The following is a 72,089-nucleotide window of genomic DNA, read 5'->3' as shown; positions in this document are numbered from 1 at the left end:
ATATTTTTATATAATTAACTACTTTGTTCTTATATTTTAAAAATTATATTATTTATCCTTATACTTAGATTTGTTAAATGAAATTATCCAATTATTTGAGATTTAAATCATTAAGTACTAGCAAGATTGTAGGACTAACCCTATATGCATATGAACTAAAGGAAAGAAAATTACATTTTTATCCTTATATTTTGACATAATTAATTACTTTATTCTTATATTTCAAAAATTTACAATATATTATCTTTGTAACTTAATCCAATTTAAATCTCAAATAATGGATGGACAAAATAATTTCATTTAATGAACACAAACCTTATGGATAAATAATGTATTTTTAAAATGAAAGAGCAAAATAGTTAATTATGTAAAAAATATAAGGATAAAAACATATTTTTTTTCCTTTTAAAAACATATAAAAATGGTGCACCACTGAAAATTGCTTTGCTGGTGAATTAGTGATGCGCAGCATTTTTCTTCTTTTTTTAAAAAGACCAAATACAGCAAAGATTCTGTTGAATCCAAAATTTCCAAATCCGAATCGTATCGGTCTCCGTTTCAGACTAGAATCCTACGATACACAGAAATCCCGTCACTCCTCCAAATTCTCCCTTACATATTTCCATGTCTGAAACGCAAACTCTATCATCACCAACAGATCTCACCGACCACCACCAGCCATTGCTCACCTCAGCACCAATGGACTATCAAGAACCTCAATACCCTATACCAATAAAAAGATATTGGCGATGGAGCAAGCAAGATTTCTATCCAGAACCCTCTTTTCAAAACCTCTCAACTTATAAAACTGCACTTTCTCAAACCTTTCCTCGTCTCAAGGACCGTCTTCTCTCTCGCTCTACGGACGCCAATGAACTTGTCATTCTCCAGAAAGAAAGCGAAAACCCGATGCTAAAGTGCCTTACTTGGTGGGACCTTATGTGGGTCGGCTTTGGTTCTGTTGTTGGATCTGGTATTTTTGTTGTTACTGGTCTAGAAGCTGGTTCTGTGGGTCCTTCTATAGTTCTTGCTTATGCTATTTCTGGTCTCTCTGCATTGCTCTCTGTGTTTTGTTACACTGAATTTTCTGTAGAGATTCCTGTTGCCGGTGGTTCTTTTTCTTTTCTCAGAATTGAATTAGGTGATTTTATTGCTTTTATTGCTGCTGGGAATATTCTTTTGGAGGGTGTTGTTGGTGCTGCTGGGTTAGGACGTTCTTGGTCTTCTTATCTTGGTAGCATGATTAATAGTAAAAATCCTGACTTTTTGAGAATTAGAGTTAAGTCTTTTGCTGATGGATTTAATCTTTTAGATCCAATTGCTGTTCTTGTTCTTTTGGTGGCTAATACTATAGCAATGACGGGTACAAAGAGGACTTCTATTCTGAATTGGATTAGTTCTATAGTTAGTGCTTCTATAATTGTGTTCATCATTATTGTAGGATTTATTCATGGTAAAAGTGCAAATTTATCACCGTTTTTTCCAGATGGATCAAAGGGTGTTTTTGAAGCTGCAGCAATTGTGTATTGGTCTTATACTGGTTTTGATATGGTTGCTACTTTGGCAGAAGAGACCAAGAAGCCATCAAGGGATATACCGATTGGGTTGATTGGTTCAATGTCTATGATCACTGTGGTTTATTGCTTGATGGCTTTGGCATTGACTATGATGGTAAAATATACTGAGATTGATCCGGATGCTGCATATTCAGTTGCTTTTGTTCAAATTGGGATGAATTGGGCGAAGTATTTAGTTAGTTTATGTGCACTTAAGGGAATGACTACAAGTTTATTGGTTGGATCACTTGGACAAGGTAGATATACTACTCAGATTGCAAGGTCCCATATGATACCTCCTTGGTTTGCTCTAGTTCATCCAAAAACTGGAACACCTATCAATGCCACTCTTTCGATAACTATACTTAGTTCTATTGTAGCATTTTTCTCTAGTTTGGATGTTCTATCAAGTGTCTTTTCCGTGAGTACGCTACTCCTTTTCATGCTAATGGCTGTTGCATTGCTTGTGAGGCGATATTATGTGAAAGATGTTACTTCAGGGAATGATTTGATCAAATTTCTTGTGTGCTTATTTGTCATTATTGGTTCTTCAATTGGAGTAACTTCAGTTTGGAGTTCGAATGGGAAAGGATGGATTGGATACGTGGTGACTTCGGTCCTTTGGTTTTTGGGGACTTCGGGACTGGCTTTGCTACCAAAGCAATGTGCTCCAAAGGTTTGGGGAGTTCCTCTTGTTCCATGGTTGCCATCACTATCAATTGCAATGAATTTCTTTCTTATTGGATCTTTGGGTAAGACAGCGTTCTTGAGGTTCATTGTTTGCAGTGCCGTAATGATTTTATACTATTTGTTTGTAGGAGTCCATGCAACTTATGATATAGCTCGCCAAAACGAGGAAGAAACAAATAAGATAGAAGAGGGTAGATAAAGTTTAGGAAATGCATATATGGTGATATGGCATTTTGAACATATAATTTAGTTAGTTATTTCTTATATTTTCATGTCAATCCTTAGGATATTATTGATTTCAGTACTCTGTAAATATTTAAGTTAGATGGAATCTATTCAATATGAAGGAAATTCTTTGTTGTATTCAAATCCAGGAATTTGTTCTGAAATTTGATGTTTATGTAATTACCAAGCTGATTGTCTCCCTTATGGAATATTGGGGTTCTTTAAGATCACCTTCTTGATTATGTGAGTGGGGAATATAATGATAGCCGCAATTTTGTATTTCAGCCTCCATGTCTGCTGCCTGCTTGGACAGGACAAAATTTGGCGGGGAATGTAGGTTTTTGATGGCAATTTCTTGATTTCTTCCCTCATGGCAGCTCTGCCTATCTCATCAATGGAGCTCGGACAACATGGAAATTGTTATAGGGAAATATTGTCAAATTATTTTTTAAAATCCTTCATAGGACAACATTAATTCATTGCACAGTCATGATTTCAATTGGTTGATTTCTTTATCATTGTCATGTTTTCTTGCTGAAAATTTGTTACCAACATAAAAATATACAACCATATGTCATGCTTGGGAACAAACTACAATGCTTACACTTTTCTGTTCATTTTAGTTGTGAACTCTATCAATTGCTTTATAGCCACTTAGTCATTCAGGATGTTGGCATTCTTGATGTTAGTTCTTAATGGTGTCTATAGTAAAGTTGCAACTTGCATATTGTAGTTGGACCCATTAGATTACGTTTGTTCAGTAATAGAGAGATTGGACATTTTCACTAATTTCTGCAATTCACTGGTGAAAATCACAAAGAAGTCTTGCAGGAGGCTAAATATGAAAGGTAAGCTTGAAACACAGTGAATGCTTGCTGATGTGTGTTTCAAGATTCATTTCAGTAGGTAGCAACCTGTTGGACTTGTCAAATTCTGCTAGCTGAACTCGACATAATTTTCAAAAGAAGAAAGAATGATATTCATTTGTCTCATTTTTGCAGTCTTTTATTCATGTTTCATTTTAATGGCGACAGAAGTTTTTAAGGGGAAGTTTAATGGACACATATGTTGAAAAAAATATGGAATATCTTTCTCTTTCACAGAATATGCTGTTCTTGCAATACCATTCGATGGAGTGTCTACTAAGTACTATAGTCGATCATCATAAGAAGCAGAAAGTGTTATTTTGATTTAGTCAATTGCATGTGTTTCATTGCAGAAAGCAGAATGGGATATGTATAATAGAAACATGTTTGATTTTCATTGTTATAAATGAAGAGCTATATGTATTTGGATTCTAATCTGTTGTCAACGATAAATAACTCATAAATAACTTAATTTTCCTTAGGTTTCTTGGTTCCCAAACAAGTTACTATGCTTTCTTGGTTCTCAAATTACAAAGTCCGTAGGAAATTACTTCACTTAATTGAATGACATTTGGGAGGAATTGAGAATCTATGGGCTAGTTCCTCGCTGCTCTTATGGACATTGTAACCATAATTGCTTTCAAAAATTTACTGATGTGCAAATGAAGGATTATTGTTCAAAGTTTTTGAATGGCTTAAATGAGACATTTCAGGGAATTAGATCTCAATCATATTGATGGAACCATTTCTATCTCTGGATTAGGTTTATAATTTGGTGTTGCAAGAAGAGACACAAAGGCTATTATTGCTTTAAACACAGTCCTTCCCAGAAATGTCAGCAATGGAATTTAAAAGGAAGAACAAGAGTGAAATCATTAGTTACCATTACGGAAAACCTGGTCATATGAAGGCTAGTTAGTATAAGTAGATTGGTTCCTCTCCTGATTTTAAGTTTACAAAATCAAGGGAAGTTCACCTTCTGTGTCTCTAATTCCCAATTACATGTCAAGATCCTTCTTTGGCTTAGCTCATTCAGCATCCAGCAAGCTTATTTCAGACCAGCAATCTACCACACTTGACAGTCTTTCCAACTTGAATATGTCGAAGGAGCAAGTTCAGAAGCTTATCACTTTTCTAAATGATCAATCACCTGTCTCCACCTTCCATCACCAACTAGAATGTAGCTTCCTCATCTTCACCACGTGTCAATATTGCAGGTAGAATTTTCTCACTCTTCTCAGTTGCATCATCTTCTACGTTGTAAACTATTCTGCATTCTAAATTTTCTTCTCCACCTTGGACTGTGGACACAAGTTCCAAAAAAATTGCATTCTATTCTCTTGCATAATTCTTCTGTCTCCCCACCTAATGCCATGAGAGTTCAAGTTACTGCTATAGAACCTATTCAATTAGACTCTTTTTTCTTACATAATATGCTGTTAGTTCCTTCCTTCTTTTTCAATTTATTGTTACTTGGAAATTTAATAACTTCACAAAACAAATTTGCTTCATAATTCTGTCTAACTTTGTTTTGACCAGGTCCTTTAATGATAGATGACTTATTTGTTTTGCTTCAGGATTGTATTCCTTCATCATTATGCTCTTTAGTTCCTGTTAAGTCTATTGCTCATGTTAGTTCTGTTTCTTTAGAAACTTGGCATCATAGGTTAGGCCACCCTACAAATGATAGAATTAATGTCTTGAAATCAATAACCATTCCTATTATAGTTGATTTAACATTGTTATACTTGTCTTAAAAAGCCAAATAGAGAAGAAGGCTTTGCTTTCCGAACAATGTATCTTCTGCATCTGCTCCTTTTGAGATTGTATATATAGATATATGAGATACTCATTTCTTTCTTACCATTTATTGTTAATGATTTTACTAAGAGTATTTGGATTTTTCTTATGTCCAGAGTTTTACCATTTTTTCAAACTCAAACTCAATTTCTCTTAAATAGATCAGAACTGATAATGGGATCGAAGTTTTTCTCAGGTCTTTTTTTTTTTTTGCCTCTACAGGGATTATCCATTTATTTTATCAATAGAAATCCCATGGTTTAACACAACAACAAATCTATTTTCAAGCTGTTGTTTCATAAAGTTTCTTCCTATATACTCATTTAAGAGCATTCTCCTAGTAAAAGATATTACTTGTATGATCTTGACTCTCGTACTACTTTCATTTCTAGAGATTTGCTTTTTCATGAACATATGTTCCCATTTGACAAAATCTTATTTTGTCCCAGATTTTATTTTCTCTCTATTCCATTGTTTCCTTTTGGACTACTCTTTCTCTACTATTCTTATAAATGCTACATCTTCAGTCCCTGTTGTACTTTTCTTTCTATTTTAGCCTTTTGATCTGCTCCTGCTTCAGATTCTTCTCCCTTTACTTCTACTGTAGCTCCTCTTGTTCCTGTTGTTTTTCATACTAATGAACATTCTCATGTTGGTCGAAGTTCTTTTGCCTTCTTATCCCCCTTCGAGACACAATTTTAGGCCTTAGCACTTACCAACTTATCTCAAGGATTACCATTATCTTATGGAAAAATTATAATCATCCCCTCGTGTTAAAGAACTGCTTTATCGTTGTATTTTTAATAATAAACTGTCATTCTCTCAGTATTTTTCGTCCGTTACAGGCCTTCCGTCCAATATTTATGATTTTAGAGCTCAAAGTCAAAAGGAAAGTGTAAAGAGAGAAAAAAATTTTTCACCAAAATACCCTCTTCCCCTTCCTCTCTTTCTCTACCAGAAATCTGCCATGTCTGTTAAAGGGGTATAATTGCTCCTTATCCTGCAGTTTCAAGAACACTACAACTCTCCATTTTCACACCTTTTAGCAAATCCTTCTTCTTCATATCGGGCCAAATAAACTCAGATCTGATGGAGGAAAGAAGAAAATGAGGTGGAGAAATCAATATACACAGAATCAATATAAGCTCAAAAATTAACAATTGAAGTGCATAAATTTAACACCTAAATCAAAGTCCAAATATACACCCAACGCCTATTTACCATCCTCGCTAAAAGTTCGAGCTAGCGGTTGTAGGAGTTCGATTTGCAGTTCGGTTGTGGGAGTTGGATTTGCGGTCCAAATGACACTTTAATTACCAGCGGTAATACTCTCGAACTCACTTTTCACATCCACCAATTGCGGTCCTTCTCATTCGTTTGCTTTGTGGTTTCGTTTTCTGTTTGGGTTGTTTGGGTCCGTTCTGGTTTCTGGGTTTGCTTGAGGAGTAAAAGGGAAGATAGGGTCAAAAATGTCATTTTACATGCATTTAAAAAAAACCTAACAGAAGGTTAATTTAATGTAACGGATTCAAAATACGAAGACATAACAGTTTATTTAAAAAAAATGAATGTAAAGTAATTTTTTTATAAAATATAGGGATATATTTTTAATTTTCTTTTATTTTATAAGGCTCACTTTCTACCTTTTGCATCCTCCATCACATTGCATCCTATTCCAAATCTATCTTTCTTATCACAGATTGTTTCCTTCTTATTAATCTCTTATCCTTAACTTTTCTTTTATCCCTGAACAACTTCATAATTTCAAGCCATGAAATCTGATGGAAGATCCATCTAGCCTAGCATTACAAGTTGTCCTAGACATATGTCTTGGTCTTGATTCCATTAGTGAAGTTGATGAAGACACTCCAAGTGAAAATGGGCTTAGTGGGAGTGACATGTTCAATCTAAAGCTACAGCTCTTTTTGGGGACATTTGGGATCCTTCAAACCATAATATTTGAAGACAATAATCAAAGACCACTTGGTTGATCATTGACTATGAATTTCAGACCATTTGTGTTGTTTTCAAACTTAGTTAGGTGTCTTTTGAATTGTATCTTTGAATGAGTTATTTTCAAATTTAGTTAGGTGTCCCTTGAATTGTGTCTTTGAATGAGTTGTTTTCAACCTAGTTAGGTGTATCTTTGAATGTGTTGTTTTCAACATAGTTAGGTGTCCTTTGAAATTGTGTCTTTGAACAACACATTCAAAGGGAGTTTATTGCTATCTCTTGTTTCCCTTTATAAAGGGATTTTGTGTACTTTGAAAAAGGGAGATTTTTGAATAACAAGAAGGTGTTAATCACATTTGGGTTTTATTAGTTTCCAAAAATTATTGGGTTTTGTTTGTTTCCAAAAACAATCATCTATCTTAACATTTGGGTTTTATTAGTTTCCAAAAACTATTGGGTTTTGTTTGTTTCCAAAAACAATCATCTATCTTTGTCATTTTGATCATCACCATCAACTACCTTAGCCTTTCATCACGTTTTGAATCAAGTCAGACTGTAGCACGGGCCAGGGCGTGCACTGCAGCACGGGCATGCCAACTGTAGCAAGGATACTGTAGCTGTAGCACGGGCACTGTAGCACGGGCGTGCTTTTCTTCACTCAAAGAGTCAGAAGCTAGCATGGGCCAGGGCGTGCACTGTAGCACGGGCGTGCCACTGTAGCACTCGTGTTTCTCCATCAAAACCATAGCATTTTTTTTCACCACGCCATCAGTTGGTATCAGAGCCAACAATCTTACCTTCTTTCCCTTTCATTTGTTTTCATACTTATGCTTAATAACCAACAAACACCTCTTAATAAAGACAAACAAGTCATGTCAGAAGATCAAGATCTAGCCTCAGCAATTGAGAAAATGAGGTTGGAAATGGAAGTTCTTAAGGCCAAGAATGAAGCCTTAGAAACACTTATCCAAAATACTCCCCCAAATACCCAAAATCCTCATGAAGAGGAACTGACTAATGAAGATTTCAATGGAGAGGACCGACACCTTGTGTTGGGACGTGGAGGTTTTAGAGGAAGAGGGAGAGGACTGTTTCATGGAGGACTTGGCCAAGGGGGTAGGCGTTTGCCACCACCCATCCGTGTTGAAAGACAAGAAGAATCTTTCAACTATAAAATTGAATTACCTGAATTTCATGGTAAGATCGATGTTGATGCCTATCTTGAATGGATATACTCAATGGAGAGATCCTTTGAATTGAGGGAGGTATTCGAAGACGAAAGAATGAAGCTTGCTGCTATGAAGTTAAAGGGATATGCTGCCCTTTGGTGGGATAATTTGCAAAAGCGAAGGACGAGGGAAGGGAGGCCTCAGATTACTCAATGGGATAGGATGAAAGAAGAGATGGATGCGGTGTTCTTACACCCCATTATAGACAGAAAATGATTGAGCAAATGTTGAGCCTCAAACAAGACACTAAATCCGTGGAACAATACACCATGGAATTTGAGGAATTTTTATTGAAGTGTGAGGTCGAAGAGACCGAGGAGCTGATCATGGGGCGTTTTCTCCAAGGCTTGCATTTTGACATCCAAGGCATGGTAAGTTTCTACCCTTATGAATGTCTTATTGAATTAAAGAGGTTAGCATTGAGAAGTGAGGTAAGTTTGAATCATTCACACCAAAACAAAACCAATACCAGAACTTCTAACGACAAACCGAGCTCTAGTAGCCCCAATTCTGCCCTTATCAAGACCACCTACACACCCTCACCAAAACCCCCTCTTAAAAACACTTCCAACAGACCAAGAAATACCCAATCTGATCCACCATCCAAAAGTACCTCTAAGAATGCTTTGAAATGTTTCAAATGCCAAGGGTATGGACACTTCCAATTTGAATGTCTTTCAAGGAAAGTAATGACCCTTAGAGAGATAGAGGAGATTGAGGAAGAAATATACCATGCTAATTCTCTTGTGGTAAATAATGAATTAAATATTGATGAGGGTGCAACCCTTGTTTTTGACGCAATAGAAGATGGGGAGTGTTTAGTGATGATGCAAATTCTGAGTATTGAAAAGTATGAGGAAGATTGGAGGACGAAATCCCTTTTTCACATTAGATGTTTGACAAAGAACAAATTATGTGAAGTTATTATTGATAGTGGTGCATGTGAAAATGTTGTATCCAATGAGATGGTTGCAAAATTGGGACGGAAAACCGAGCCAATTGACACCCCTTATAGGTTAGCATGGCTGAATTCTGAGCATGAAATTGAGGTCACTAAGAAGTGTCTAGTTCCTTTTACAATTGGGCAATACGTGGATGAGGTGAGCTGCCATGTTATCCCAATAACAGTTTGTCACTTGCTTCTTAGGAAGCCTTGGTTATATGATAAGGATGTGCAGCACCAAGGGAAGGCCAATACTTACACCTTTTTCCATGAGGGTACTACCATCTTACTCACACCGTTAATGCCCAAAAAGCAAAAGAAGAAGAGGAGGGTCCTTACAAAATCATAGAGAAGGTAAATCAGAATGCTTACAAAGTAGAGCTGCCCCCAACTTACAAGATTTCTAACACCTTCAATGTAAGTGACTTAGCCAAATATAAGGAAGACACCATGTCAACTTCTGACCAAGTTGAATCTTTTCAAGAAGGGGAGAATGATGGAGGTCCATCTAGCCTAGCATTACAAGTTGTCCTAGACATATGCCTTGGTCTTGATTCCATTAGTGAAGTTGATGAAGACACTCCAAGTGAAAATTGGCTTAGTGGGAGTGACATGTTCAATCTAAAGCTACAACTCCTTTTGGGGCCATTTGGGATCCTTCAAACCATAATCTTTGAAGACAATAATCAAATACCACTTGGTTGATCATTGACTATGAATTTCAGACCATTTGTGTTGTTTTCAAACTTAGTTAGGTGTCCTTTGAATTGTATCTTTGAATGAGTTATTTTCAAACTTAGTTAGGTGTCCCTTGAATTGTGTCTTTGAATGAGTTGTTTTTAACCTAGTTAGGTGTATCTTTGAATGTGTTGTTTTAAACCTAGTTAGGTGTCCTTTGAAATTGTGTCTTTGAACAACACATTCAAAGGGAGTTTATTGCTATCTGTTGTTTCCCTATATAAAGGGATTTTGTGTACTTTGAAAAGGGGAGATTTTTGAATAACAAGAAGGTGTTAATCACATTTGGGTTTTATTAGTTTCCAAAAACTATTGGGTTTTGTTTGTTTCCAAAAACAATCATCTATCTTCACATTTGGGTTTTATTAGTTTCCAAAAACTATTGGGTTTTGTTTGTTTATAAAAACAATCATCTATCTTTGTCATTTTGATCATCACCATCAACTACCTTAGCCTTTCATCACATTTTGTATCAAGTCAGACTGTAGCATGGGCCAGGGCGTGCACTGTAGCACGGGCGTGCCAACTGTAGCAGGGGGTACTGTAGCTGTAGCACGGGCACTGTAGCACGGGCGTGCTTTTCTTCACTCAAAGAGTCAGAAGCTAGCACGGGCAGGGCATGCACTGTAGCACGGGCGTGCCACTGTAGCACGGGTACTGTAGCACTCGTGTTTCTCCATCAAAACCATAGCCTTTTTTTTTTTCACCACGCCATCAAAATCTGATCATTGGAAGTGCTCTACAATATGAGTTGGATGTCTCTATTCAAACTTAGTACCGCCACTTCCTTACGACCTAATGTGAAGCCTGCGGTAACAAGTGGGTTTTAAAATGAGAAACTTATGAACCTGTTTCTATATTATGATAAAATTAACTACTCTGTCTCCATATTTTTTAAATTATATTACTTCGTTCTTATATGTTTTACTATTTTACACTATTGTCTTTCAATTCAAAAAAATTAATTTTTCCGTTAAATGGCTTGTGAAAGGACACAAATATCCTTAACTGGTTAAACAAAATCAAGATGAAAACAGCTTCATTTACAGAAAATCAAAATGGGTTCTCAAATGTAGATCATGCTTTTTGAGTAAATTGATTCTTCTTAATATATTAGTATGCAATACACATCACATCTACATTCTCTAGCTCAAATTAAAATTAAAAAATAAAAAGTTTATTATATCGTCCTTTCCCCCTGTTTCTGTAAATTCATATATATATATATATATATATATATATATATATGTGTGTGTGTGTGTGTGTGTGTGTGTGTGTGTGGTTCTTGATTTTGTTTTTGGATCTGTTTTTGTTTTTGTTTTTGTTTACAAATCTGTTGATGAGAGATAGGTAGTGGGATGGAGAGAGATAGATGGGATGGAGAGGGAGAGGGAGATAGAACAAACAAAAAAAAAACAAAAATAGTGTTTGTTTATTTTATATATATATATATATATATATATATATATGTATATATATATATAATGAATTCTTGCACCAAAACATGTCCCAACACTTATGACCTTTGTCTTCTGCGAAGAAGACATGCCCCCACCTGAAATTAAAAAAAAAAAAAAAAAAAAAAAAAAAAAAAAAAAAAAAAAAAAAAAAAAGAGGGAAAATGTTCCAGTGTCTCTACTTAGGGATGGAAGTAGTGGGTAGTTGCAAAATTTGCTCTACCTATATTTAAATCCTTTTACAATTTTGATATCCATGTTCATACCAAACTTATTTAAACTTTTTGTTCAAGTACTCATGCTCCAATCTATTTAAAATTTTAACATATGCACCGGTCCCAGATCTATGTAACTAATATTTAAACTCATTTCATTTCTTAAAAAGAAATATATTCAAAATCATTTTAAATAGATTAGATAAAAACCATAAAGGAGAAATTATAAATAAATAATAATTCCAAGATCCGGGTCATTTTGAAATTCTTTAATGGTAATTGATTTGTATAATATTCAAGGATATTAGAAATTGCATTTTAAATGGATTCAATTTATTTTAATTCCAATAAAATATTTTCCCAAATTATATTACTATCTTAAATCTAATATATACTTATAATTTTTAACTAGAAATATTTTGTTATATGTTTGGTCCAAAAGTGGTTGTGAATCTGTTGGGCTTGTGTCTATCAGGTATCTTGGGATAGTTGAACAAACGGGTCAGGGTTGTTTGGTCCGAAAGAAGGAGTTGAGAATAAGAAGTGTTGAGGATGGAAAAATCTAAAGTGAATGAGACATAAGAGAAATATAAGAAATTAAAGAGTTACAAAAGAAAGAGAGGACACAAAATGACTTGTATGCACGAGACAATCGAGTTTGCTTAATCGGTTCGCGTGTTTCTTACAACGGTTGCTTCCCCTGTTTATAGAGGTCCTAAAGGTGCCCTTGAGTAAGGTGCACCTTCTAGCAAAGCTATATTCTATGGGTTTTAGATCTAAGTGGCCCTTGTCACTATTTTTGCAATTTGATCTCTTTCAACCATTGCCAATTCGGGACTTCATTTTTGGGCATAGTTTTTGGCTTAGCTTTTGTGCCTGCAGCCTCAACAATGCCTTGTACACATGGGTTCGTCAGGCAGGCATGAGGACTCCATGTGCATTCTTGAGTTAAAACATGATAAATAAAGTTAAAACCAACCAATATAACTGTTAAACTCTCAAAAATTGAGTAGTGAATAAAAAGTGCCAATTAGCCCCTTATAGGTTTAATTGAGAATATTTATATTGCTGGAGAGATAATTATAGTTGGATAAGAATACTAGAAATCCTAGTTTATCTATTAGTTAGAGTTTATTTAGAAGTCTAATATCCTTCAATATATATATTACACTTTATATATCAATAATATTAATGTTCAACTTTAACATTAATATTATCAGGAGTCCCCCAAAAAATGTTGGTCATTTATGTCTAACAAATATTATAGTTGGTAGAGTGTTGTGGTTGAGTTACTTAAATTGAAATGTATGGACTGCTTTAAGTCAGAATAGGTGAATTGAGTTCGTTTAAATGTTGAGCTACTTCAGCTCGGCGTGAATTGTTTTAAACCCGAATTTGTTGAGAATTACTATGCTCGAACTGCTTAAGTCCATTGTATTAATGACCGCTTAAGTCCATTGTACTAAGGACTGCTTAAGTCCGAATGTATTGAGGACTGCTTAAGTCTGTATTGATGGACTGCTTATGTCTGAACTGATTGACTATTTATGGACTGCATAAATCCGAATTGGAGAATTGATTATATCTGAACTGATGGACTTTTTATGGACCGCTTAAGTCCGAACTAGAGAATTGATTGTCTGGTCTGATGGACTATTTATGGACCGCTTAAGTCCAAAATGGAGAATCGGTTATGTCCGAACTGATGGACTGTTTATGGACTTTCGCTTAAGTCTGAATTTATTGAACTCCATTTGGTTTTACTACCTACGGTTTTATAATGGTAGAGAGAATAAAATTTGAAGGCAACAAACTAATTAACAAAATTATTTTATTTCATAAATAAATACAGTCAACTTATCATTAATCAATTTAAATTTTTACTGACTATGGTAACTTATTTTTCTAAGCATCTGTTGTCAAGCCTCTTGAACTCGGGTGATTTCTCTTTTCTCATACATGGTCGAACATTACATGTACTTCCTTAAGAATAATGTTGTCATTTTTATAGTTTGTTTGCAATTTTGTAAGCATACAATCAACAGTAGTACCTAAAGCTTCATTTTTAAGATCATCCAATGAAAGCCAAATAATTATTTCTTGTCCAAGGAAGGCTAATAAAATATATGTGGATTTCTAGTTGCATCATATTGGAAGCAATTGAAGAAATAATATCAATAATATTTAAATTTTCCTAAATTCATTCAGACAAATAAGAATTTTTTTTTTTTGGTTAATCAAGATAAAGATCAATTGGTGTTTTTGGCTTATTATAACTGTCTGCTTATTTTACAAATGCATATTATGTGGTATAATATTTAATTTTATGTGGTGGGAAATTGAGGAGATGGAAACTAGGAACCAGTTTTCTTATACACTAGTTTTTGTCCTTACCAATAATATATAAATGGGTCTACAGTTAAAACTATCCCATCTTCGACGCACTAAGTAAACTCAAGTCAAAAACGAAGAGAAAATAACTTATGTTATTGTATGCTTCGTTCTCAGTAAAAGCTAAATAATAATAATAATAATAATAATAATAATAATAATAATAATTCCGTGTGTTATTTTATGGTTGATTGAATACACCGTGAAAAGCTACTATTTTGTAATCAGAAAGTAACAGAAGAAATCAAATTCATATATTACTGTCATGCATCTCGACATCTGGCGGAATAAGAATCAAATCCACCATAAATATATATACATACGCTGCAAGCCGCAAGGATAAATAGGGATCAGACAGAAGTACTTACGGAAACAATGTAATACAAGTTGCCTTCTTTCAAATCAAGCTCAGCTTCATCGATCAACTCCTTGACAAAGCTTCTGATCCTTCGCTGTGAGGAGTCGTAGCCGACTATGGCTCTATTAGGACAACTGTTTATATCTACGTATTTGTTAATATTTATCAACATTAAGGATAAGGATTTTTTATTTGTAAAAGAAAAATAAGAATAGAATGTGTGTTCCATGCTCATTGCACCAATTGTTAAACTATCAAAAATTGAGTAGTGAATAAATTGTGAATTAGCCCCTTATATACTTAATTGAGAATATTTATATTGGTGGAGAGATAATTATAGTTGTATAGTGATAGTAGAAATCCTAATTAATTTGTTAGTTAGAATTTATTAAAAGTCTAATATCGTCAATATATATATTATTCTTTTATATATCAATAATATTAATGTTCAATTACTAATATTATCAATAACTATATGATTTTGATTTTGATATGACTACGAGGGGTTCGTAGGAATAGCGGACCAAATCATCAAGAGCCTCCATTCTCTTTTGATAATTATTATTACTATTGTTGTTGGGAAACGTGTGATCAACCTAGAATCTCCATCAAGGAAGTGGAGTTGATATTCCCTATTTTGATTATTTTTTTTGAATTAATTATTTTGATTAATTGCTTTTTATTTTTATTTTTATTGACAGATGTGTGATTATTCTAGAATCTTCGTAAAAAAAACTAGAAGTAATACTCCATAATTAATTTAATTTGATTTATTTAATGATTTTATTTTTATTATTGATTTTGTTTGTAATATGTTTCTGTATTTATGCATTATTTATATGCTTATACATTATAAGTTCATAAAAATTGTTCTTGTTGAATTTTGTTTTAATTTTATGCCAAAAAATTATTATTTTTATACCAAAAACAACCAATAAAGCTAAAATCAAACAATAGAATTACATGGTTTTGATTCTCAATTTGATTATGAGGGGATATGCAGGCATATTTAGGAATTTATCCCTAAATTGCGAACCAAATCAACCAAAACCCTCATTCTCGTCTTCCATCATCTTTTTATTATTTTTGATTATTATTATTATTATTATTATTATTATTATTATTATTATTAACCTAGAATCTCTATCAAGGAGCTAGAGTTGACATTCCCTATTTTGATTTTCTTTATTTGGATTGATTATTTTGATTAATTGCTTTTATTTTTATTTTTATTGGGAGATAAATGTTTATTCTAGAATCCTCCTAATTTAATTTAATTTGGTTTATTTAATAATTTTATTTTTTATTAATGATTTTTTTTTATAATATTTTATGTGTTTATGCATTATTTATATGCTCATGCATTATATTAATTATTCATAAAAACTATTTTTCATTGAATCTTGATTAATTTTATGCCAACAAATTATTACTTTTAAACAAAAAACGTAGTCCCTGAAATTATGATAAATAAAGTTAAAAATCAACTGATAGAACTTATTACTTTTAAACAAAAAACGTAGTCCCTGAAATTGTGATAAATAAAGTTAAAAATCAACTGATAGAACTGCAGAATTCTGATTCTCGATTTGATTATGAGGGAATATGCATGCAGATTTGGGAATTCATACCTAAATTGCAAACCAGATCAACAAAAACCCTCATCCCCTCTTCCATCATCTTATTATTTTTGATAATAATTATTACTATTGTTGCTGGGAAGAATGTGATCAACCTATAATCTCCATTAAGGAGCTAGAGTTAATATTCCTTACTTTGATTTATTTTATTAGGATTGATTATTTTCATTCATTGCTTTTATTTTTTATTCTTATTGAAAGACGTATGATTATTATAGAATCCTCATCAAAAGGCTTGAAATAATACTCCTTAATTTAATTTAAATTTGATTTATTTAATTATTTTATTTTTATTGTTGATTTTGTTTATAATATTTTTATCTGTTCATGCATTATTTATATGTTCAAACCACCACGGCTCCTCTCTTCTCGAGAATCCATACATCCCTTATCAATATATGGACAAATATCTCTTGAACATAGGTTTAGATTTGACCTTAATGGAAAAATAAAATGGAGCACCTAACAACGTATCTTCACAGACCAAAAACGAGATCACCCTTTGCATTATATTAATTGTTTATAAAACTTGTTTTCATTGAATCTTGTCTTAGTTTTATGCCAAATGCATTATTTTTTTTAACTAAAAACCTAGTCGCTGAATCTTTTTGGTTTTGAATTCTAGTGCACTTTTTCGTCGAGCACATAATTTGGGGTTAAATATGAGGTTTTCCCTTAAATTTTCTCTTAATAATTAAATCTAAGGTAGCGACTCTCTTTTTCTAAAAGGAAATCAGATTAAATATGCTTTTTATGTATTCTTCTAGTCCAATTGAGCATTTCAATTTCTTTAATTAGAGTGGTGCTGGAGTGAGATCTCATAGGACATGACTGATTTTTTTTAATAAAACTGACCTTTCCTGATCTAAGTACCATTCCATCCGTCCAAAAATCAGGTATTTTTGTCCCATTTTTTCTCTTTTATTTTATGAATTTTAATCATGTCCATAAAAATCACTTTCATACTTTTATTTTTAGATTTTTATGAAACTAATTACTTATCAAAGTAGTAATAATATGTATAAATCAATTGACTAAACATATTTTTTAATATAGATTTTTCCTTTATTATTTTACTATAAAGTTTAAGTAAATCTTTCTGAATAATTTTTTTCTATTAAACAAAGAAAGTGGAAAGATTAATCAAAGAGAAAATATTATTTGTGATTAAACTTGTTACTAAATTACTGGTTATGCTTAATGCTATCATTGTTTATTTTTCAGATGATATTCGAGATTAAATAATGTAAGTATCAAAATTTAAATCAATAATCAGGTAAAATGCATAAATTACTTGTAAAGTTATATTATACATCGTTCTTGAATTGTTTTGTTTTATTATATTCAATGCTTTTATTAACTAGAAAGTAACAACTAACAAATCTTCTATTATGATTTTCATAGTAAATCATCAATGGTTGAATTAATTATTTGGTTTCTTTTTTAACTCAAATTTGTTTGATTGTAATTTGATGAGTATAGCAATTTTAAATTTTTTTTTTTGGTGAAAAAAAATTTAAGAAAATTGTGGAAAACCTGATTAATTCCCGACCAAACCCATTTCGATACCATCTCATATACTCGAATTTATGTCCTGTCTCGTTTCAAAAAAAGGGACAAGATGGGATGAAATGAGACTCCATTTTTTATGTTTTAAAATTCTAGGATGAGACTGATAAACTATGTAATTTATGTTCTACGTGACCCATGCACACCCCTAAATATTAATTACCTCCATATTACTATCTGCAAGATTTCTTTGCTCGATTATGACATCCTTATATATAGGGCTATACATGGGTCGAGTTTATTAATTTAAAGTACCTAATCTATATGTGCGGGTCAATATTTTTTTGACTCAATCCAACCCATTAAATGCGTGTGGGTTATAAACGAGTTGGGTTGGATATGGATTCAACGCAAACCCGTAGGTCAAATAAATTGATAATAATAAAAATTTTTAAATAAAATGCAACTATTTAAGATGAATTACTTAAAAAATTAAATATACTTCAAAACTTAATTATATAAAAATTTTCAGAAACTATATATATATATATATATATATATATATATATATATATATATATATATATATATATATATATATTCCAATAACAATATCAAATTAAATTTCTTAATATGATCATTATCATCATCATAATCATAATCAACAACGAAAAATTAAATTTCCTAATAAGGAAGACAACCAGTAAAATTAGAAACACTTAGTAACATAATTATACAATATGTTTTAAACTACAACATACTCCAGTAGCAATAGTTCAAACAAGGTTATTCTAAAGAAAAAAAAAAACAATACTCCATCTGTTCTCTTTATTTAGAGAAAATTTCCTTTTTAGGTGTATTTTTTATATAGAGAATTTTACTCTAAATAGTAACTTTGGAAAACAAGCCAAGTTAAAAAGGTTAAAATGCTCATGGAATGTATGTGTTTGTTTTAAGATTGAAGCTCAACAATCAAGAAAAGTGGAAGACACAAATATTCTCAACATTTAATGTATGCGTGTTTCAAGGAACAAATTATCAATTTATTTTTTCATTTCGTTTTATAGTAATAATGGTTGTTTTTATAAATTTGGCCACAAAATTAAAATTCTGGTATTAAAAGTCAAAATAATGGCCACATAAATATAAAGTGAGCTCTTATTTGTATGTTTGATGAATATATGTCTATTTTTATCATTGTAAATTTGGTCATAACTGTTGACGTCAGGAATGAATATATGTTATACTTAGTTAAGTTTTGAAAACAGCCACATTTTATTTTTAAAAGTGCAAGTGTGTTTTGCTTATTGAAAAAAAGGAGGAAATTAGAGTTTATTTTTAGTACTTGTGCACTTTTTCAATAGTTTTTGTTTCTCTGTGTTAATTAATGGTTATGAACTTCTGTAAGCCAATTCCATTTTGTGGCCTTGTTATTGGCAGTCGTGCACTTTTCCAATGATTTTTGTTTTTCTGTATTAATTAATGGTTGTGAACTTCTGTAATCCACTTTATAGCCTTTTTATTATTAGTCATGTACTTCTGTAAGTCATTTTGTGACCTTGTTATTATTAATTGTGCACTCTTTTAATAGTTATTGTTTTCTCTGTTAGGTAACGGTTGTGAACTTCTATAAGCCACTTTGTGACTTTTTGTTATTATTAATCGTGCACTTTTAAAAATATAGTTTTTTTTTTTTTTTTTGCAAATCCTTGTTATGGTTGTATTCTTTTATAAGCCACTTTATAACCTTTTGTTAATACTTAAAAGTAGTTGTGAACTGTTGTAAGTTATTTTATGGCCTTATTATTATCAGTTGTACATTTTTTCAGTAATTATTATTTTTTGTGTTAGGTAACGGTTGTCAACTTTTGTAAGCCATTTTGTGGCCTTGTTATTCTTAGTTCTGCACTTATGTGAGCCATTTTGTGGTCTTGTTATTATCAGTTGTGCATTTTTTCAAATTCTTACAATGGTTGTACTCTTTTGTAATCCACTTTATGGTCTTATTATTATTAGTTGTGCACTTTTCAAAATGTGAAGTTGCCACACATTTTACTAGATTGTGCATTTTTTAAAAAAATTATGGCTTTAAACTCACGCTAAAACTCGAATTTTAGTACTTACTTTCAAATTAAAACTTGTTAAGAGGCTAAATATAGTAATTGTCATTTTGAAAGAAGGCATAAGTATATTAATATAAATTGTTATTTTTTGTGTTAGGTAACGGTTGTCAACTTTTGTAAGCCACTTTATGACCTTTTGTTAATACTTAATAGTAGTTGCGAACTGTTGTAAGTTATTTTATGGCCTTATTATTATCTAAGGGTGGCCACGGTTCCGGAACCGCCGGTTCCGGTTCCAAAAAAATTGGAATCGGAACCGAACCGAAAAGGTCCGGTTCTGGTTCCGGTTTGGAACCGGACGGTTCCGGTTCCGGTTTCGGTGACAAAACCAACGGTTCCGATCGATTTTCCGGCGAATCGCATAATTTTAAATTTTAAATTTTGAAGACCGGTTTTCAAAATTTAATAAATTTGTGAAAGTTATTTAAAAAAAATACACCTAAAAAATAAAAAAATTCTTCAATTAAATTTATTTTTTTAGAGACGTGAATATAATTATTTTTTTAAAAAAAATTCTTCAACTGAATTTATTTTTTGTTTAAAAAAGTTTGAACATAATTTATTTTTAAAGATTTTTTTAATGAATTTGTAAATGAAATAAAGTATTTATAATAAATTCAAAAAATTATTTTTTCAAAAATACCCTTGAAACTAGCCGTTTATAGCTATTGTAATGGGGTAATTAAGAGATTTCACAAAAAAAAAAAAAAAAAAAAAAAAAAAAAAAAACACAAACTGACAGACGTTTTAGGCGCACTGAAAGGAAACAATGAATTAGAATTTAGAAGAAGAGATAAGGAAAGGAGGAGAAAGGTAGGCCAAGAGGGGGTCCCACTAGGGTATAGATTTTTATTTTTCTGACTAACCCACTTTGCTTAATCCATTAGCGGCAGAATGGGGCCCATTGGTGGTGATTTTCTTTTGAGAATTGTCAATTTCTGGGTTATAAAGGCTAGAACCGCCGGTTCGAACCGGTTCAAATCGGCGGTTCTAACCGGCCGGAGAATCGGCGGTTCCAGTCCGGTTCTGACCGGTTCTCTGGAATCGCTGGTTCTGGTTCCTAATTTTCTGGAACCGGAACCGAACCGGAATTTTTCGGTTTCGGTTCCGGTTCGTCCCGGTTCCGGTTCTCACCGGTTTCGGTTACGGTTCCGGACCGGTTCGAACCGACGGTTCCGGTTCCCGGAACCGTAATTAAATAACATTTTTTCAGTAATTGTTATTTTTTAGTATTTACTTTCAAATTAAAACTTGTTAATAGGCTAAATATAGTAATTGTCATTTTGAAAGAAGGCATAAGTATATTAATATAAATTTATAAGACAAGGTAATAAGATTAGAAATTGATCTCTTTAATTTAGATAACATCAAGGAAACTTGGGCAAAAATTAAAAATGCTTATTTAAAAAACAAACTCTTAAAACTAAATATAGTAACCATTTAAAGACATAGGTTCTTAGTATATCAATTTTTTTCGTTTTTGGGCACATATTATGTAAAATGCTCCCCATTCTAATAAAGAGTGACAGAGTTAATAAAAAAGGTTTAAAGTGACGCCAAAATATGTAAGTAGGCAATAAATGTACTTTTTGGGACTGTATTTGTGTCAGCTATTGTTCCCATAATTAATGAAGAGGTGAAGAAAATTTTAGAGAGAAAACTTCATTAAACGAACTTTCTTAATCTAAGAGCGTTTTCTATTTTCTCTAAATAAAGAGAATAGAGAGAGTAATTTAACTGACAATATCTACTAAATATTTAAATAATTTATTATTTATATTCAAAATTACAAATCAAATCAAATTAAGTAAATAGTTCATAATTACACACACACACACATATATTTGACATTATTTATGGGTTTGATCGAGTCTGCGGATTTATCTAGTGAATTCATGACCCAACCTAACCCGTAAATTATAAAGATGATCTTCCCAATTCAATCCATTATATCTTCAAACCCACCAAGTTGAGCTGGATCGGGTTGGATCGTGGATCGAGTTACTACCTATATATATCATAAATAATAATCATAATTTTCCTTTTTTTTAATATCTATGAATTATTTTAATGTTCCTAATTAAGCATATCAATAGAGGTTGGATTTAAATGTTAATATTACTAATTAAATTAAAAATTTCTCAAAATAAAAATCTTTTATTTATTTTTTTAGCTAATTAAAATAAAGGATAATTTGTCATTATCAAATTTAGCCATGCCTTTTTTTGGAATCTCAATAATTCCCTTCCTGTTATATTAAGAAGAATCAAATATGTTAATTCATGTTTTGCCCACTAAATTTCTAACCTTTTGTAGATACCCAAACAAAATCCTCCTTCCTTTTTTTGAACACTAGGCTTAAGTGATTTAAAAAAAAAAAAAAAAATCACCAATCATCCATAACCCAATTCACTTGATTTTGGTTGATCGCTATCAAATAGATTTTTATCTTTTTTTTTTTCTGTATTTTCAAGTGAGTTCTATTTCTTTTTCTTTCACGTAATCTTTTTAAAAAAAAAGCAAAAACTGACGTACATTTTTTTTTTTTAAATAATAGGAAGTTATTTCATTGTAGCTAACACTTCCTACTCTCAATGGACCGAAATATCATTGTGGGCTACATCTTCTACGAGAGGTAAGAAGACCAATAAGATTACATTTGATCTCACTTTTATATATATATTAATTATTAATTATAAATTATTATTATAATAATAATATATATAAGTACAAATGGAAAGAGAATATTAAGATGGACAAAAAAATACATTGTTAAATTTTATTAATAAATCTGATTGGTTATATAAAGGAATCTTAATATTTACCATGTCTAATTAATATATTAGATTCTTAATCTCAATTTGTAAAAGTTGTCTTATTATACAGAGTTAATTATTTTATATTAATATAACTCAATAGGAACTTAAAAATCAATTAAATAAAAATATATTTATTTTATTGGTTGAAAAATAAAGTAACATTTTCTTAATTAAATAGAATAATAATTAAAATTGAAAAATACATACCTCAATTAAATAAAGTAATTTTGAATCTTTTATGTGATCATCTGAATAAATTTGTATATGAAAAGTACAAATCGATTAATTATTATTTGCAATAAAAATATTTACTTTTATAAAAATAATAGTTGAGTTGGTGCCAATTAAATGCATAACGTTCCAATTACTTTTTCTTTAGCATTCTTGTAAAATAAGTTAGGTGAAGTTTTAATATAAATCTTATATTTTATAATTATATAATTGCAGTTTAATAGATCATAAAGATACTCCAAAGGTAGCCAATTAGGTGGCATGATTGTTGAAGATACGACAAGTAAAATATGCGTTTTATTATTAGTAATTTTTTGTATTAGTTTTTTGGTGATAGAATTCTTATGCTATTATAAGTTTTAGTAGTTGTATTACTTATTTTATGTGCATTAAAATGTTGAAGAGCAAGAAAAAAATTATTGTCGTGATTTTTAAGTAAAATAGTTTGCAAAGTTTTAGCTAGGTTTATTTCTGAAAAGTAACTTATCTTTGAAAAATATTTTATAAGGAAATATTTTTTAAATAACTTTCGTTTGTTTCTATAAAATAACTTGTAGGAAAATATTTTTCACAATGTTTCGTTGTTTGGGCGTTCAAGAAAATAAGGAAACGGAAAATATTTTCCTGGTCAAAGAAAAACTAAGTCATTTTTTAAGAAAAATAACTTCTCATTTCGAGAAAGTAAAATATTTTTCAAACATTAAAAAACCTTATAGATCCATATTTTTTTAATTTATTAATCATCGTAGTCACTACCACCAGTCACCATTTACCACCGACTACCACCACTAGCTACCACCATCGAAAACTAAATTCTCATTTTCGAGAGAGTAAAACATTTTTCAGACATTGAAAAACTTTATATATCCATATTTTTTTAATTTATGAATCATCGTAGTCACTACCACCAGTCACCATTTACCACCAACCACCGCCACTAGCTACCACCATCGGCCACCACCACCAGCCACCAGTGGCTACCACCACCGGCCACCGACGACTTTCATAATTTATATCTATATCTATATATATATATTTGCATTCTTCTCATATTTAACAATAAACTTTGTAAATTATAAAATTTCTATTATTATTAATATTTTTTATGGTCTTATGAGATAAAAAACTTTAATATTTTTAACTAATTCTTAATATTACAACCAAACAATAGAAAATAAGTCATTTCAAAATTATTTTTCAGCCATTTATTTTCCTGTAAGTTGTTTTACGGAAACAAGCGGTGCATTAGTTTCCGTTATTTGGTTGCAATATTGAAAATTTGTTAAAAATATTAAAATTTTTAACTCATAAGACCAAAAAATTATTATTAATAATACAAATTTCGTATTTAAAAAATTTTATTGTTAAATATGAGAAAAATGCAAAACAAATGATAAATTAGTTGACGGTGACTAGTGGTGGTGGTGGTAGCTGGTGGTGAATGGTGACTAGAGATAGTGGCTACCGATGATTAATAAATTAAAAAATGTGCATTTATAAGGTTATAATAAGTTTGTCAATATCTGAAAAATATTTTACTCTCTTGAAAATGGAAAGTCATTCTCCTTTGATTAGGAAAATATTTTCCGTCGACTTATTTTTATGAAGGCTCTAAACAATGGAAAACTATGAAAAATATTTTTACTATAACAAACTGCCGAATACATAAATTCAAACCTGAAATTTGCAATTATAACATTGGGGTAAGTGACCTATTATGCACTTGAACTTGACCTATTTTACATTTGAACTTGCAAATTTTGGTAATATTATACACATTTTCATATTAACAATAACAATTTTTATGGTCTTCATTTTTATATGCAAAACATTAATTTGATTAGTAGTTAGCATAATTTTAGAAATAATAATTTTGACATTTTTCAACAATTTAATAGGTATTTAATTAATTTGATTTTGCAAGTTGAAGTGCTTAATAAAATGACTTTACAAGTTGAGGTGTTTAATATGTATAATTTTATAAATTGAAATGTTTAATCGATTAAAATAAAAATTGAGAGTCATAAAATTAAAATATCAAAATTTAGGGGGGAAATTATGTATTCAGCCTATAATGAATACTCCCTCCGTTCTCTTTATTTAGAGAAAACAGAAAGAGCTTTTGGATTAAAAAAGTTAGTTAAATTAAATTTTCCCCCTAAAATGCCTTTCATTTCATCATTAATTATGGGAACAATAGCCGACACAAAAAGCAGTCCCAACAAGTATATTTATTACCTACTTGGATCATTTCATCACTTCCAACATTCCTTATTAACTTTATCTAACTTTATTAGAACGGGGACGTTTTACATTATACGTGCATAAAAACGAAAAAAATTTTGGAGTCAAATTAAATGCCAAATTTTTGAACTTATTCATTGAAAACCATAAATTTCCAAAATTTTCGACGAAAATAAAGAAGGGAAAACTTAAAATTTGGCTCTAGCTTATTTAAACTTGAATAATTTTCTGTGAACTTTAGGGATTTTAAGAGAACGGTTTCTAACAAAAACCCTAGTTTCCCCTTTTTTTTGAATAATCAAAACATATCCACACCTTTAAAAACAAAATGTGGCCGTTTTCAAAACTTAACTGAGCATAATATATATTCGTTCCTGACATCAATAGTTATGGCCAAATTATATTCATCAAACATATAAATAAAGGCTAACACTGAATTATGTGGCTAAATTTATAAAAACAACTACTGTTACTATAAAACAAAATGAAAAAGTGAGTTGATAACTTGTCCCTTCAAACACGCGCACATTAAATGCTGAGAATATTTGTGTTTGCCACTTTCCTTGATTGTTGAGCTTCAATCTTAAAAAAACACATATATTCAAGGACTTTCTAGTTTGTTTTAACTTGGTTTGTATCCCAAAATTACTATTTAGAGGAACTTTTTCTATATAAAAAATACATTCAAAAAGAAAATTTCCTCTAAATAAAGAGAACGGAGGGAGTATAACCATTAGGTTAATGTCCACGATAAGACATACAATGCAATGCAAGGCAATGATGCAATACGACAGCGAGCGTTGTGAGGCATGGAAACAGCAAGACTAGGGAATTTCCAAGTTTTAGACGCGGGAACGGCAAGAAATGGTTCGAAAACGTTTTGGGTTCATTTTTCTATAAATTCAATAAATCGAAAGCGTCTTTGTATCATTAAAAACATTTTCTTAATTTTTTAAAAAATAAATATCAGATTTATTGGAATCTTAACTAAGATGGAAGGATGAATCGCAATGATTCAGTAAAGAAAGAGCTTCTCTATCACTTACATCTGATAAAAAGAAGTAAAAGAGAGAAGTGCAGAATACATACTGACTATAGACTGGGGTAGAGCTTTTTGGACCAAGAACTTTTTTTTTATCCTTACAAAAAATTATATTTGATCCCGTAAAAGTTTAAAAGATTTTATTTAGTTCCTGCAAAATAATTGTTCTAGCCCTATTCCTGACTATGGAGATTAGAGTGAGAAAAAGGAAATAAAAAGGAGAGAAGAGAAAAATTATTATTTGACATTTATCTATAAAATTGTCCCTTGGTTAATTAGTTTAATAACAATTTGTTTTCCAATACTACTTGACACGCTAACGATGAAATAGAAATACAAATAAATCTTTACAATTGAGTCCTATTTTTATAAATATACTCTTTCTAAACCCTTTTATGTATATTCCCTAATTTTTCAAAATATCATTTTTCCGTATTCATTCTCGAGGAAAATAAATATGAAAGAAGAACAGATTTTTCTACAGTTATGTCATATCACAAAATTAGAAAATATTAACCAGAGTTCATAATTTATTGTAATTATTCCTTAAAGTTTGTAAAAAGTTTTCTTTTTTTTTTTTTTTTTTTTTTTTAAATTGTTGGATTACAAAATAACAACTCTGTTGCAATATTATGCAATACTTCTAGATATTTTGTAAAAAATTACTTTTTTTCTAAAAGTTGGTAGTTTACAAAATAATAACCTTGTTTGCCGATATTATGTAATATCAAATATTTTATAAAAGGTGATTATTTTATAATATTTGCAAACATTTTGTAATATTTTCTAACATTTCATAAAATATGGTTCTTTTCTTTGTAAAAGTTGGTGGTTTATAAAATAATAGATCTGGTTATCAATATTTTGTAAATATTTTGTAAAAAAAATGTCTGGTTTCTGTTAAAGAGTTGTTTACAAAGTAATATATTGTTGTTGTAATATTTTATAAAATTTTAGTATTTTGTATATACTGAATACATAAATTCACCTCTGAACTTTGTTATTAATCTTATGACATTTAAACTATTATTTTGACTTATCAAACGCTTTAATTTATACAATATATACTTATTAAACACTTCAACTTATAAAATTAATTATTTTATAAAACGTTTCAACTTACAAAATTAAATCAATTAATTAAACACTTATTAGATAATTGAAACAAGTGAAAATTCTAAAAGTTGTACTAATTACATATTAAATCAATATTTTGTACATAAAAGCAAAAAAAATTGTTGTTGTTAGTATAAAAAGCGTGACAATTACCAAATTTTACAAGTTCAAGTGTATAATATATAGGTTATCCATGAAATTCAGAATGCTACAAAATTAAAATTATAAAATTTAAAAGTGAATTTATATATTTTATATTTGACTATTTTGTAAAAGTTACTATGTTTTAGAATTCAAATAAAATTAACGCACGATACCTCATCATGGCTTGAAGAACAAATTACTTAACAGAGTGGACGCACAACCTATTCATGTGCTTGCCAGAAACACAGAATTGACACGAGGAAAACGATCCTTTTGACTTCTAGAATCAAAGTACATACTACCAAAATCACACTTTGGTCAACAATTTCTTGAAGAGAGATAAATAATAAAACAAAAAAAAAATAAAATAAATAAATAAAACTTGTGCTTAACTTTAATGTGTTTTCAAGCAAGAATCACTGAATATAATACATACTCTTGATGGCTACATAACTGGAGAACAATTAAAAATATTGAAATTATTTATTGACTTTAAGATATTCCAATAGAAAACCATTTTTAAAGCATCCTTGACTTGACTTGACTTAAAGAAGAAGAAGAAGAAGAAGCAGCCAGCACAATTTTTTTAAGACAGTAACATATTTTAAAGAACTAGCTTTTCGCATGTTTCTGTACAATAACGTCATGTTATTGTCAATTGTTACTTGGATATTTATATCATGATAAAGCTTTTATTTGCCTAAAAAATAAATGAGAATAAGGTTTTTTTATTGAAACGTGAGTATTTTTGACCATACACTGAGAAAAAAAAAAGAAAATCGAAATTCTTTTTAAAGAATTCTTACTGTGATTGGTTTGGTCTATAAGTGTGGCTATAGACCTGGTCTAGACAAGTAATTTTCAAAAAGAATTAGTTGACATTAATTATGAGGGGGCGCAAAGCCTCCTCATGCCCTTGAGTAGGCATGGCCATCGGTGCATTTTGAACCGGAACCGGAACCGAAACGTACTATAAATGAATTGGAACCCTTGGTTTAAAATTTTAAACCAGAATCGGCGGTTCAAAGGCCGGTTAAGTTCATGTGAATGTTAGAATATAAACCTGAACCAGTGGTTAACCGGCGGTTCCGGTCCGGTTCAAACCGAAAATTTTTTATTTTTATTTTCAAAATAATAATTACTTAGCCTATTTTATACATCTCTAAAAATCTCAATAATATTTTACTACATGATATACTTTACTTAATATTTTTTTTAAATACACTTTACTTTAAAATTAAAAATCTAAAAAGTAAAATGGTAAAAAAAGAGAGAAATATTTAGTCTAAACTTATATTGTTTTTAACTTTTTTTTTTCACCCTTTTAAATTGTTTATTAAGTTTGAAATTACATTCTTTTGAAGCATTTTTCAAAATTTTCTTATAATTTATTTAATTAATAACATTTAAACAAAATAAAGTGATAACTTATTTGATTATTTTGTAAATTAATTAATTTTATTCTTACATGAGTATGAGCATTCTAAAATTTATTTAAAATAAATTTACAAATATTTTTTAAACTCATATTAATATTTTCGAAAGAAAGATGTAACGTTAGAATCAATTTTTTTTAAAAAAATATATATATCGCCGGAAATCGTGACCGGAACTGCCAGTTCATCGGAACCGCACCGAAATTAGACCCGGACCGGAATGGACAGTTCAAGAGCAGTTTAGGTTCAACATTTTAAAAATTTTGAACCCGCGGTTCAATGAACCGACCATGTCTACCCTTGAGAAGGTTTATAGTTGAGAATTTTATTTTTGCCATATGGTTTCTAGAATTGGTCCAATCTTTTTTCTATATTAATGTTCATAATTGTTAATTTTTCCTATAAAACAAGGGAATGTTTCCTCTATTTGCCTTTTGCCTAACTGAACGGAAGTCATAAAACTAAAACTAATACGAATGAAAAAAAAAAAAGAAAGTAATATGCAATACACGTATACTATAAAGAAAAAAAAAAAAAAACTTTACAAATAAAAAAAACATCAAAATTTACAAAATGGTAACGGCTTACTCAAGATCTTAAAGCCCATCCTATCAAGATTTCTTGTAGAGCCGGTCTTAATTCGTTACTTTTATCAAGTGTTGCAATAGAAAAACTACAAAATCAATGGTATAATTCTGAAATATCAAGTAATGCTTTATCTCAGCCTTGATTTGCTGTATCTGTTTTCTGATTGAGGGATAATCAATAAATAAAATTTTGTATATAAAATTTTATATACAAATGATAAATTTTTCAATATAATTTCTAAAAAAATTATAAAACTAACAAAAAAAAAAAAAAAAAGGCAAAGAACTTGCTTTCCGCCAATGAAAAAAAAGATTGGATAACTGAAATTAATGGACAAAAGTATTTTATGTGTTTGTCTACCAATCTTCATAATTCATAAATAAAAGAGCCTAAGCCAACCAAAATTATCCCTCCATGCAAAAAATAAAGAGCAAGTATAATCACGTTTTGATTTAATATTTTTCTTAGAAATAAAGAAGAGTGCACAGAAAACTCCTTATGCAATAAGGTAGCTAGAAAACTTAAACTTAAATATATGCAATAAGATAGTTGAGTTTTTTTATTTAATATATTAAATTGAAAGCAAAAACAAAATAATATATTGAGTTAAACATATGTAATATATATAATCTGTTGACTTATTATTATTCTATCATAATGATAATTCTTAAGATTCTTTTTCACTCTTTTCTTGTATCGATCTGTTAACATGATGCTAAGTACAAATATGTATTTTGTTAATGACTTCCTTTAGAAGATAACCTTTTTTTTTTCTTTGGTTAATGAATGTTTCCCATCCTCACTTTGATGTTTAATCCTATTATTATATAGATTAAAATTATTATATGTTTAATCCTAACCCACAATAGACGTTCAAGTTCAATATAAGTACACTATTAGGGTGTTTGTTTCACCCACTCTCTCACACACAATTGCAATCAAAGATGCAAATGAATTTAATCAATAAGGTGTTCGTTGGGGTGGTAAGTGACCTCTATCCCCGTAAAGATGATAGCATAAGTTCGATCCTTGGGAAACGCACTTTATTGGGAGGAGCAAAAACTTTTACGCTCTATGGCTCGAGAGGGATTACTCCTCGTGGTTATACGAAAATAAAAATGCAAATGAGTTCGAACACCACAAAGGCCATAGCACGAGATTTCTTTCCTTTCTTCAAAGTACATGAAGATGGTCACGTAGAAAGATATGTACCCATTGAGAAAATCCCACCTTCTGATGATCCTCACACAGGTGTTAGATCGAAAGATGTAACTATTTCCCTCAAACCCAATATTTCTGCTCGTATTTTCACACCCAAAATGCCCAATAATCCAAATGTAAAACTCCCAGTTCTTGTTTACTTTCATGGAGGTGCATTTGCATTGGGATCTGCTTTTGACCCAGTTTATCACAAATATCTAACTTGTCTTGTTCATGAGGCTAATGTCATAGCTGTCTCAGTCGAGTACCGAAAAGTTCCAGAGAACCCAGTAACAACATGCTACGATGACTCATGGGCAGCCCTCCAATGGGTAGCTTCCCATGCAAATGGTTATGGATCAGAACCATGGTTAAGTGATTATGGAGATTTTGGTAGGGTTTTCATGGCAGGTGATAGTGCAGGTGCAAATATATCATATAATGTGGCTGTAAGGCTAGGTTCATATGGGTTAGATGGTGTCAAGCTTGAAGGGATGATTTTGGTGCACCCTTATTTTAAGGGCACAACACATTTTGATAAAATGTGGTTGTCTGTATGCCCTACGAATGGAGGGTTAGAGGACCCTAGGTTAAAACCAGCTGTGAAGGATATGGCCAGTACTGTGTGTGAAAGGGTACTAGTATTTATAGCTCAAAAAGATCTATTCAGAAAAGCTGGTATTTCTTACTATAAGGAGTTGAAGAAATCTGGATGGAAAGGAAAGGCAAATATGGTAGTACATGAAGGAGCAGGCCATGCTTTTCATTTATCAAATCCTAATTGCGAGCAAGCTTTGTCTCTTATGAAAGACTTTGTTTCTTTCATTAACGAATGACATGTGGCTTTGAGATTTAGGATTTGATGATGATGGTATTGCTCATTTCCATTAACAATAATGTAGCCTGCGGAGTCGGGATTATTCTCCATGAAGTACTAAATTACTATGTTCTCAAAATATTTACATTTATCTTTTATTGGTTAATATTAATAATACTAGATCAAAGTTTCTTGGGAATGAAAAGGGATTTTATCCAAATCACAAAGTTTGATCAAATATTAACAGTTTCTAGTACTAAATGAAATTAGTAGCAAAAATACATCGAGAACGGTTAAAAAAAACATGATGGATTGTAATTCCACAACAATTGATCAAAGAAAATCAAAATTTGATTCCACCAACGGTAAGTATCGTCAAATTAACGCTGATGTTGCAATTAAGGAGGTTGACGATTGTGGATTTGGAATGATTGTTAGAAATGAAAATAGTAAAGTCATGGCTAATGCTCTTTGCTGATTTCATTGTAGCTTAACTGTTAAAGAGCTGAGATAAAAGCAACAATTTTTGGCTTGGAAAAATCTTTAGAGATGAGTTTTTCCTTAGAAACTTATTTATTTGAGCTTATTGATTGTGTTTTATTTGGTTTTATAAAATATTTGGGTTAAGCCTTATAATCCAAAAGATCTAATTTAAAGCCTATTATTAAAGAGCAACCATTAAAAGTATTGATGGGCCAGTTAAATGTATTTGATTTAAATATGGTTAAATCATAATCTAGGTTAGGATCGTATATATCGTATTATGGTTATGATGGGAGACCCAAATAGTTTACTATATATGTAGGCTATGTTCTCTTTCTCTCTCTCTAGTCTATACCATCAAAACACAAAAAATTATTATCCATCCATTGGGAGTTTGTAGTCATAGAGAAGAAGCACATAGGAGTTTCATGGACAGTTGTGCGTTGTTGTTTCTATTTTGTTCAATCTAGTTTTGGGATACGATAGTGTCAATAAAAGCCAACAAGATAACCTGTAAGTTATTCTTATTTTATGTAATTTCAATTTATATATGAGTATCTTGGGCACTTAAATTCTAACATATAGTATTAGAGTCTACTTATATAAATCAAAATTCGATTTTGATTTGTGGATTGCACATGTGATTGAATCGATAATCCAAATGCTTGGTGTTTTGAATTGATTGTGAAATTCTTTAATTATTGGTTCTTCAATTTGTTTTGATTTTATTATCAAAATATAAATGTTGTATTTTTGCCTTTTCAATTTGCAACTCATATATAAATCTTGGAGATATGAATTTTTCAATAAAAAAATTATTTTTTTTTGGGTATAAAACATTGTCTTGCAAGAAAATTTGTAGATTCAAATGAATATCTACATAAAAGTGAGTTATTTATAGAGACTTATAAACGGAATTTTCTAATTTCTATGTATATTAATCTGCCCAAAGAGGATTGCTATATATATATATATATATATATATATATATATATATATATATATATATAATAATAATAATAATAATTATTATTATTATTATTATAAAAAATTAAGATTTAATCAAATTTAATATTATGGAGAATTCATAGATTGAAAATATATCTACCCAAAGGCGATATATTTTCTTTCTTGGAATCTATGTTTTCTATATATTACTCTAATATTAGAGAGACCTATTAGTATGTTATATTATCTACCCAAAGGAGATTTTATAATCATAAACCTGGACTTTCATTAAAATAAAGCTATAATTGTTCAACGCTTATTCTTGAATGTAAACTGCTCATTCTTTTATTTTCTCTTATTCTTGTTTAGACAATCTCTTGAGTAGTTACTTTTGTTGCCAACAACCAATCTGTTAGCTTTGAAGTTTTAACTGAAACCAACTATAAATAATGGAAATTATATATTAAACTTGTTTTAGGAATAAAAGATCTAGATATTGTCTTGTATGAGCTTGAGCCTCCTGTGCCCACAGAAAGTAGTACTACCAAGCAAAAGGATGCCCATAAGGTCTGGACAAGAGCTAATCGCCTTACTATGATGACTATTAAGAAGTCTGTAGTTGAACATATCTTGGTTTTTGTTTCTGATAGCAATAATGCTAAAACTCTTTTTGATGCCATATGCAATTTACACCTAGTTAGAAACCAATAAGGCCAAATCTGGAGAACTTATAGATATTTTTAACCAATCTTCGGTATTACAGCCAAACAACAGAAAATAAGTCATTTGAAACATATTTTTGAAGTAAAACATTTTCCTAGGAAAATATTTTAAAAGGTAAGTTATTTTTCAAAGGTAAGTTATTTCTCAAATATTTACATTTTTCTTTTATTGGTTAATATTAAATAATATTAACGCCATATTAAAGTTTCTTGGAAATGAAAAAGGATTTTATCCAAATCACAAATTTTGATCAAATATTAATAGTTTCGAGTACTAATTGAAATTATTCGCAAAAATACATTGAGAATGATTAGAAAAAAATTGATGGACTGTAATTCCACATCAGTTGATCAAAGAATCTCAAAATTTGATTCCTCCAATAGCAAGTATCCTAAAACTTAACAACGATGCTGCAATTGAGGAGGTTGACGCTTGTGGATTGGGAATGATTGTTCGAAATGAAAAGGGTGAAGTCATGGCTACTGCTCTTCGTCGATTGCATTATAGCCTATCTCTTGAAGAGCTGAGATAGAAGCAAACAATTTTTCCTTGGAAAAATCTATAGAAATAAGTTTTCGTGATGTTTGTTTAGAGATTGATTGCCTCTCCACCGGGAAGCATCTGCCAAAGAATTATTTTCTCATCTTCGAGTTTGGAAACAGACTGCTAAAGCTAAAGAGTTTAGCTCAATTCTTTTCTTCATTTCAATAGGTTACCAATAAGGTAGCACATTTGATTGCTAAAGAGGCTCTATCATCATACATAGATGAGCTCATATGGATCGAAGAAATTCCTACTTTTGTTAACACCCTAGCAGCTCTCTATTTTTCCCTTCTTTTCTTTGTTAAAATTCTTTTTTCTTCTCCATCCAAAAACAAGCATCAAGCATGTAATTCTTGTCTCTTATGAAAACCTCTCCCTCTTGTTTTTTTTTTTTTTTTTTTTTTTTTTTTTTTTTTTTTTTTTTTTTTTTTTTTTTTTTTTTTTTGCTTTTGCAATTATGTTTTTTATCAAATAAATTACATAATTCTATGTTGTTTATATTTTTTTTATTTTCTTGTGGTTTATCTCCATCTCCATCTTTTATGTAGCTTGTGATCTCTCTACATTTTATTTGGAGTATTATTTTTATTTTCCATTTATTTTTTTTTTCATTTAACTTGTTTCTCTTTAGACAAAATGTGTAATTTGAAGAGAATTTATTAAATAAATGATAATTTTTGTCTTTTGGGCCAGTAGTAGCTCGGGCTTATTCCATCATTGGTTAGTGGTTCAAATTTTTTGTTTTGGTCATAAGCATCTATTTCATTGGTAATTATGTCATATGCAAAATATTCAAGGAGTTTGTTTAGCAAGACACTTTGAAAGTCTGTCAATTTTTCAAGTTTATGTTCCATTGTTTCATCAAGATTCATATTAACTAGGTAAAGGCCTGCGCATTGTGCGAAATTTTATTTTCTTTTAAAAAATAGATTTAGATGAGTTATCAATTACTGTTATTTGTATTGATAAAATTAAATTTTTATGACTTTTATTAGACTATTTTTTAAAATATATATATATGAATTTTGTTCATTTTTCAATTTTAGAAAATTATTATAATTTTGACATTGATTATGTGATTTTTTTTATTCAAATCTTTTTGCAATTGCAAATAAAAGAAAAACCAAGTTCATTTATAATTTTTTTTAAAATTAAAATCATAAAGTGAATATTAAATAATAAATGATATTTGTACCATATAATTCTTGCTAGAAAATAAAATTGACCATTTTCAACTATGATGGTGATGATGAATAAAATTATTTTATCAAATATTTTATTTCACCAAATATGAATAAAATTATTTCACTTACAAGTTTTTTTTTTTGATCATCTTCAAGTGTGAAGGTGATGAAGATATATAAGTATACAAATTGATAATCATTATAAATAAATGGACATAAAATAAAATTAAAAATATTCAAAATTCAAATATAAATTAGATAATTATTTGAAATAAGTAATAAGTTTAAATTTTAGACTTAAAAAAAAAGTATTTTAAGTGTTCTAATGAAAAACAAAAAAGTTCAAAATTTAAAATTGAAAATAAATATAAATAATTATTGTAAATGAATATTAATTTTAAAATATGATTACTAGATATAATTTTCTAATATTTAAATAATAAAAATAATATTTAAAGGATAAGAATATCATTTTACATATAAATGGTATCTAAATTTATTTTTAATTTATTAAATGTATTTGTTTTTAATTTATTAAATGTATTTTTTTTCATTTATTAGATGTACATTTTTTAATTTATTAGATGTTATCTTATAAGCTCTCTTTGTTATTTCAATGTATTTATTGAATTTAATATTTTCTTTTTTTCTTTTAAATCATTTATGTAAATAATAATAATCTCTAGTACGCAAAATGGATAAAAGAAAGAAAGGACAAAGTAATAATAATAATAATAATAATAATAATAATAAATAAATAAATAAATAAATAAATAATGACATTTCATTTATAAGCATAAAAATTACATAGACAAAGAAAAAACCTACTACTAAATGTACTCTATATCATACAACTTATTGTACTTAATTGAAGAAGAAGAAGTGTGATATATATATCAATTGAAGTTGCTAATATGGTGAAAACCATTGTGAAGAAGCAAAATAATCCAAAGAAACAACAAAGCAAAGAAAACTAGTGTGAAATAATCATTGAAATTGGGAGGTATATATATATATATAAATTCAAAAATTTATTATTATTATAAAAAATTTAAAAGAACCACCCAATAAAAAATTTTTAAAAATAAGGCAGAAATTAAAAAATTGTAACAAAAGAGAAATATGAATGCTTGATGGAGAGAGTGCTAAGTCAAATTCTTATATATATATATATATATATATATATATTAGTGAACTTTATTTTAAAATTTTAGTTATGATAATTTTATTCTATGTATGGTCTAAAAGAGACGGGTAATGTAACTGCGGGTATTATTTATATGGATTTGAAGTTATTAATAAAATCCTAACATATTATATTATAATATAATCTATACTATATATAAAAGTGAAAATCAGGGCAAAATAATGAGATTGCAGATATTGTCCTTGTAAAATTTAAGATATCCTAAAATAATCTTATTTTAATCAATTAAAACTTTTAACCTAAAAATATATATAATATTTCTATAATTTGATTGGATGTTTTTTTGACTTTTTTAATAGATAAATAAATAGAAATAATAAGCATTTCAAAATTTTAAATTTTAACTATTGTTATCTTATTATGTCTAATTATATTTTATTTCATTATATTATTATTTAAATTATTATTGATAATAATTGCCAATTAGGTGGTGATCTTATTAGTCTTCTCACTTAATTATGTGAGGAGTGGGAGGTCTCTAGTTCGAATCTTCTCGACCATAGTGTTATTTAGCACATAAAAGCCTTCAATGAATTAAAAAATTATTAATAATAATTTAATAATTTATTATTATTATTATTATAATTTATAATTTAGCTTCAACACTATTATTTTAAATAATATATGTAAATGAGGTATTTGATAATTTTTATATTTTGTTGAATTTAGTTTAGATAAATAAATCTAGATGATTTAGATTTGATTAAAAAGGGTATAGTTAAATTTCTTTAATTACAAATTACTCTCTAATTTGATTAGCTAAAAAATAAGATAAAAAATTATTATTTTTAAACATCTCAAATTTAATTAGTTTTATTGATATCTTATATAATTCAAATCCTATTTCTATTAAAGAACATAATATTATGAATAATTTTTAAAATGCTTTCATGATTTTGATTGGCTTAAAAAATAAAAAAATAAAAAAATATTATTATTTATTAATTCGATTTATTAGATTGCCTTTTTATTATATTGTTAATGTATATTTATTTACTATAAGAGATTATAGTGAAAGTTATTACCAAAACATGTAAATTAATTATAAAACGTATTATAGAAGCCATATGATGATTTTTATAAATCAATTTGGTTTTTTCTTAAAAAATAAAATGAAAACAACTAATATGTAATAAAAACTGTATAAATCAGTACGTTGACATATAATCAAAAAAATATTTGCTGTATATATAAAGTGTAATATAATTTAACCACTCAATCTAAATAAGAATTTATACTTTAATATTATATAAATAAAAAATTAAACAAATATAAAAAATGAACATATAATGAACATAGTCAACGTGCAACGCACGTCATAAAGTAGACTAGTATAAATATAAATGTGCGAATAGGGGAACATTTGGTCCCTAAAATATCCATACTAAATTTATGGATTGACAAAAATATCTTGAAAGATTTTAAATCTATTGGTTGAAAAATAAAGGTAATTTAATTTTAATTGGTTATTAGTTTTTCTGTTTAAATATAAATTCTCTAGTTAGTTTATATGCCCTACTAAATTTATGAACTGATTCTATTGGTCGAAAAAATAAAAGTGTTTAATTTTGATTGGTTATTAGTTTTTCTATTTAACGCAGGCTCAGACTTATTATGAGATTCAAAAAGAATTGAATTATAGATGAAATACCGAACGATAGATTGTTTTAATAATTAAACGAATAATAATAATTAGCCAATATATGGCATATTTATATTGCAATTAAATATTGCAATATATGACATATTTATATTGCAATTAAATAGATTGTTTTCAATATGGCATATTGAAAAAAATAAAGGTAATTTAATTTTGATTGATTTTTAATTTTTATATTTAAATATAAATTCTTTGGTTAATATATTTAAATATAAAACTTTATATGCAATTATATTATTGCAAGATGCGACTATAGTTTTTATTTTAAATAATATATAAATTTATATACTTTTTATTTAATAAATATGATAAGAATATAATAAACAGACGGTAAAAATATAATTAATTATATTAAACGAGACCAAGTGATTACACAAAAACTTATAATTTGCATTGATCATATTATTTATTACTAAAGTTTCTGAGTATGTTTGATTAGTATAAATAAATAAATGATATTTATTTATGATCAATATATTCTATTAAGGATAAATTGATATATATTTATTTACAATAAATTTTATTAAGGGTAAGTTGATAAGATATAATTTTATATACTATAAATTATATTATTTTGAATATTATGAATATATTAAATTATAATTGAGAAGTTTTGTTCATTTTAATTAGGAATTAGGATATATATATATATATATATATATATATATATATATATATATTTCAATATTGTTAAGAATTAACCAATCAAATTTAATTATGTGTTTAATATTGGGCTTATAATCAATTAGGATTGTCTTTAACACAAAATGACCTAAGCCATTTTAGTTGGTTCACCGTTCTCATGCTATGTGATTTACTTAGGGATTACCCATATCTACATTAAATATGCATCAAGTAATTAAAGAATAGATAAAATGGTAATTTTGTCAATTACAACTTTTTTGTTTTTTTGTTTAGGTTAAACTTGAGATTCTTAATCATTTTCCTTAATTTGTAAAACAATCTTAAAAGTACACATAATAGGTCGGACCGGAGGAGTAGTGAAATTAGGACATGTCAATTTCTCAATCTCCCACCTATTTAAAAGGTTTGTTGTGTTAGTTAATGTACTTACGGAAATATTTGACACAATCAATGCTAAACTGAATTCTCGGTTCAAAATCTTGATAATAGTTGGTAAGCAATCAATAGGTTGATTAACTATTTCTGACCTCTAATAAAACTCTCATCAAAGAAATAGTCTCTTACTGACCACCACACGTTTGAATCGAATCCCTACTCTCTCCTAAACTTGCACTTTCCAATATCTTTAAGAACCCACTTCACACCACATCCAAACCTCTCTTTCCAAGTTCCAATGGCTACTGCCTCCACTAACATTACCCATGATTTTCCAGGCTTCTTCAAGGTATTCGAAGATGGCCATATTGAAAGATATATGAACTCGGATTTTTCTCCTCCATGCCTGGATCCTGAAACAGGTATTGAATCCAAAGATGTTGTTATCTCTGAAGAAACTGGCGTAAAGGCCCGTATTTTCCTCCCAAAAATTGCTGACCCCACCCGAAAACTTCCCCTCCTCGTCCACTATCATGGTGGTGGGTTTTGCGTCGGGTCAGCTCTTAGTACTCCATTCAAAAGCTTTCTCTCTGCTTTAACTTCACAAGCCAATGTCATATGTATGTCCGTTGAATATAGACTTGCTCCTGAGCACAAATTACCTATTGCATATGATGATTCATGGGCGGGGTTTCAATGGGTCGCCAGCCACTCTAATGGGAAAGGCCCCGAGCCATGGATAAATGAACATGCGGATCTTGATCGGGTGATTTTGGCGGGTGAGAGTGCCGGAGCAAATCTTGCCCACTACATCGCCGTCCAAGCTGGTGCTACAGGATTGGCTGGAGTGAAAATAACTAGATTACTTATAGTGCATCCATATTTTGGGTGTAAAGAGCCAGATAAATTTTACCAATATATGTGCCCAACAAGTTCTGGTACAGAGGATGACCCGAAACTGAACCCGAAATCGGATCCGAATTTGATGAAACTGAAGTGTGATAAAGTGTTGGTTTGTGTGGCGGAGAAAGATTTTTTAAAGAGTAGAGGGGAAGATTATTACGAAACAATGAAGAAATGTGAATGGGGTGGCACTGTGGAGTTTTATGAGACTAAAGAGGAAGAACACTGCTTCCATTTCTTCAATCCTAAGAGTAAGAATATTGAGATTCTTATGAAGAGAATGGTTGATTTCATTAAACAAGATTAAAGTTTTTGATTTTTCTTTTTTGAGAAAAAAAGATAATATTAATTTTGAAGTTGAAATTTGTTTTGTTTTGTTTTTGTCTTTGGGATGGGAAATTATTAAGTGGAATATCTCCAATTTTGGCTTTTGGTTAATGGGATATCTCTATTTTTTGTGGCAACAAAAATGTTATTCACAATTGCTTTTCCTATAAGCAATAAATGTATTTCCTCTATATCAAGAGGAGAAAAAGAAAATATTTATTAGTTTGGAATGGATTGACTGTTTGAATTTGTTTTAGATGAAAGGGGAATTTTATTGTATTCATGAAAATAAAATTCTCTTTCAATCTTATGATCATTATTCGGGTTTATTTTAATATGGAAATTAAGAAAATCTTTTGAATGGAGTAGTTTTTGTAAATTTATCAATTTTATTTTTAGTGACAAGTGGTATAGAAATTAATTTAAGTTACATGAAATTGGAGAGAGAGAACTTGTTATCATTTAACTATAACTTTTCATTGGTTGTTTTTTAACGGTTAGCTGTTAGATATTACCTAAAAATGATCGCAGTTTGATTTTAAATTGAAATTGAATTGAAACCGAACATGTCAAAATAAGCACTAAATTATAGTCAATAGTTCTTAATTCTAAACCGTAACATCGTATATTTAAAGTTCAGTTCCAACTCTTTTATTTTTTGAAACCAAAACAAGTTGTTTTAGTTTAAAATTGATGATTCCAGTTTGAAACCGTAAAAAATATATTCTTAAAGAAATTTTTAATTTTTAACTTAGTAGTAAAGAATACTCGCAAGGTTGATCACCATAACTTAGGTCATAGTTCTATCATTCGCAATGCAAACCCCTCTCGGACTAGCCCTTTTGCCTTCGAGAGAGAGCAAGAATTAGTCAGGTTTACTGTGGAAGGTTAAAACGGACACGAACCTAGACACTTCGTGTAAGTATATAAAAAAAAAATTCTAATTTGTTTTTTGTTTCACTATAATTTTTTAAAATAAATTTTAATATTTTTCATTAAATTGGTTTAGTTTTTTCAATAATAATTATTATTATTGTTATTATTTATTCAAGCTAAAAATCTAAAAAAGAATTTTAAAAGCTCAAAATAAATTATTTATTTTTTATTCAAAACCGGAACAAAACCGAAACAAAACCGAAACCAGTATCAAAATTATCTTAGAAACCACCTAAAAAGCAGTTTGGTTTTAGTTCCATCTTTTTCTAACTGAAACTAATGGTTCTGATGATCTGCATAATATTAATTATTAATGGTTAACTATTTATATAGCTGTCTGAAGTAAAAATTGAAAAAAATAGAAGTATTTTTCGCCATTTACAGAGAAAAAAATAGTTACATATTGATTTGGTATATGAGCAGTTCCATAGCACTAGAAGAAGCATCGATAATTATGGTATTATTATAGAGGCTTATACACATGGAATTTTGAATTAGACTTACATATATTTAGTATATGATTAAATCCAATATAACAGAAGTAAGTAATTTTCCGGAATTTTAATGCTGAATTAACTTTAGGGGGAGGATTCAAGAACATGCACATTAATGTTGACTATATAATTGGTAATGCTTCATTATTGTAACTCCCTCCATCGCATATATTTCGTCCTAATTTCTTTTTGAGAAGAAATCAAACTAAAAATTTTATTAAAAAGAAACTGTATTCAGATATAGGATATAGATCAATATGTCTATATACTTTTGTATAGAAGGTTTAATAATAAACAATCTATACAAAAAAAAAAAAATACTATCTTGATTTGAAGTATCTAATTGAGTTGATAGAGCATAACACTTATGCTATAGGCGATCTCTTGCTCCAGTTGATGGTTATTCATGGCCACTATTAGACTCCATGATCTTTTTATAAATTCAATCTAATTACCTTCAAATTTCTTCCTTCTATTAGAGAAGATCTGCACTTCTTTCTGCATAACTGTCCATATAACAAAATACTCTAGACAAAATCATTATAATGGTGATAACAATAATTCAAAACTAGATTTGAGAACAAAAATCCCGAAGATATGGGTAACAATAAATCTCAATATATGGGTAACAATAAATCTCAATATTGGGGAACAATAACTCAGATTTATAGATCTGAGAATTATTTGAAAAAACAAACAAAAAAGGAAAAGGGGTGAGCATTGGTGAGAGCTCACCGGTGGCCGTCCGTGGAAAAAAAAAAAGAGCGCTTCTAGGATTTGAGAGAAAGGGAGAGACGACCTTGTTAAGAAGAGTAGACCTTGAAGGACCTTTTTTTTAGACGACGTTATTTCGTCCTAGTTTAACTTACACACATATTAAGAAAAGTTAGTTATTCTAGTTAAAATAAAATTTTTTTTTGTTTGTTTTTTCTAATATGCCCTTATGTTCATATCCATAAAAATTAAATGACCCATATTAAATTATTTTTGAAATTAACCAAATATTTAATTAAATAAAACTTTTATTAGAAGATTAAAGGTTGATATGTTAATTTTGTTTATATCATGATATAATTAATGATATATGGTACTTTAATTATATAGTAAACTTTAAATAAAGGTTAAATAGTAAATTTAAAATATTATTCATTTATAAAAAAGAAAACAGGACAACAATTTAGGATAGATGAAAAGAAAGTAGAATAAAAATTATGGGTCGGTGGGAATAATTTTTAGTTTTAACATAAATGCAGGTTAATTACAAACATGAATTACTCTAACAAACAATAATGGGTATAAAATCCCCATAAATAGTACTCTTTTCGTTCCTAAAATTGATAGTAGTAATTTTTGATTTTTTTTTTTTTTGCCATTTAGATGACACTTTCAAATAAGGGTGGCCACGGTTCCGGTTCCAAAAAATTTGGAACCGAAACCAAACCGAAAATTTTCGGTTCCGGTTCCTGTTTGGAACCGAACGGTTCCGGTTCCTTAACGGTTTCAAAACCGACGGTTCCGATTAGTTTTCCAGCAAATCGCATAATTTTAAATTTCAAAATATAATTTTAAATTTTAAATTTTGAAGACCAGTTTTCAAAATTCAAAAAATTTGTGAAAGTTATTTCTAAAAAAAAATACACCTAAAAAATTAAAAAAAAATGCTTCAATTAAATTTATTTTTTTAAAGACTTGAACTTAATTATTTTTTTAAAAAAAAGTCTTCAACTGAATTTATTTTTTGTTTAACAAAGTTTGAACATAATTTAAAAAAAAAGGGCTTGAACTTAATTTTTTTTTTTTAAAAAAAATTAAGTTGCCTACGTATCCTCTTGGGGTTTAGAGGAATTAAAGCCCAGGTAGTTCTTACTCACCTGAAGAGATTTCACAACGAAATTTAAAAAAAAAAAATAAATCTTACATTTTCTAACGGCTAGAACCGCCGGTTCTAACCGGCTGGAGAACCGGCGGTTCCATCCGATTCCGACCGGTTTGTGGAACCACCGGTTTGCGGTTCCAACAATATTGGAACCGGAATCGAACCGAAAATCTCCGGTTTTGGTTCTCGAAAACGTAATATGGCCACCCATACTTTCAAAAAATCATGATAGTATCGATTAATTTATTTCAATTTTATTATTGTCTAGATATCCCTATTAAATTTTTCTGAATTAAATGAACATCAATTAAAGAGTAATTTATTAAATTACTTTTTTTTTCTATAATTGAGGTGATTCAATCGTTGCTATGGAATCTCATAAAATGGCGAATAACTAAAAATCGATGGGTGGATCTTTAGAAAATGAGTCCCTACACACTAAAGAAAAAAAAAAAAAAAAAGCTTATTAGGACGGAGAAAAGTCGCTGGTGGCAATTGAATTTTAGAGGAAGTGTGGATTAATTTCGCTGAAAGATCCTAAAGTATATACCCAATCATTTAATGGGCTATCAATTTTAATTTTGTAACTCAAAAATACTTAAACTCTTATATTTGTAACAATAAAATGTATTTTGCTGCAATTGACAATTTTCGCCGGATTGCCACGTATTTAACACGTGGTTTATTTTAAATGAAAAAATCCTTTTTAATTTTCTCTCTCTTCCATCTCAGCTCTTTATCCTCACTCTCTCTCTCTCTCTCTCTCTCTCTCTCACTTCTTTCCTCTCTTAGTCACCACAAATGATCCAATATATTGGATAAAATATAAACCCATTTCTCAGAAGCAATAATGAATGTCATTTTGCAGGATAAGGAGATTCATTCATAGCAAAAAGATTTTCTAGTGGCTTCAAGAAAATAATGAACATCAAAAATCCAAAATCAGATCTTGTTTAATCAATTTCCAACAATTTTGAAACCAGTCAATTGAACCTAAAACTTTTCCAATAAAACTCGCACAATCCCCAAATTAACAAATCCAATCGATTACAAAGATTCTTTGCATCTCCTGGGTTCCTATAGGTCCAGCAACCATCCTCCTCCTCTTTATAGTCCAGTCCTCATACTTTGATGCTGATGCCGCTGTCGCTGCTGATGAAGCTCCGCTATCCTCCTCTTTATTAAATACATGATTCGATGCTGTAGAACTCGATGAATATGATATGGAGAATAGAGATGGCGAAAAAATTCACAAGAAAAATGCAAATAGCAAGAAAGCAAAGTCCAAGTAGAAAATATGAAAAAAAAAAAAAACAATAAAACAAAAAATCACCTTGCCGCAACAGTCTTTACGCTTGTTGTGCTCGGACACTTCAGCCAAGATGAAAACTTTCTGTTCACCATCCATTTGCTTTCTTATTCCTTTTTGATGGAAAACTGGATCTGCTTTTGTATAAAGTTGAGATCTTTGACTATGGATCTGCTAGATATCAGAGGAAAAGAGAGAGAGAGGATGAGGATGGAGGGTTGAGTGGAAGAGAGAGAGAAGATTAGAAAGGATTTTTCATTTAAAATAAAAAGCCACGCGTTAAACACGTGGTAGTCCAGCAACTGGAAATTAACAATTGCAGTAAAAGACATTTTATTGTTATAAATACGGGAACATAAAAATTGAATTGGATATACGATTCAGATCCTTCCAGTGAAATTAATTCGAGGAAGTGTATAATAATGATTGATAAAGTTTAGAATTACCACCATGTTAATGAAATATCATAATTAATAATACGACCTTATAATATGGTTGCATAATGAAATACCATAATTAATACTAAATTTGCTTGCATCTATTATTTGCATAATTTGTTCAAAATATTTCATATATATTTTGTAATTTTTTGTTATTGCATATAACATAAAAGATAAATAAAAAAAAAATTCAGCATAACTAACCATTCCCATATATATATATATATATATATATATATATATATATATATAATATATAACCGACCCTCCCAATTCTATACAAGAAGAGATTTAATTGATCTGCAACTAGCGCTGTCCTTAATTAGCTTCGAATCCTCATATGATACCGTAACCCTATCGTTTGACCTGTACAAGACAACATCCTCCATTACCAATCCAACTTTTAATGGACAACATGCATATGAAATGATACATCTAAAAATAAAATATCTTGGAACTTCTTATATTACAATAATAACCAAGGCCCAAAATTTTTAAAATTATTGCAAGTCCGTTTATTTTTGAAGGGCATCCATTGTATCCATTAAGCTGCATTTTCATTGATGAAAGAAGCCAATCTTTTGACCACAGCCAGAGCATTTTCAGTACTAGGGTTCTGCAAGTGGAATACATGATCCTCGTCTTTACTCTCCATAATCTCCACTAAACCTTTCCATCCACTCTCTTTCAATTTATAATAATAGTGCCATCCTCTATCCCTTAACAAGTCCTTCTCAGCAACCATAACAAGAATCTTGCTACACCCTAGCTTACCCAAGTCAGGATCAACAAGGGGGTTAATCCATGGATCATCACACCCACTTGTTGTAGGGCAGGCAAGATGCCATAGAGCTTCAGCGAGAAATCTCTTTTCACTGTCTTTAGCTTCATTGCCTATAGGCTCTTTCCCCCAAAAATAAGGATGCACTAAAGCAATACCTATAATATTTACACCTAACAATTTCCCTTTCCCATTTTTTATACCCATATGATGTGCTACATTACCACCTGCACTGTCTCCACCTAAAAATACCTTTCCAAAATCAGCATAGCTATTTAACCACTCTTCAGGTCCATTTCCATTAACATGGGAAGCAACCCATTTAAGTGCACTCCATGAATCTTCATATCCAATCGGAAGAGGATTCTCTGGCGATCTTCTATATTCAGCAGAAACTGCTATAATATTTGCTTCTGCAACTAAGTTATTAAGATGCTTATGGAATAGTGGAGAGAAAGCAGTTTCAATGCAAAAGCCACCACCATGATAGTAAACAAGAAGAGGAAGTTTCTTGTCAGAGTTAATGGCATTTCTTGGGAGATAAAGCCTAGAAGAGAGGTTTTCTTCTTGTAAGTATATGACATCTTTGGATTGGACTTGGGTATTATGGTCTAGACCAGGAGGGACTATGTCATTCCCAGCTAATCTCTCTACGTGGCCATCTTTGTATATGCGAAGTAAGGGAGAGAAGTCATGAGCAACTTCTTCAGAAAGGGTTGAATCCATGGAGAGAGATAAAGAAATTGAAATGTGGCGATTACTTCTTGTTTTGGAAGAGAAATGGAGTTGTATGCAAAGTAAAGAGAAGAATTCTGCACGGAGACAAAGGAGATAAAGAGATAAGAAAATGTCATATCAATAATGGGTGGCAAATGTTTGCTCAAGAAAAGATGGGGACAAAGATGGAGATGGAGATGGAGACACTTAGGGAATATGACAAGGATTGAACTTGAGCACAATTCGGAAAACAAAATTATCGAACTGTACTGAATCTATTCTATTTGATCTTAAAACTATCTAACCGGACTGAATCAAATCATATTGATCATATAATTGATTTAGTTTTGTAAACTATTTAATCTAATTGGATTTATATCCAAAAATTTCTGTCCATTAGATTGAACCAAATGGACTAAATGCTAACTCCCAAATATGACAATGTGTTTTTATAAAGAAACGTTTTTTGTCTATGACAAATTTTATATTTTTATTAAAATAAAAACCGAAACCAATGTTAAATATATAAATTTTAGTAAAATTCCAAACGAGCCTTTAAATTCATCGAATAGGTGTAGTAAAGGATAAGGCTTGCTTAAGTCTAAGTCAATAAATAATTGTTATTCACAAAAATCTATCACTAATACGACATTCTCTCCTTTGAGCATTTCTTTTCTTCTTCTTCCTTTTTTTTTTTTTTTTCAAATTTTTAATTTTTCAATTTTTTAAAAACCTTTGAGCATTTCCTTTTTCATATTTATATATACCTATATTTAAAACTTTAAATAATTAAATTTGATTTTTTTTTTTCTAATCTATCTCTGTATACATATATCTGTTTATATATATCTCTATTTAATCAGTTTCAATGATTTGCTTTCATAATGACTTTTTTCCTTCTTCTTTTTTTGTTACTTCTTTCAATTATTTTATTTTCAATTATCTAGGTTTCGGTTATTTAAATATATGTGTTTGTGTCTTTGGGCGTTTTTTTTTTTTAAATACATAATGTTGGTATCAAAAAAGATATATTCAAAATTTATAAAAATTATTTAGAAGTTTTAAAATATTAATATAAAATAACTTTAAAAATTAATAGAAACAACTAAATAAATATATTTCAATATTATAATTATTGTAAACAAATATTGTTTTCAAAATTAAATAAATATCTCAAAACTATACAATAATTAGAATTCTTTTTAAATATTAAATAAACAGAAAAATAGTAATAATAATGTTTGATTATACAAATTTGAATTATTATATAATACATAATCCAATTTTGTATATGCTACCATTCAAAAGTTTTATTCATTCTTTTGAATCCCAACAAGTATCATGGCTTCATATATTTAAATTTAAAATTATTTAAATTATTTTTTAAAATATATGATATATAATATCGCCACAAAATAACCGTGCATTGTTTTAATAAAGAACTAGAGCAGAGATAAGTCAAAGGACGAGTGAAACTTAATTCTGACGGATTTTTTTTTTTTTTTTTTTTTTTTTTTTTTTTTTTTTTTGCTATTATCTTTCTCGGATCATAGAGCGTAAAAGATTTTTTTTCTTCCCAATAAAGTGCATTTTCCGGGAATCAAATTTGTATTTTCAATTTTACGAGTATTGAGGTCTGTTAACACCCGATCAACATCTTATTGGGAATTTGGTCATTGTTTTAAATATATGTCTATCAGTAATTGAACTAGGATATATAAGGATGGAAACCCTAAATACACCAAGAAATCATTCGATCTCTTCTCAAGCCAATTCTTCCACTTCTTTGGTAATTCGGTGCAAGAATTGTTTGAACAATAATATTCTTAATTAATGTTAAAACCAATACTTGAATATATCTCCATCGAGACTAGGCATGTCCTCATAATTCCAAGCAAAGCAGTCTTTGAACTCATAATTAACTTTGCTTTGTTGTGTCGATACCCACTCAAGTGGGATCCACACATATTTGATAAGAAAGTCAAAAATGGAAGGCAAAGGAGTTGTACACGGCATTGCTACGCGTTAACCTGCCTATAAATAGAGGCAGAGGCAGTACACAAACACACACAAACACAGCATAAAGAAAAGAAAAAAAATCTAAATTTAGGAAGGGTTTCCTAAAATTACAAGAGAGAAAAATAGTGAGAAAATTATTTTAGGGTGTTTTTGGGAAACATTTTGTGTGCCACTATTTTTGTATCACGCTCTATGTACCTACTATTTTTTAATAGTGGAAGAATTATTCAGAGTTTGTCCCGTGGACGTAGCCCTAAACAGTTGAGGGTAAACCACGTAAATTTCTGTGTGTCACAAGTTTACTTTTCCGCTGCGTTAATTTTATCTTAATTGATTAAAAGGGCCAAACAAGTGGTATCAGAGCTGAGTCAAGTGGTACTTGAGGCCCAACAAGTGGTATCAGAGCCGAAGGTTTCGGCAGATCCAGCCGGTCAGATAGCGATATCGGATCCGTGGATATATTTTGAAAATAAATATACCATGGTGAAGAGAAAATTACGACGAGTCCATTGGTACTGTCCGCTCGGAAAAACGTTGCAGAATTTACTTAGTGATGAATAGTAAAATAATAACTCAAAGTTGATGGTGCACAGGCATTACTGTTGCTAGTCCGTTTCAAGTAAGCCCGCACTATTTACGCATAGTACTATTCACCTGTATAGTTACTATTCACGCATATAGTTACTATTCGAGTAGACTATTACTATTCATAGTCACTATTCACGTATGCTACTGTTCACGTATACGGTTTATGTTGGTGATGATTTTCTGCGCAAGTTAAAATGGATAAGCAAAATGATCAGTCTAAGTGGCGGGAATCACCATATATGGAGAAATGAGAGATCTTCTTATGGCAATTAAAATGCATTTGCCTGTGTTTAGTTGAACTAAACCGGAGGAGAAGACTGATGAGGAATGGTCTTTCGAGCATGCTTCCAAATCTCGATTGTAGATTTGATGATGAAGGTTTCTGTAGCACCTTTAGAAATGGTCAGTGGAAGCTCACAAAATGCTCATTTGTGGTAGCTAAAGACCGAAAGCTGTAAGTGATGCATGCGAGACTCTCCTAAGACACTTTGAGTGTAGTGGAGAATGACAGTACAGTTGAATTGTGGCATAAATGACTATGCCACATGAGTAAGAAAACTCTGGCAAGAAAGAACGTACTACCTGGATTGGATGAAGTTCACCTAGACAAGTGTCCTAATTGTTTGGTGGGAAAGCTAAATAGAGTAGCTTTCAAGATTACCCCTCCTTCGAGAATGAAGAATGTATTAAATATGATTCATTCAGGTTTGTGTGGACCATTGACAATGTCATATGGTGGAAATTGATATTTTGTGATATTTATCGATGACCATTCTAGGAAGACCTGGGTATACACATTGAAGTCTTCTAAACCTGGTTGAGAGATAGACAGTCAAGAAGCTAAAGTGTAGGACAGATAATGGTGGAGAATACACTAGGCCATTTGATGCTTTCTGCAAACAGCATGGCATTCGACATCAAACGACACCTCCCAAGACGCCGCAACTGAACAGTTTAGCTGAGAGGATGAACAGAACTTTCATGGCGAGAGTTAAATGTTTACTCTCACATGCAAAGTTGTTTAAAAGATTTGGGGTGAAGCGTTACTCACAGTAGTTCGCCGTTCACTCTGTTTCCCTCTATAGTATGATACTCCAGAGAGAGTATGGTTAGGAAAGAATGTTTCCTATGATCATTTGTGGGTGTTTGGTTGCAAAGCCTTTGTGCATATCCCGAAAGATGAATGGTCTAAGCTTCATGTTAAGACTAGACAGTGTGTATTCATTGGTTATGGCCAAGACCAATTTGGCTATAAGTTTTACGACCCAATTCAGAAGACGATTATAAGAAATCGTGATGCTATATTTGTTGAAGATCAGACTATTGAAGATATTGAAGTAGACTGCCAATAGATTTGATGAAGACTCAACAGATATACAGAGAGTCCCTCCAATAGAATGCAGACGAATTGGAGATGAAGAAAATGTTCCACAAGAACAAGTGCTAGAGTTAGAAAATCCAGAAGTTCCTTATCAGAATGAACCAGAAGATGAAAATTATGGTGTTCATGTTCAGCCACCAGCACCGGAAGGTTCTTAAACATTAAGAAGATCTAGTAGAGTCTGACAACCATCTACTAGATATCCAGTCAATGAGTATATACTGACGACTGACGGGGGAGAACCTGAAAGCTTTGAAGAAGCTATGGAAAATGAACACAAGAGGAACTGGATTAAAGCCATGCAAGATGAAATGAAGTCCTTGCATGAGGATGAAACATTTGAGCTGGTGAAGTTGCCCAAAGGCAAGAAAGCTTTGAAGAATAAGTGGGTGTTTAGGATCAAGCAGGCAAAACACAGCTCCCAACCACGATTCAAAGCTAGACTGGTTGTGAAAGGATTCAATCAAAGAAATGGTATTGATTTTGATCTTTTCACTAGTTGTGCAAATGACATCCATTCGGACAGTGCTCGGAACGGCCGCCAATTTTGATTTGGAAATCGAGCAAATGGATGGAAAGACTACCTTTCTACATGGAGATTTGGAAGAAGAAATATACATGGAGCATCCAGAGGGTTTCGTAGAAAAAGAGGATTGTGTTTGCAAACTAAAGAAGAGCCTGTACAATTTGAAGCAGGCACTGAGACAGTGGTACAAGAAGTTTGAGTCTGTTATAGGGGAGCATGGCTACAGAAAGACTACTTTAGATCACTGTATTTCTATGAAGAAATTCTCTGATGATGACTACATTGTTTTGGCTCTATGTGATTGATATGTTGATTGTTGGTCAGAATTACTAGCTTGAAGATACAGTTAAGTAAGTCTTTTGCTATGAAAGACTTGGTACCAGCAAAGCAGATTCTTGGCATGAAGATTACAAGGAATCGAAGAGCCAAGAAATTATGGTTGTCACAGGAGAAGTACATTGAGAAAGTACTTCAAAGGTTTAGAATGGAAAACGCTAAAGCGATTAGTTGTCCTCTTACTAATCACTTTAAATTGAGTTCTAAACAGTTCCCTTCTATGGATGGAGAGAAGGAAGAAAAGGAAAAGGTTCCATACGCTTTAGCATTTGGAAGCTTGATGTATGCCATGGTTTGTACACGGTCAAATATGGCTCACTCAGTTGGAGTAATGTGTCGGTTTCTTTCAAATCCTGGAAAGGAACATCGGACTGTAGTGAAATGGATTTTCAGGATATCCAATCACATTTGCAGGGGAGCCATGTTGTGGCAGTCAAGATTACTGAAGCGTGCTGTGGATGAAAAAAATTCTTGAATGAACTCGGAATTCATTAAGAATGATATCAGTTATTTTGTGACAGTCAAACCGCAATCCACCTTGGAAAGAATTCCTCCTTCCATTCAAGATCAAAACACATTGATATTAGGGATGTGTTGTAGACGAAGCTGTTATAGCTTGAGAAGCTCCATACAGAAGAAAATGGATCAGTCATGTTGACGAAGATTCTTTCAAAGGAGAAGTTAGAATATTGTCGGTTAGGTGTAGGGATGGTGATGACTAACGTCCCCACTTGAGTGTGCAGGGGGAGATTTGTTGTGTCGGTGCCCACTCAAGTAGGAACCACACACATTTGAAAAGAAAGTCAAAAATGGAAGCCACATCAAATTTGAAAGAAAGAAAAAAGAAGTCAAAAATGGAAGGCAATGGAGCTGTACACGACATTCCTATGCATTAACCTACCTATAAATAGAGGCAGAGGCATCACACAAACACAACAGAAAGAAAAGAAAAAAAATGTAGAGAGAGAGAGTTATCTAGTCTTAGGAAGGGTTTCCTAAAACTAGGGGAGAGAAAAATAGTAAAGAAATTATTTTGGGGTGTTTTTGAGAAACATTTTGTGTGCTACTATTCTTGTATTACTCTCAGTGTACCTACTATTTTTTAATAGTGGAAGAATTATTCGGAGTTTGTCCTGTGGACATAGCTTTAAATAGTTGAGGGTGAATCACGTAAATTTCAGTATCTCATAAGTTTACTTTTCCTCTGCGTTAATTTTATCTTAATTGATTGATAGGGCCAAACAAGTGGTATCATAGCTGAATCAAGTGGTACCTGAGGCCCAACAAATGGTATCAGAGCTAATGCCTAACAGTTACCACCCAATCAACACCTTGTTGGGAATTTGGTCATTGTTTTAAACATATGTCTGTCAGCTAATGGTTGAACTATGATATATAAGGATGGAAACCCTAAATACACCAAGAAATCATTTCATCTCTTCTCAAACCAATTCTTCCACTTCTTTGGTAATTCGGTGCAAGAATTGTTTGAACAATAATATTCTTAATTAATGTTAAAACCAATACTTGAATATATCTCCATCGAGACTAGGCATGTCCTCATAATTCCAAGCAGAGCAATCTTTGAACTCATAATTAACTTTGCTTTGAATGTAGGGTTAAGCCCGACATTAATGAATTCCAAGCAAAGCAATCTCTAACGATTTCCATCTCTTAATTTCCTCCTTAAACTCGACTAAGCTTATTAAAATCATCTATAAGGTGACTTAATTATTGCAGAAGGTTTTTAATATCCACCTTAAAAATTATATTTTACAGGGTTTCCTATCAAGAGTAAAATTTGGCTCTGATCAATCACAGTCTCTCACCTATAATTCACTGATGACTTTGTATATCATCTTTAATAGTGAGCTAGAGACTACATCAAAATTATCAAAAGAGTCATTCTCAGCTTCCAACTAGTTTCTGGTCTTAAAATAAATTTCCAAAAAAGCAAGCTCTTAGGTGTGAATATTGAAGAAGCAGGAGTGGGTTTCCTTGCAAACTTACTAAATTGTTCCCTTGGAAAATCACATTGGATGTACCTGGACTTTTCTATTGGTTGTAATCCTCGAAAAGTAAAGATGTGGTAGTCGACAAAATTTGAAAGCAAGCTCACTATCTGGAAAGGTCGTCTTCTTTCAATGGGCGCATCATAATCATCAAGTTAGTTTTGTCCTCCTTGACTCTTTACTACATGTTTATCTTTAAAGCTTCGGCTAGTGTTATTGCAAATGAAAGGGTAGAGTTGATTGGCTTATAGGTTAGAACCCATGAAGTGAAAATGTGTAATGTGAGCTTACTTGGGTTTAGGCTAACTAATACTAAAAGGTTATTACTAACCAATTAACTAGCTAGCTTGCTACCCTTGTAAGGTGTAATCGGACGATATGGAATGAAATAACCCTTATTCCAATTCCATTTTAAAATATTGTAGAATTTCAAATTTCATTTCATTCAGTTTCAAATATTTTTTTTTGAAATTTAAAATTTCATTGCATACTATTTTATAAAAATTTGGTTTGGAATTCGGTAATTCCACATTTCTCAACTGTAAACACAAATTTAATCTATTATGATATCTTTTAAGATATAAAATTTTAAATTTAATAAAATATAATCAATATAATTATTAAAAAAACATAATTAAATTGTAATAAAACAATAAATTAAAGCTTATTAACGAGAAATGACGATATACATTCACTTGATAACTTTTCATTTAATTAATAATGAAGTAACAACAATCATAAAATATAAAGTTAGTGTGACCATAAAATAGATATAATAAAATTCAAAAACAAGAAATTAGAAGGAGTAATAAGAATTAAAAGCAAAAAACAGATTAGGAAAGCAAATCATATTCCAAATCAATTTACACCCCACACCCTTGCATTATCTTTGTGGGTTTGCTATTTAATTCGATGTGAGATTATGAGATTCTTCACACTCTCCCTAAAGTGTAACCGGGATTGGACATCCAGTTGACACTTGACACCGAATTGAAACTCAGCGGCAACAAAGAGTAGAGGTGAATTAGGTTAAAGGTTAGAACCTACAAAGTGAAAATGTATAATGTGGGCTTACTTGGACTTGGACCAACCAATACTAAAATGTTAGTACTAACCAATTAGCTAACTAGCTTGTCACCCTTATATGTCCTTTCTGGGTTTGCTATTCAGTCGATGTGGGATTCTTAACAAGTGTAATTAAAAAGATTAAAGGTATCTAGAGGTGCTTTCTTTTGGGCACATGACTTGAAGGTGAAATGCTATTAAATTGGGTGGCATGAAAGACCATTGTAATGGGTAAATGTAGAGGAGGCCTCGGTGTACAAGATTGTAAAAGAAAAAACTTTTCTCTTCTCAATAAATGGTGGTAGAGGTTTAAATCAAAGAGGGGATTTTTATGGAAAAAAAGTCTTAGAAACTATCACTTGTTTGGAAATAGATAGTTTCTCTTAGTAACAATTCATCTCCAACATCAAATTTCATGAATAATGGCTTCCATTGGACCTGGGTACCGTAATCGCATTAAATTCTAGGGCTCTTGGACATGCCTTTAAAAATAGCCTTCCTTGCCTCTTCAGAATATTATTGACCCTAATTTCATCACTAAGCTTTAGAAAATTCTGCCACGATACCAACGGCATGAGAATCAGCTCAATCAAACACTGTTCAGACTATGAACAGGCATCCGGAAGCAGGAAAACACAGAAATCAGACTAAAAGGGTAAAAGGGTCATTTCTGCCCCACCAGCATCGGTCTCCTTACCGTCGCCATTGGTAGCCTCCTAGTCGGTTCCGATTAGGCAGCATGACACCAGACCAACTGGTACCGACGCTAGGACCCCCAGTGCCAACGGAGAGCCTACTGGTACGATCCCAACCTCGGGCAACCCCAGTCTATAAAATTAGCACCCCCTCCAATTTTTGACACCTCTTGTTGCTTTATCGACCACTTTTCAAGCTTCAACGATTCTAATTCTCCCTTGTTTGAATGATTCTAAGGCCTTACAATTTGATTTTTGCTGTTTTTCCTTAATTGAGCCAAAATGCGACTTGGTTCTCAAAAGTCGATCCTTTTGACTTTCACATACACTTTGGTCCTTCTTGGTCCAAAGCTAATTAATTAAATTAATATAAGATTAAATTAGGTCTTCGTGCCCATCCTTTGCTTATTTGGAGAATGAGTCGATTTCTTTGATTTTTTATCACCTTGGAGCTCCGCAACCATACATTTGCACCATCTGACCTTCAAACCCTCATCGATCTAGGGTATAAAATATAAATTCAACTTTGTCAATTAAGCCCGGTCCATCTGACACTCAAAATGTTTTAAGCCCAGTCTGGCTGGCACACCATAGAACCATGCTTTTCGAACTAAGCTCAGTTCATCCGGCACACTTTAAGCCCATTCTAAGAATGGCACGCAAAATCCTACCGTCTTAATTGATGTTAAAACTTTGTGTGCCCTGATCCTCATACAAACGAGGTACGAAGACATATTAAGGATTTCATCCTAGGTAGCAGGGCCTTACTGAACAGACCGGTCAGGATCTTCGGGAATATGTCATACAATCTAGAATTCTCAATAAACAAGGCTGGAGTCGGGCTCCCCCCCCTAAATTACACTTTAATTGAAATTATTCTCTCAATGCTTTGTCAATATCACTATTATTGCTATGCATCCAAGTATGCTTATGCATCGATAATCTAATATTCATGCAAATAATGATTTTGAATACGCGATTAATTCCAAACCGCTAATTCTACAAAAAAAGCTGAAAACCTAGTCCCCGAACCCAATGATTTGAGGCTAGTTCATTCATCCTTGTGGCAAAACTAAAAATGGAGTCAAACATGAGATTTTTACCTTATAAAAACACATCACACACCTTTCAAAGAGCTCCAAAGAACCGATCAGATCACTCAAGCATTATTTAAGCCATAAAAACGAAGCGGAATTGTAAGGAGTTCTCGCCAGTCCGTGAGAAACTGACCAATGGTCCTATCTGGATTGACTTTATCCTTCGTATCTTTCCCATGATGCTCGGCAAGGGCCTCACACTTATCTTTAATAAATCAACATTTGTTTATCATTGTGGCTTTTTGATTGATGACAAATGGTGTTGGAATATTGATTGGAGATGAGATTTTATACCTTTTTTAAAGAAATATGGAACCAATAAAACCCATATGGATGAAATTTCAATTGCACAGGGTATGGAGGACAGGATCGTGTGGATTTTTTTAATAAAAAAGGTACATTTACAACTAGGACTTTTTGCTCTCTTTTGAGAAAAGGGATTTGGGTGACGTGGCTTGTATTTTCAATCAAAAAAATATCTATGGAATTCCTTCTTACCATCTCAAATCTCTGTGTTCGCTTGGAAGTGTTTCTTAAACAAAATTTCAAGTAGGCTTAATCTTCTCAAAAGAAAAATTCTTTGTCACTTGATGATTATTGTGCCCTTTGTCACTTATATTATGAAGACTCAAATCACATTTCGTCTCTTGTTCAACAAATATGGTATTTTGAATTCTATATTGAATTGGTTAGGTATCATTAGTGTTCTTCATTGTAAAGTGGTGGACCTAGCTTGGCAATAGGAGATCTTCTTCTCTTTAAAGATAACACCTTTATTTAGATGGTAATTTTCTTTGTTGTTTTATGGTTTATTTGGTGGAGGAGAAACTATTTAATTTTCAAAAAAGAAATGATTGAAGATGAAAAGTTGATGGATAACATAAAATTGAAATGTTTTGAGCTCATTAAAGCTAACATCTTTAATATTCCTTATGGTGTCAACGACTAGTTGTCTTTTCCAATGTTGCTGAATTCTTGTAATTCCTTAAGAAGGATTATAAGCAGAGTAAACATAGTTTCACCAGATTAAGAAAACCCAGGAGCATGTGTTCTAAAGTTCAACGTAGACGACTACTTAAGAGGTAAACTAGACCTGTTGGTATTAATGGAGAACTATACGAGACTCAAATGATTTAGTTCTCTTCACTTAAAAAATGTTGGTCATTTAGTAAATTGAGGAAGATGCCATGTCAAAGATGGTCGGGATAGCTCAAGAAGTAGAGTAGAGGGCTGAAAATCATAGTGTCACCCGTTCATATCTGATTCCTGCTGACACATGATAAATTTGTGTATCAATATCTATAACAATTGGAGTAAAGGAAAGGTCAATTGGGATTAGAGAGTTGTTGGTCCTTCTCAGTTTGCTCGCTTAGTAGCCATCTAAAGAGCTTCGGAAGGTTGAGTTTGCTTGTATGCAGTTGGATAAAGTATTATATTGTATTTTCTTTTTTTTTTTTTTTTTTTTTTTTTTTTTTTTTTGTTTTAGGTGAAATTTATTTGTAATTTCCTTTTCTTATTCTATTTTTATATATCTAAATTAGTAGTTATCAAAAATTCATTTATAGATGATAAAATTTTGATTGAATTGTATTTCATTTTATGGAATTAATTTTTAAATCTCAAATTTTGGCTCATACAAAATATAAAAATATGAAATTCTAAATGTGAAATTTATTTATATCAAATAATCACTTAGTATCAAACTATAACCAATATTTATATATATATATATATATTTTTTTTGGCATCATAATTTTAGAATCAATCGAATTTGATAGAATTATGGTGTCAAGTTATAACCAATAATTGTAAGATAATATATATTTTTTTAAATGTAGTTAAAAGTTTCATTAAGATTGTATTAATAAACTATGGATAGACATACAAGAGACTATTGTTATCCAGACGCATTTCGTGCTATTGAAAACTGATATTTTATTTTTCAATTTATGCGTTAAGAATCTCTATTAACTAAATATCAAATCCACAAAGTCATATAAGAATGGCAAATTAACTACCTAATTGATTAGTATTAACATTTTAGCGTTTTTTGGTCTGAGCCCAAATAAGCTCAAATCGAACATTTTCACTCATTGATTCTAACCTCTTACCTAAATTATTTTTACCTTTTCAACTTCTAATAATTTCATTATATATAAAACACATGTATTATTTAACAAAAGTTAATAAAATAAAATATAACATTGTCTCTATCAAGTTGTAGAAGTAAGATCTTGGATATCATTATCTATAATATTGTTAATCAAAAAAAAAAAAAAAAAAAAAAAAAACAATGATATATATTTGTGCACGCGCAATCTTACTTTATCAAAGGAAATTTGCGTTGTTTGTTGCATATACCACATGTATAGATGTCATCAACTGCAATAACTTATCTTAACATGAAACATAAAATCATCCAAAAAAGTTGCTGCGTCTATAATTTTTGCTCTATAAAAGAATCCTACACAAGTGAAAAAAAAAAAAAAAACCTTTAGTGTGTATATATGTGTGTGTTGTGACAACTATAAAAAAAATAAAAAATTTTAAAACATACTTCTATATCATTCATTGTCTCGATCAAGTTGTAAGAAATCTTTAATGTTCATCATATCCATGAACATCTCTTCTATCAATAAGAATCTTATTTGTTGAAGTAAGATCTTGAACATCATCATCTTTAGTATTGTTAATCTCATAAAAAAAAAAAAAAAAAATAGTGCTCCATACAGTGGCAGATGTATTAACAAAAAAGGTTTTTTTTTGCAAGTTTCCTTTATATATGTGGTATAATTATTCATTGACCTCTTTTAGTTTATAGGGAAATTGTAAACGTACCCTATATTTTGTATACAAAATTACTTTACATTTATTTTTTAATAAATTAATTGTTATACCATCATATTTTAAGTCTGTTATACTAGATTGTCCTTCTGTTAGGTTTTTGCTACTTTAGACATTAAATGCATATAAACTGACATTTTTGTCCCTATCTTCTCTTCTCCTCCTCAAGCAAACCCAGAAATCTGTATATATATATGCAAAAGCAAATAAAAATCAAGTTGAATTAGGTATTGAGGAATAAAAATTGAATTCCCCAAAAATGAAATCCTAGTTGTGGACTTTACCCATAATCCTAATTTTCATAGATCTCAAAAATAACAAAAACTAGATTCTCCAAAAAGGAAATCAAAGCTGTGAACTCAATCCATAATCCTAAATTCCACATATCACAAAAATAAAAATAAAAAATGAAAAAGACAAACACTTATTGAAAAATCAAACTTGAGATTGAAGAACCAAAACTCATGCAATCTATAAACAAATAGAACTTACCGAAAAACAGAGAAATAAAGAATCAAAGAAAAGTCTGAAAAGAAAATTGAAATCGAAGAGAAAAGAAAGAGATAGAGAAACAGAAGTTCGAACATAAGAGGGAGATGAGAGAATCGATTCGAGATGGAGATGTAAAATCAAAGGCCAATGAGAAATGATTGAAGCTGAAAATTGGGTTATGAATTGGAGTTAAAAAGCTCACTAGAATAGTAAGATTTATGAACCGGGTTATGGATTTCGGCAATCAGATATGTATTAAGAGGAGCTACAACCAAAGCTGTTGTGGTGGTTATAGTAATGGAAGTGGTAATATTAAATCCAGATTGAGTTCTTAAAAATCAATATAGATTTCCAGAAAAGCTACATTTTTCCAGTAACCAAATAGTCAAAGAGAGAGATAAATAGGGTATTTTGATGATTTTTTTTTCTCTCCCCTTAGATTGTTAAGTTTTCCTTTAACTTGTACTGTAAAATCTTAAAAATTGGACAAAAAGATAATATAGTGTATCAGATTCAAAATACGAGATGCAGCAATCTATTTTTTAAAATACAAAAGCAAAGTAATTCTTTTGGGTAAAGAGGGAAAATATTGACTCCGAAAAGAAAAATTTCTAGATCCGCCACTAGCTCTATATTGATTCAACAAATAAATGGAAAAAAAAGAAATGCAAATAAACCACATTGATCTATCTATACTAAAAGAGGAAGAAAACTTAAAAGATCTAATATTTATATCAAAATTAAATTGAACATTATTTATTAAGATCATAAATCTAACTCTTATGGTTTATCAGTAAAACATAATAAAAGTGGAAGTTATGAAGCTAGGATAATTAAATAAAGACAACAACTATAATTTATAAAAAAAAAAAAAACAACTAAAAAAAAATAACACAAATGTCGAAAGTTGGATTTAGTGTAAAATTGTTATATAACGCAAAATTGAGAGTATTTTAAATTATTTTAAATTATTCCATAGTACCTTCAATTTTGATTAAGTTCCAACGCCTTTATAAAAATTATAGACCTTGGGTTTGAACCAGAGAACCTGTCCTTCATCTTTGAACCTCTCTTAAATGTGGCTTGGCCACTGCTTCAAGAATCTTGTCCAAGTGAAAAAAATAAAAGAAAAATGAAATTCTTTAATATTATCTAATTCTTATCTTCTTCGCACGCCCCCATCTGCTTCATAAACAAAGGTTACATTTTGTCTTTATTTTGCTTAATAATTCCTTTGGCAAGGCCAAAGTCCTCAAACTTGGTTATGCTTTTCATTTTTTAATATCTTGTTTAAAGAAGCTTTAGCATTGAGATTCATGGTTTTCTAGATGAACTACTGACAAAAAGGGGAATTTGACATACCTGGGCAATCTATATGATGCTTATGCATTTGACAGTTTTTGGTGATAAAGAATGAAGCAACTTGAAGGCAAAAAGAACAATCAATCAATCTCTGAGCTGGGTTTGATTTAGAATTTTAAATCCAGTTTGTTATTGATTTGGAAACTGAAATCTCCACATCTATTTCCATACTTTTCCTTTTAATGATCATTAGATAGAGAGAGAGAGAGAGAGAGGAGGGTGTGAGAGAGAAGGGGCAAGCGAGTCATTTCACGCTTAGGTGCATTTAATCCAGTGGAAATCCACGTGGCATTGTAATTGGCTCATAATCAGCAACACGTGATTGACAATGTGGTGTTGGATCATTCCACGGGGATTTTCGGCTATCATTAAACAAAATATTCATTCCATCCAAAAAGCAAAATACCTTTTGAAAAAATCAAAATACCGTTATATATGTCTTCTCATTCCTACGAGTTACCAAATGAGAATTTTTGCAAAAGATCTCATTTCTACCGGTTAGTATTAAGCAAAGCCCAAGTCAAAGCATGAAATTGAATTTGGAAATTAATCATATATAATTATATTATTGCAAAAAATAAAATAAACAAAGATTACCAGAAGGCAGTGTACCTGTAGAATTGAATACCCATTTACATGAAAAGAAAGAAGCAGAAGAGAAAATAGCTTGTTAGTCCCAATATCCTCTTTGATAGGCGCTTTTGTTCCATGGAGTCTTCTTCTTCCTTCATTAGTTATTGGATTGCAATCCCGAATTCCCTCAAATGCTTCAGAATTATATTAGAGGAACTTGTACCAAGGACAAGAGACTTCAATAATAATGTTCATAACAAAATTTCAGAAAAATGTATCTCGCTTTATTATAATATTTTTTACTTCCAATCAACTTTTTGTAAAGAACAAGCATTTCATATGAAGAGATATATCTAAAATTAAAATGTCTTGAACTTCATAATAAAATTAAAATAATAAATAAGGCTAAATATTTATTTCTGAAGCAAGTTCATTTTAGCAATTTAAGTTGTATTTTCATTGATGAAAGAAGCCATTCTTTTAAGCATACCCACAGCATTTTCACAACTAGACTTTTGCATATGAAACGCATGATCCTCCTCTTTACTCTCCATAATCTCCACTAAACCTTTCCATCCAATCTCTTTCAACTTATAATAATATTGCCATCCTCTATCCCTCAACAAGTCCTTCTCAGCAACCATAACAAGGACTCTGCTACACCCCAGCTTACCCAAGTCAGGATCAACAAGTGGATTAATCAAAGGGTCATCACATCCACTTGTTGTAGGGCAAGAAAAACGCCATAAACCATCAACTGTAGCTCTTTTTTCACTTTCTTTAGCCTCATTGCTTATAGGTTCCTTTCCCCAAAAATAAGGATGCACTAAAACAATCCCTACAAGATTTACACCTAACAATTTCTCTTTCCCATTTCTAATACCCATATGGTGTGCTATATTAGCACCTGCACTATCTCCACTCAAAAACACCTTGCCGAAATCAACATAGCTATTCAACCACTCTTTAGGTTCACTTCCATTAACATGGGAAGCAACCCATTTAAGTGCAGCCCTTGAATCTTCATATGCAATAGGAAGAGGATGCTCTGGTGCTCTTCTATATGTTAGGAATCAGCTCTGATACCACTTGTTGGGCATCAGCTCTGATACCATTCGTTGGACCCTTTCAACCGATTAAGAGAAAATTAACGCAGCGGAATAATAAACTTGTGACACACAAATATTTACGTGGTTCACCCTCAACTGTTTAGGGCTACGTCCACGGGACAAAATCCGAATCATTCTTCCACTATTAAAATAGTAGGTACACAACGCGAGTAATACAAAAATAGTGACACTCAAAGTGTTTCCCAAAAACACTCCATAATAATTTCCTCACTATTTTTCTCTCCCCTAAGTTTAGGAAACCCATCCTAAAATTAGAAAACTCTCTCGCTACATTTTCTCTCTTCTTTCTTCTGTGTGTTGTGTGTTCTGCCTCTGCCTCTATTTATAGGCAGGTTAACGCGTTTAATGAGCCGTGTACAACTTATTCAAGTCACCGCCCATGTACACCAATTCAAAGCCATCACTGTTGAACTGGCTGCTCCTATTTCTTTCTTACTTTCACACATAACACGTTTTGCAGCCAACTTTACTTCCTTCCGTTTTTAACTTTAGTTCGTGGGTCCTACTTGAGTGGGCACACAACCACAACAAATCTCCCCCTGCACACTCAAGTGAGGACGTTAGCCATCATCATCCCTGCAGCTATAATCTATTAGATCTGCCCACCATCTTGTACCGCCGCTACAACTTTGCGGGACACGCCGCCCGACCTCCTTTTGTCGGGAAGACTTTCGACACAAGACACCACCTGCAGATCTTTTTTCGGTCTTGGTTCTGTTGTTACACAGCAACTCTTTGCACGCTTCAATAATCTTGACTGCCACGACACGGCTCCCTCTGCAAATGTGATTAGATATCCTGATGTAGACTTTCTCGAGTCAACATCCCCAGCCATATCTGCATCGGTATAACCGACTAATACTGGCTTCTCATCTCCAAAGCATAAACATACTTTGGTTGTACCTCGAAGATCCATTTCACTGCAGTCCAATGTTCCTTTCCAAGATCTGAAAGAAACCGACTCACTACTCCGACTGAGTGAGCAATATCTGGCCGTGTACAAACCATGGCATACATCAAGCTTCCAACTGCTGAAGCATATGAAATCTTTTCCATTCTTCCTTCTCTCCATCCATAGAAGGGCACTGTTTAGAACTTAATTTAAAGTGATTAGTAAGAGGCAACTAACTGCTTTTGCGTTCTCCATTCTAAACCTTTGAAGTACTTTCTCAATGTACTTCTCTTGTGACAACCATAATTTCTTGGTTCTTCGATTTCTTGTAATCTTCATGCCAAGAATTTGCTTTGCTGGTCCCAAGTCTCTCACGCAAAGACTTACTAGATTTCTAACCAACAATAAACCACATAGAGCAAAAACAATGTAGTCATCAACAGAGAATTTCTTCATAAAAACACAGTGATCTGAAGTAGTCTTTCTGTAGCCTTGCTCCCCCATAACAGACTCAAACTTCTTGTACCACTGTCTAAGTGCCTGCTTCAAGCCGTACAGACTCTTCTTCAGTTTGCAAACACAATCCTCTTTTTCTACGAAACCCTCTGACTGCTCCATGTATATTTCTGAGATATCGTCCACCTCAGCAAACACTAGCCCACTCTGCTCTGAGTAGCTGGCCACCGTGTTATGTCTGTCATCCACCTCTGCAAACACTTGCCCACTCTACTCTGAGTCGCTGGCAACTGTGTTATGTCTGTCATCCACCTTTGCAAACACTGCCCACTCTGCTCTGAGTCGCTGGCAACTGTGTTATGTCTGTCGTCCACCTTTGCAAACACTGCCCACTCTGCTCTGAGTCGCTGGCAACTGTGTTATGTCTGTTGTCCACCTTTGCAAAAACTAGCCCACTCTGCTCTAAGTCGCTGGCCACTGTGGACTTTCTGAGATATCATTCACCTCTGCAAACACTAGCCCACTCAACTCTGAGTCGCTGGCCACTGGACTTTTTGAGATATCATCCACCTCAGCGAACACTAGCCCACTCTGCTCTTAGTCGCTGGCCACTGCACTTTTTGAGATATCGTCCACATCTGCAAACACTGGCCCACTCTGCTCTGAGTTGCTGGCCACCATGTTATGTCTGTCATCCACCTCTGCAAACACTTGCCCACTCTACTCTGAGTCACTGGCAACTGTGTTATGTCTGTCATCAACCTTTGCAAACACTGCCCACTCTACTCTGAGTCGCTGGCAATTGTGTTATGTCTGTCGTCCACCTTTGCAAAAATTGGCCCACTCTGCTCTAAGTCGCTGGCCACTGTGGACTTTCTGAGATGTCGTCCACCTCTGCAAACACTTGCCCACTCTACTCTAAGTCGCTGGCAACTGGGTTATGTCTCTTGTTCACTTTGACTTGTGCAGAATATCTTCACCAACATAAACCGTATACGTGAATAATGATCATGAATAGTAACAGTATACTCGAATAGTAACTGTATGCATGAATAGTAACTGTACATGTGAATAGTACTATGCATGAATAGTGCTGGGATTAACAGTGACGGGCTCAGCAACAGTAACGCCAATAGTAACTATTCACCATCGAGTTACTATTCTACTATTCATCACTAAGTCGATTTTGCAACGTCTTTCCGAGCAGACAACACCAATGGACTCGTCGTAATTTTCTCTTCTTCGTGGTATATTTATTTTCAAAATATATCCACAGATCCGGTATCGCTATCTGACCAGCTGGACCTGCCGAAACCTTCGGCTCTGATACCACTTGTTAGGAATCAGCTTTGATACCACTTGTTGGGCATCAGCACTGATACCACTCGTTGGGCATCAGCTCTGATACCACTCGTTGGGCCCTTTCAACCGATTAAGAGAAAATTAACGCAGCGGAATAATAAACTTGTGACACACAGATATTTACGTGGTTCACCCTCAACTGTTTAGGGCTACGTCCATGGGACAAAATCCGAATCATTCTTCCACTATTAAAATAGTAGGTACACAACGCGAGTAATACAAAAATAGTGACACTCAAAGTGTTTCCCAAAAACACTCCATAATAATTTCCTCACTATTTTTCTCTCCCCTAAGTTTAGGAAACCCATCCTAAAATTAGAAAACTCTCTCGCTACATTTTCTCTCTTCTTTCTTCTGTGTGTTGTGTGTTCTGCCTCTGCCTCTATTTATAGGCAGGTTAACGCGTTTAATGAGCCGTGTACAACTTATTCAAGTCACCGTCCATGTACACCAATTCAAAGCCATCACTGTTGAACTGGCTGCTCCTATTTCTTTCTTACTTTCACACATAACACGTTTTGCAGCCAACTTTACTTCCTTCCGTTTTTAACTTTAGTTCGTGGGTCCCACTTGAGTGGGCACACAACCACAACACTATAATCAACAGAAACTGCTATGATATTTGCTTCTGCAACGAAGTTATTAAGATGATTATGGTATGCAGGAGAGAAGGGAGTTTCAATGCAAAAGCCGCCCCCATGATAGTAAACAAGAAGAGGTAGTTTCTTGCCAGAGTTAATGGCATTTCTTGGGAGATAAAGCCTGGAAGAAAGATTTTTTTCTTGCAAATATATAACGTCTTTGGATTGGACTTGGGTATCTTGGTCTAGACCAGGAGGGACTACGTCGACCCCCAATAGTCTCTCTATGCGACCATCTTTGTATATGCGAAAGAAGGGAGAGAAGTCATAAGCAACTTGTTCAGAAAGGTTTGAATCCATGGAGAGAGATGAAGAAATTGAAAAGTGGCGATTTATTCTTGGTTTGGAAGAGACGAAAATAGAGTGGTTATGCAAAGCAAAGGAAAGAGTACTGTACGGAGAAACGGGAGATAAAAGAGAGAAGATGATTCATATCAATAATTGGTGGATGTAGGTGTGGCTCTTAATATTTCTCTCAGGAAGGATGGAGATGATGGAGATATGTGGCGGATATGATATTAGGTTCTTATGGAAATTATTCTGTTATTTTATTTGGGGAAAATAACTATTTAATCCATCAATTTATTCATAATTATAATTTTATCATTCTTGTTCCATACTATACTGATTAGTCTCTAAATTCAGCCTCATTAAGTTGTTTAATCCATCAGTATTAGTTGTTTTAGATGTTAAATATCATCTAATATTTAATTATTCACATTTAATTTTGTATTAATATTTACTCTTTCACATTTAAAATATTAAATTATTATTTAATGCCTTACTTAATAGTTAAAATAGCACTTTCTAGGCCAAAGACTAAATAGTTTAATGGAGTTAAAATTTAGGGACTAATCAGCATATTTTCATAAATAAGAGGAACCAACTTGAAATGATGATCAAACTGAGGTATTAATATATAGTTATTACCTTTTGTCAATAACTAATTTTATCGTTTGGTTAAAATATGAAAACCTAAAGAAATATTGGACCTTGATTTCTTCCTTAGGATCCAGTTACGCATGGCGATGGGTTCATTTTCAACCGGAATCGAATTGGAACCGCATTGTACTGTAAATGAATCGAAATGAGATCAAAATCATTTGTTTTAAAGTTTTGAATCAAAATCGGTGGTTCAAGGTGGTTCAAGGGCCGAATAAGGTTTATGTGAATGTTAAAATCTAAACTTGAATCGGCCCTGAACCGGTAGTTAATCTGCAGTTTTGGTCCATTCAAACCGCAAATATTCCATTTTTATTTTCAAAATAATAATCACTTGGCCTATTTTATACATCTCTAAAAATCTCAATAATATTTTACTACATTATATACTTTACTTAAGAATTTTTTTTTTAAATATACTTTACTTTAAAAGTTAAAAATCTAAAAATTAAAATGGTAAAAAAAGAGAGAAATATTTAGTCTAAACTTATATTGTTTTTGACTTTTTTTTTTTACCCTTTTAGATTGTTTACTAAGTTTAAAATTATATTCTTTTGAAACATTTTTCAAAATTTTCTTGTAGTTTATTTAATTAATAATATTTAAACAAAATAAAGTGATAATTTATTTGATTATTTTGTAAAATTAATTACTTATGCGTATATGAGTATGAGCATTCTAAAATTTATTTAAAATAAAATTTACCAATATTTTTTAAACTCATATTTAATATTTTTAAAAGAAAGATGTAAGGTTAGAATCGATTTTTTTTAAAAAAATATATATATATATCGCCAGAAACCGTGATCGGAACCGGCAGTTCAAAGGCCAATTCAGGTTCAACATTTTAAAAATTTTTGAACTAGCCATGCCTAGATCTAATTAGTCTCTTACACCACAAAACTCCAATACTCTATTAAAATCTATAGGTCAGTATTAGTATTAGGGCTATAAACTAACTAGGCTGAACCGAATTTTAATTGATTTGTTTATTCACAAGCTAAGTTTCCTCAAGTTTTAACTTATTTCATTTAGAAGACGAACTCGAATCGAGATGAGTTTTATAACATTGAAATGTTTCACAAACGGCTTTAAATTTATATATAAAAGGGAAAATAAGGAGGCAAACATTGAGATTGCAAAAATAATTATACATATTTAAATTTAATAATGACAATTTGCTCTTTAATTTTATTGGCTAAAAAATAAATTATTTTTAAGTAATATTTAAATTTGATTGGTAATTATATTAGTTTTCTACTTAACTCTAAATATTATCAGGCTAAAAAATAAATAAAGAATATTTTTATGTTGATTGGAATAAAGAATAAATAAAGAATATTTAAATTCCCATTTTAGTCAACATTTTATTACCACAAAAAATAATTGTAAATTAAAATTATTTTAATTTTTTTATATATTTATAAGACAGAGAACATTGGGGTAGCAAAGATATCTCTATTAAATTTATAAATTGAGAAAAGTATTTTTAAGGCTTTTAATTTCATTGATTAAAAAAATAAAGAAAAGTTAATTTGACTGCTCATATTTGTTTCCAAATTAAATCTAAATTCTATTGACTAATAAATAAAATAAAAATTATTATTACTACAAAGGATTGTATAAATTTTAATTTAGAAAGTTGATTGTGCAGCAAGAAAGTTAATTTAATTAAAAATTATTAAATAAATATTATATATGTAATTATATTAGTATTAGCTTAAAGGCTTGAACAAACATAAAAATTTCACATTAAATTTTGAAAAATGTAAAGAACATAATGAAAAATAATTTAAATGATTCATATTAATATTATACATGTTATAAAACTAAATTATATTTCATCAATATTAAATTAAATATATATCACCAATCATAATTATGATGTTCTATTCGATCTTAATTAGAAATTAAAATTCTATTATAAAAGTTTTTTCTTATCATACCACAATATATATATATATATATATATATATATATATATATATATATATATATATATATATATTTACCTTCTTTAGAGGAAAATCACCACAAACTTAATTAGGGATTAAAATTTTATTGTGAAAGGTTTGTCTTATCATGTTACTATATCTAAAAAATCACTAAAAAGTTTATTTATTTTGTTAAATTAATTTTATTTTCCTTTGGTTATTAATATTTTATTTGAATTTTGCTATAAATAATTTTTTGTTCCATAGAAACGACAGTTGAAGACGTTTTGCCTTAGTATTGATAATCATTTTTTTTTTCTATTTAAATGATAATTTTAAATATTTTTAACTAATTTTTGATATTTTAATCAAATAATAAAAAATAAATTGTGAAAATTATTTTTTAAAAATAAGTTATAGTTTGAAAATAAATTTACTATCGCTTTGCACCATGTAGAAAGGAGAGTGTCACTGTTTGAATCATAGTTTACTCCACATAGACATAACATGCTGTATATGGTAAATTTGTGGACAATTCATTTTTATATCTCATTCTTTCTTTCAAAATTGTCAAGTACACTTTCGATTTTTTTATTTTTGATCTAAAAAAATATAATATTTTTCAATCAGCAGGTTAGCTGCACATAGGCATAACATGATGCTTATAGTAAATTTGTGAACAATTCATTTTTATATCTCATTTTTTCATTCAAAATTGCTAAATACACATCGATTTTTTTATATTTGATCTAAAGAAATTTAATACTTTTCAATCAGTAGGTTGATCTTCCATATTTCATTGTGACGTCTATCAATTACTTCTATAAGGGATTTAGTGTTCTTCAAGGTAAGTGAGCATGACCGCGATTTAATTTCAAACCGAAAAAAAAAAAAAGATTAAAATCAATATATCAATCACGGTCAAAAGTGTCTAGTTTCAAATCATAATCAAAACCGTAAATTTATAATTCAGTTATGGTTCTTCATATTTTAAAAGCGCAAATAAGCGGTTTGCGTTTGGAACCATGAAAAAATATTTTCAAAGAAACTCTCAATTTGCCATCTTGTTTTATTATAATTTTTGAAAATAAATTTTAAAACTTCTTATTAAATTGGTTTAGTTTTTTTCATTATTATTATTATTATTAGTCTTTTTTTATGATATGCGTTGCATGTTGATTATATACTTATTATATTCTCATTTTTTGTACTCTTTTATTTTTTGTATCTATATAATATTAAAGCATAAGTTTTTGTTTAGATTAAAATAAATACAATTGATTCATTTTGTATTAGACTTTGTCGTACAAACTACTTATAATGCTATTTCTTGTGTACTTAGTTCAACACAATATCTAGATATAATCCTTTAATCCCTAATTTATAAATACAAATTCTTAAAACCCTAATAAGTGCTCAAAAAAAAAAAAAATCAAGTCATCACTCAGTCTCAACCCCTGCCCTTAATTCCAAATTAATATCTATATACAACTATAACGAAAAATAATAATAAAGTATTTTTACTGCTAGGTAAAAAAAGTGAAATGCAAAGATGATTTGAATTGATAATGGTAATCATTTTGACTATAGTGGCAATATTACTTACCAAAAAAAATATATGCACATACACACAAATTCTTGAAACTCCAAAAAGTAACCTAAAATAAAAATATATAGTGCTAGTTTTTCTAGTTTCATAAACACTATTTTCTTTCAAATCAAATAGATTTAGAATGTAATAGAAAAAATATCAAGAAAACTAAAAATGCTTAATCATCAAGAGGCCATCTATGTATAGCAAGTAGATATAAATTTCTTACCAAATTAAGTAATAGTAGTTACAAATTTAATTCAATAATGAAAAAAAAATAAAAAAATAAAAAATTATTATTAAGAATAAAACTCTTTCAGAACTCAACATATAACAAGAAATAAATTATATTAAAAAAAATTACCAATTTGAATTTCAAAAATAACCCTTCTTTAACTCGAAAGGCCATCATTTGATGAAATTCGATGTGATGGACAAAAAAAAAAAAACACTAAAGCCAAATCAATAAATGAAAATTACAAAATCATACTAGGATCCAATATTCTATTTGAAAATTTTTTTTTTTTTTTAAAAATCTAATCAAATCATACAAACATATAGAAAAAAGAATATGAAGAAAAAGAATATTTTTTTCTTTTGTTTATTTCTCTCATAAATAAAATATTTTAAATTATAATAAAAAAGAATCAAATATTTAAAAAATAAAATATAAAAATTTTCAAATGTCCTATTACCATATATATTTATTAAAAAATAAATTTAAGAAAAGATAAAAGTAAAAATTTTGAAATTCTTAATTATCTTTATGTATTTATTTAAAAAATAATTTTAATAAATTATATCCAATTAACTAATAAAATATAAATTTCTAATTGGTCATGATTAATGTTATTTTAAAATATTTAAATTTCATTAAGGGCGCTATCAAAAATCTCATTATTCTCCCCTTATTTCCACACACACACATATATATATATGTCTTAAAAGCATTATCTTTTTAAAATTTTCAATTTTTCATTTTTTAGAAAAATTTAAGTTTTATCTTTATCTTTTCTGAATGTTGATTGGTCAATTTTTTAATTTAATATTTAATATATAATAGTGATAATAGCTAATTTTTAAAACCTTATCTAATCTAATCATTTAACCTAATCCAACAACTTCAAACTTTAGCTAAACTTATGTACTATATATAACTCTCTACCTCTACCTATTTTCAACATAATTCACAAGTTTGTTTATTTGTGTTTGTATGAGTATTCATAGCCCAGATCTGAACTGTCACACCTAGATTTTTTTTTTTTTTTTT

General features: G+C 30.6%; 4 protein-coding genes and 2 long non-coding RNA genes across 7 annotated transcripts; 3 read left to right on the top strand and 3 right to left on the bottom strand.

Moving 5' to 3' along the window:
* Window positions 1–456: 456 nt before the first annotated feature.
* On the top strand, window positions 457–2,970 carry LOC105645329 (cationic amino acid transporter 8, vacuolar). Its single transcript, XM_012230906.3, has 2 exons — window positions 457–2,308; window positions 2,757–2,970. Exons 1-2 carry the CDS (start codon window positions 625–627, stop codon window positions 2,828–2,830), a joined length of 1,758 nt encoding a protein of 585 aa, XP_012086296.1. The 5' UTR covers window positions 457–624; the 3' UTR covers window positions 2,831–2,970.
* Window positions 2,971–30,431: 27,461 nt separating this feature from the next.
* LOC105645330 (putative carboxylesterase 1) lies at window positions 30,432–31,349 on the top strand. Its single transcript, XM_012230907.3, has one exon. It carries the CDS (start codon window positions 30,432–30,434, stop codon window positions 31,347–31,349), a length of 918 nt encoding a protein of 305 aa, XP_012086297.3.
* A 7,963-nt stretch (window positions 31,350–39,312) lies between these two features.
* On the top strand, window positions 39,313–40,558 carry LOC105645331 (2-hydroxyisoflavanone dehydratase). The gene has a single exon (XM_012230908.4). The coding sequence runs from the start codon at window positions 39,397–39,399 to the stop codon at window positions 40,306–40,308; it is 912 nt and encodes a 303-aa protein (XP_012086298.1). The 5' UTR covers window positions 39,313–39,396; the 3' UTR covers window positions 40,309–40,558.
* A 3,998-nt stretch (window positions 40,559–44,556) lies between these two features.
* On the bottom strand, window positions 44,557–47,016 carry LOC105645332 (putative carboxylesterase 7). 2 transcript variants are annotated; one of them, XR_001047435.4, is made up of 2 exons: window positions 44,968–47,016; window positions 44,557–44,834 (listed from the first exon to the last, which is right to left on the bottom strand). It is a non-coding gene; the product is annotated as a putative carboxylesterase 7 (long non-coding RNA). The 2 variants fall into 2 exon arrangements; XR_016321486.1 differs by having other exon boundaries at window positions 44,557–44,810.
* A 12,428-nt stretch (window positions 47,017–59,444) lies between these two features.
* Window positions 59,445–61,518, bottom strand: LOC119370097 (uncharacterized). Its single transcript, XR_005177680.1, has 2 exons — window positions 61,299–61,518; window positions 59,445–59,626 (listed from the first exon to the last, which is right to left on the bottom strand). It is a non-coding gene; the product is annotated as an uncharacterized LOC119370097 (long non-coding RNA).
* Window positions 61,519–62,314: 796 nt separating this feature from the next.
* Window positions 62,315–66,661, bottom strand: LOC105645340 (putative carboxylesterase 7). The gene is made up of 3 exons (XM_089723189.1): window positions 66,307–66,661; window positions 64,180–64,183; window positions 62,315–62,927 (listed from the first exon to the last, which is right to left on the bottom strand). The coding sequence occupies exons 1-3, from the start codon at window positions 66,650–66,652 to the stop codon at window positions 62,315–62,317; spliced, it is 963 nt and encodes a 320-aa protein (XP_089579315.1). The 5' UTR covers window positions 66,653–66,661.
* Window positions 66,662–72,089: the final 5,428 nt, after the last annotated feature.

This window comes from Jatropha curcas, chromosome 6, assembly GCF_041381405.1.
Source record: "Jatropha curcas cultivar XTBG-Jc1 chromosome 6, XTBG_Jcur_1.0, whole genome shotgun sequence".
NCBI classification, from domain to species: domain Eukaryota; kingdom Viridiplantae; phylum Streptophyta; class Magnoliopsida; order Malpighiales; family Euphorbiaceae; genus Jatropha; species Jatropha curcas.
The sequence above is the reverse complement of the archived record's forward strand: the minus strand, read 5'-3'. Positions and strand labels throughout refer to the sequence as shown.

Excerpts from the sequence above, each read along its gene's own strand:
- LOC105645329 (XM_012230906.3), top strand. The coding sequence starts at position 625 with ATGTCTGAAACGCAAACTCTATCATCACCAACAGATCTCACCGACCAC. Across the intron at positions 2,309-2,756 it reads CTTTCTTATTGGATCTTTGG|CCTCCATGTCTGCTGCCTGC; the intron begins GTAAGACAGCGT and ends TTTGTATTTCAG.
- LOC105645330 (XM_012230907.3), top strand. The coding sequence starts at position 30,432 with ATGCAAATGAGTTCGAACACCACAAAGGCCATAGCACGAGATTTCTTT.
- LOC105645340 (XM_089723189.1), bottom strand. The coding sequence starts at position 66,652 with ATGGATTCAAACCTTTCTGAACAAGTTGCTTATGACTTCTCTCCCTTC.
- LOC105645331 (XM_012230908.4), top strand. The coding sequence starts at position 39,397 with ATGGCTACTGCCTCCACTAACATTACCCATGATTTTCCAGGCTTCTTC.